General features: G+C 40.0%; 1 long non-coding RNA gene and 2 pseudogenes across 1 annotated transcript; 1 reads left to right on the forward strand and 2 right to left on the reverse strand.

The window, feature by feature from the left end:
* Nucleotides 1-138: 138 nt before the first annotated feature.
* On the forward strand, nt 139-4,111 carry LOC148998941 (protein FAR1-RELATED SEQUENCE 5-like; annotated as a pseudogene).
* A 2,014-nt stretch (nt 4,112-6,125) lies between these two features.
* Nucleotides 6,126-27,112, reverse strand: LOC148998942 (pentatricopeptide repeat-containing protein At1g08070, chloroplastic pseudogene; annotated as a pseudogene).
* Nucleotides 27,113-39,866: 12,754 nt separating this feature from the next.
* On the reverse strand, nt 39,867-40,746 carry LOC148998943 (uncharacterized). Its single transcript, XR_016171082.1, has 3 exons — nt 40,555-40,746; nt 40,173-40,462; nt 39,867-40,066 (listed from the first exon to the last, which is right to left on the reverse strand). It is a non-coding gene; the product is annotated as an uncharacterized LOC148998943 (long non-coding RNA).
* Between the last annotated feature and the right edge of the window lie 31,343 nt (nt 40,747-72,089).

The following is a 72,089-nucleotide window of genomic DNA, read 5'->3' on the forward strand; positions in this document are numbered from 1 at the left end:
TCTTCTCCTCTTTCGTTTGTGAATCTGAGTTCAAAATCTGAGGTTGAGGTTGTGAATCCTCCAAGCCCTTCGTTCAAAATCTACTTCAGGTTTTCCTCCAACGATTATTCTGTTAAGACGATTGAAATGTATATTAGAATGTTTCAGAATGGGCTATTTCCAGATAATTATACTCTTCCGTACATGTTGAAAGCTTGTGCAAACTTGCAAGATAGTCGTTTAGGAGAGCAAGTCCATGGAAATAGTGTGAAATTGGGTTTTCTTCTAGATGTTTTTAATGGGAATACTTTGATTCTGTTTGATAAAGCACCGATTAAGGATAGAGGGGCATGGGGGTCTATTATCTCTGGGTATGTGCAGAACAATTGTTTCAAGGAGGGACTACAGATGTTCCGTTTGATGCAATATACAGACTTGGAGCCTGACAAAGCCATTTTTAATAGTGTCCTTTGTGCATGTGCTCATTTGGGAGCTCTGGATATTGGGATATGGATTCACAGATATGTGAATCAAAATGGCATTCCATTGGGTGTTCGTTTGAATACAGCTCTCTTAGATATGTATGCAAAATGTGGAAATTTAAGTTTAGCTAGGAAACTGTTTGATGGAATGCAGCAGAGAGAAGGGAAAGGTTGTTGAAGGGGTTCTGAATTTGGGGTGGAGCATGTGGAAATTTAAGTTTAGCTAGGAAACTGTTTGATGGAGTGCAGCAGAGAGAAGGGAAAGGTTGTTGAAGGGGTTCTGAATTTGGGGTGGAGCAACTACCTATAGAAAGATCAATGAATGGTTAATTGGCGTCTATAAAGGGTGTTAGTGTTACCTAGGAAGGTTTGGATCACCTTGTATTGGCTTTGCCCGTGACTGGGCTGCAAAGCTAAGACAGAGTAAGATCTTGGCTTGCAAAACATGGATACCATTGCAGTCACTGCAACTTGGCTTCACTGCAACCTGGCTTCTGCTGTGGAAAAAGCTCATTCTTCAGTTAAGAGTCAGACTTCTCAAACAAAGCAAAATCATGAACTTTTTGGCTTTTTGGATATTAGTAGACCTTCAATGATCCAAAATTGACTCAGCTTCTTTACCAACTCCTGTTGACTAGCAAATCTAAAGTAGTTATGTCTTAGCCATAGGTTACAGAATCTGGGAGACTTAGCTAGAGAGTATGTTGTTCCAGAAGCAATTAGGGGCTAGAAAATGGAAGCCCATGTTTTCTGGCCTCCTAGTAGTAAAGAGTTCAGGATCACTTCGGCAAATTTTATATTACCGATTGATTTGGATGGGTATACAGATACGATTATTCTGTTTTCATAATTTCATATATATATATATATATATATATTTGTTTTAATCAATTGAATCCTCCTTCCTGAGAACAATCGATCTCGTAGTCTGAGAGCTTGAATTCGTAGTCTTTGGTCCTCAATAGAATAAAACTTTGTTGCCTTCCTGTTTTGATGAAATGGCGATGGTTTAATTCTGAAATCTATTACATGTTTTTCTTTTGCTTAATCAATTATTGATGAGAATTACAAACATGGGCCGCTTCCTATTAATCTTTGTGCCACTGGTTGAGGAATTGATAATATCTCATCTGGAGTTTGATCATTGATTATGAGCATTGTTCTATGGAGTCTGCATATATTTTGGACAGCTGATGGTGTTTTAGAGATCCTTATCTAACAGAAGGTGATAAGGTCTACATTACTTTGTGCCCACTTTTTGTAAAAGTATTATTACTGCCTAGCTCTATTTTATAGCAAGATTAAGTGAAATAATAATTGTCAGAAAATAAGAACTTAAAAACACCGAAATTTGCACAAAATCATTGCCATACAACTCCTTAACTATAAAAATGTTTCTTTTGGGTACATAAAAATGTTTCTAACTTGTTTTTATTTTTTTGTGTGCATTATTTGTAGAATCCTACCATTTTATGGAGAACCCAGCAATTGGCCTTGAAAATGAGTTTGGTGGAGATGTGGAGTATAAGCCTCAAGTTGTTATGTTGTTTACTACAGAATTAAAGGCTTATGATTTTTACAATAAATATGGACGAAGTCTTGGATTTAGTGTTAGGAGGGATTATGCAAATAAGAGCAGGAAAGACAAATCAACTATAACTTCACGAAGATTTGTATGTAGTAAATCTGGTGTTCGATTGAAAGATAAGAGGGATATTTATACAAGTAAACCGTGAGCAGAGACAAGAATAGCTTGTTTGGCAGGGATGTCCATATACTTGTTAGAGAATGGAAAATATGAGTGTCGCAATTTTGTTGAAGAACATAATCATGAATTTCATCTTCCAAATACATCTCACATGATGCGTTCACAGAGGAAAGTTTCAGACATACATATGCATGATATTGATTTGGGTGATAATTCGGGGATTAAAGCTAAGTCAATGTATGAGTATATGGGTAGACAAGCAGGTGGAAAGGAGAACCTTGGTTACATTCCTGTGGATCATCGGAACTACCTCCGAACTAAAAGACAACATTCACTATCTTATGGTGAGGCAGGGAGCTTGTTGATGTATTTTGGAAAGCAACGTAAGACTAATCATTCTTTTACATATTTAATACATTGGGATAGCGATGAACAAATAACTAATATCTTTTGGGCCGATCCAAGAATGATCATTGATTATACATTATTTGGTGATGTTGTTAGCTTTGACACCACATTTTGCACAAACAAAGAATGTAGGCCATTTGGGGTATTTGTTGGGTTTAATCATCATAGAGGAACTGTTATATTTGGGGCGGCACTCTTATATGATGAGACGGTTGAATCATTTATGTGGTTATTTGAAGCATTTGCAAAAGCACATGGAGGAAAAAAGCCTATTACTATCTTTACATATCAAGATGCTGCCATGGCAAAAGCATTAAATGAGGTGTGGCCTGAGACATGGCATGGGCTATGCATATGGCATATAATGCAAAATGGCATCAGGCATTTGGGTAATTTAATGAAGGATGGTTCACATTTTCTTCAGGATTTTAAAATGTGCATACATGAATATGAGGAGGAAAAACAGTTTGAGGATGAATGGCAAAAATTATTGAGCAAATATGGAGTGACTCATAATTCATGGTTGCAACGAATTTATGGATTAAAATACAAGTGGGCTACGTGCTACATGAAAAATACCTTTACTTTAGGTATGAGAAGTACACAACTTAGTGAGAGCTTGAACGCTGAATTGAAGAAGTATTTAAAATCCACATTGGACATTGTACAATTTTTCACACATTTTGAAAGAGTTGTGGCTGCCAAGCGAGAGAACGAGTTAAAAGCTGAGTTTGAATGAAGAAACAAACTTCCAAGGACAATGTTTTTAATGTCACCTATCATAAAACAAGCTGGGGAAGTCTACACTCCTGTGATTTTTGAGATATTTCAAGAACAATATAATTGGGTAAGTGTTTGCTTCATCAAAAATTGAAATGAAAATAATACTTTGTATGATTTTGTTGTTGGAGTTATGAATTCAAAATGTGAGTACAAAGTATTTTGCAACAAAGATGAGTATATGATTAGTTGTAGTTGCTACAAATATGAGACACTTGGCATTCTTTGTTGTCATTCTTTGAAAGTTTTGTATGTATTAGATGTTAAATTTATACCCACAACATATATTCTAAAAAGATGGACACGAGCCACAAGAAATATGGTAATGATGGACAATGAGGGAAAACAGGTTGAAGAAGATGTTAACTTAGAAAGTTCAGAACGATATAGGCATCTATGTCATGAACTTGTTGATGTAGCAAAACAAGCTTCAAATTCAGCTGAAGGTTATGCTTTGGTAAGAAATGCGGTCCGAGAATTACGTATACAGCTTGGTACTATCATTGATTCTAATGGTCCACAAGTGGTTAGTAGTGATAAGATCCCTACGTCTACAATAAGGTTGAAGAATAAGCCAAAGTGTGTAAGTGGTAGGCGAAAGAAGGGCTGGGAGGAGACTCAAAGACATAAGAAGAAAAGAAAAGACCCAATAAACATACAAGAGTCACAAGTTTTAGCTCCAGCACCGGGCAATAAACCAAATGTGTTTCATCAGATAGATGATGTCAGCTTCACTTCACTTTTATCTGGGTAAGACGGTCTATTTATTTTTAACTTGTCAGATTATTATTATAATTATTATTTTGGATAACCACTTATCAGATTGCTTTTAATGTTTTATTCATTGTACTTAGTATTTTCTTTTTTCCATCTATGAATATATGTAGGGAACCTATGGATGAGCTTTTCTTAGGTTTGTCCTCTCAAGCATCATGTCAGTTCTCTAATTTTCAACATCAAGATTAAACAGTATAATTCACTTTTGCTGGTAAGCTACTGTTGTGGTTGATATAACATTTGTAATCTTTTATCTTCTTTCTTTCTTTCTTTCTTTCTTTCTTTCTTTCTCTTTCTTTTTCTTTTTCTTTTTCTTTTTTTTTTTATTTTTTATTTTTTATTTTTTTTAATTTGTATTCCTGCCTGGATGTTACTTCCTAATCACTCTTGTTTGACAGGAACGATTGTTGTTTAATCCATGGAGACGATGTTCTTTTGGCACATGGTAAAACAGCTAACGAATCATCTTTGACACCAAGACTCTTTCTTGTATCATTTGCATCATCTTCCTGTCTCCATTTGTGGTTCGTTTTGTCAGACCAGAAGACAATATCTATGTTAGTTGGAAGTTTACAAAATTTAGATTTAAAACCTTCAGTTCAGAGGAGGAGTCAAGCAGCCATTGAAAATTTTCAATTAGGTGAAGAGGGAACTTCGTTTCCTGGGATTATGTACTAAAAGAATTGAGTTGGACACAGATTAATAGCCATCAATAATTTTTAAGTCTAGTTTGCATAATATAAGTCTAAAATGTGCCATGATTGAGAAGTTCAAGAAACTACAATGCATTACCCATATAGTAGCAAGAGCCTCAACGACTATGAACAATGTATTACCTTCATGTTTCGTATTCTTTTTTTTTTTTTTTTTTTTTTTTTTTTGGTCAAATACCCACATTTTTTGAAAAAGCCTTAAGAAAGCTGCACTCAAGTATGAAACATTCCTCCCAAGCTAGTTGGTCCTGGGACACCCAAAGTAGCAAAATCAACATTAATTTTGACCACAAATTCTCAAGGTTGTCCTCAACCAATATGCAGTAACTGAGAAGACCTCTTGGAAGCAATCTGTAGATCAATATTCCTAATCCATAAAAAAATGATTAATTAGAACGGTTGCTGAGGAATGAGACAAGTTTCTGAGAAAGCAAGTCATGAGATTTGGCAAATGGCTGACTGTCATTACACATCCCAACCAATGATCAAAATGTTTCAAGCCTTCAAAGATGAGAGAGGACATATAAAGTTTGATTTTTTTCTTTCTTTTAATCGATGTTCTCATCAAGTACAGCAAACCATTAGAACCAGACTTAAACCAGACATAATCCATCATTACTATTATAAACTGCTCTGTTTCGCAGGTTTAATTTGATTTTAGATGATTAAGAAAGCAGTTAATAATAAATTGCAGATATACTTTACTGGCACATTTACCAGAACTGGAACTGCTACTAGTTTCATATTTACGGCATGGAAGCATGGTGTCTGCAGCTTTAATGGGTATACAGATTTTAGTTGAGTCCTCCACCTCCGCCCCCACCCAAAAAAAAATCTATGTTGAAGTCTCCATTCGATGTCAGCTGCAATTGACAAAGGAGATGATGCCTAATAAAACTCAGCAACTGAACTCCCTGGGTTGCTAGATGATTAACAGTAACATTAAACTTGTTCTGAAAAATGAGAAAAATTCCAGATTCCAGACTGAAGCTAGTCACTAAAGATCCCATCACTGCTCAATAAATTTCAAAGAAAAAGTTTATAATTTTATAACTGAAATCAAGGCTGTCATATTCGTACCTTATGTTGTGCAATTTCAATTGTTTTCAAATAAGCTGCAGTATCTATTGAGTGATTGAAGTCAACTCTATGTATGTGACAAAGGTATAAGATAACATATATACATTTATATGTTTAAACTTCATATCGGCAATCTTCAACAAGCAAACGGGGTAACATTAAACTTGCCCTTGAAGAAACAGATATGCCGAAGCCATGGGTTATACGAGCATGAGTGCGTTCCTTCAAACAATGAGTATTAGAATTTGATATACAGAGAACTTGAGTAGAGTATTCAACCCCCATGTAGAAACTTACACTGCATTTCCTCCTGACTCCTTGGACAAAAATGGTCTGTGTGTCTCAAACCTCAAGATGTTTGTTCATCTTCTCCAACAGCTTGTGTATCTCCTCCATAGACAGATGTGTCATCTCACCTGCAACAAACTCGTGAACAAATCTATTAATCTCAATTGAACTGCTGCCTGGGGTCTTCTCCACCCCATTTTCCTCCATAATCTTCCTTATTCTTTTGGCATCTTTGTGTTTTCCAGAAGCTGCATACATATTTGAGAGTAGAACATAAGCCCCGCTATGACGTTCTAACCACATAAGTTTCTCTGCTGCAAACTCAGCCAATTGGGTTTCTCTGTGTTGACAAGATGCATTCAGTAATGCCCTCCAAGCAATTGCTTTCTCAGAAACACTGCTGGTACTGAGTATTTGTAGAACAATTTCCTTTGCCTCTTTCAACCGCCCGGCTCGGCCAAGAAAATCAACCACACAGCCCAAGTGCTCACCTTTGGGCTCAACACCATACACTTTACTCATACTATTGAAAATCAGGAGGCCTTCAGTTGCCATCCCGAATGGCTACAAGCAGTTAAAACAGCAAGGAAGGTAATGTCATCTGGCTTAAAACCAGCCTCCTCCATCCCTGAGAACAATTCGAGTACAGTCACTCCATCTCCCTGCATTGCCAATCTTGAAATCATGGCGTTCCAACAAATGATATCTCTCTGCTGCATTCCATCAAACAGTGTCCTAGCTAAACTTAAATTTCCACATTTCGCATACATATCTAAGAGAGCTGTATTCAAACGAACACCCAATGGAATGCCAATTTGATTCACGTATCTGTGAATCCATATCCCAATATCCAGAGCTCCCAAATGAGCACATGCACAAAGGACACTATTAAAAATGGCTTCGTCAGGCTCCAAGTCTGTATATTGAATCAAACGGAACATCTGTAGTCCCTCCTTGAAACAATTGTTCTGCACATACCCAGAGATAATAGACCCCCATGCCCCTCTATCCTTAACCGGTGCTTTATCAAACAGAATCAAAGTATTCCCATTAAAAACATCTAGAAGAAAATCCAATTTCACACTATTTCCATGGACTTGCTCTCCTAAACGACTATCTTGCAAGTTTGCACAAGCTTTCAACATGTACGGAAGAGTATAATTATCTGGAAATAGCCCATTCTGCAACATTCTAATATACATTTCAATCGTCTTAACAGAATAATCGTTGGAGGAAAACCTGAAGTAGATTTTGAACGAAGGGCTTGGAGGATTCACAACGTCAACCTCAGATTTTGAACCCAGATTCACAAACGAAAGAGGAGAAGAAGACAGCAGTATACTTGCAAACCGATCTCTCCAAACCACGAACAGAGCCGTCTAGCTTTCTCCCATACGCTTCCCTTCCTCTTCTACCTGCAACTCTGCAACTCTGCAACTGCTCATGGTGGGGCGAGAGAGACGGAGGAGAGGGAACATCATATCATCGCGGGAAAACTTTTCAATTAAAACGGATTCTAATCTGAAAATTCCTCCTATTTAGATGGGTTACAAAACGGGTTCTAATGAAATGGGTAAAAAGGTGGGTCAATTTCACTTAAATTCCTCCTTCTAATCTTAACCATTTAATAGAATAAGCCACGTGTCGACTTGTGGTGCCGCACTGCTGTGCACAGCAGAGAGATGCGCGCAACAGATGATTTTTTCCCTCTATTTAATAGGACTTCGTGTTTCTTAGTTTCTTTTGTTTCTAAAACTTCTAGAGAACGTGGAGAACCCCTCTCAAAGTCCCTCTTGGTGTTGTGGAATAACTACTCGCAAATTCTCAAGTTCTTCATCGATTGTTCTTCATTGAAGGTTAGTAATCTTAATCTTCTATTAAATTTACTCTTGCTATGATTAATCTCCTTACTTTGATTATAAAGATGGTGTTGCATCCTTGCAAACACAATCTCTGAAGTTGAGAATGAATCTCCATTCATTCCAGCACTTCCTTGATCTACATAGTTGATTCTAAAAAGAGATCATGTGATATCTTCATGAATGTATGATCAATCTTATTGTTTTGATTTCTCTAGTATGTTAGATCTATTTTCATGTTAGTTCTTATCTCTGATCTATTGCTGATATTCATCTAGAGTGAATCCTTATTCTCTCTAGCTTCTCCATTGAATCTATGGACTATAGGCTATGAAAACATTGATTTTGATCAATTTAAAAAGTCATGTTTTCAAATTAGAAAGTCATGATTACTATTCTAGAGTTTCCCTTGAATTTTCGGAGTGTTTTGAATCCGGAAAGATGAATTTCAGATCAAAATTCTGATTTCTGCTGCGTACTATTCACTAGGTTGATTGGTGGGTCGATTGGACCAAGCTGCCCAAGCTGACAGTATTGGATTTCTTCGTCCGATTTGATCTATTTGATCTCTATTCTTTTAGGGCTTATTCCTAATGTTGTAATTATGCTTATTTAGGGTTTGTTTGCTAATCTTGGACCTATTCTCTTTGATCTCTGGAATTTCTTCCAAGTTATTTAAGGTAAGGACAGTTGTTTCCATAATAACCTAGATTGTATGATCTTAGTTTCTAATATGGGAATTTCATAATATTACTGCTGTTCTTACATTTTCTTATTATGATATTACTATTGTAACTACTTTAAGTATAGTAGCTCTTGTTCATGTATTTCCTTTATTAAATTGATCATGTGTGAATATGTATTCTTCTATATATTGGAACATCAGTTGTGTATGTTATGACTGAATTGGAAATGTGATTGCTTAGGTATGATTTGGGATTGGGGAATGTTCTTTTGACATTTCTATCCTTGGATGTCAGTGGAAGTGATATGGGACATTTCCTATGGTGCCCTTTGACTCTTTCCCGAATTATTGGTTGTCATACCTAGGGCTTGTCTAACAGTGTTTGGCTAGGACGTCCCTGTTATATCAGACCCGATTCGGAAGGGTATTAAGACTGAGTAACCCGTGGAACCAATGTAGTTTTGTGGGCGCTTAAGAGCAGTAACCTGTCACATCCACCCAGCCGATACCCTATCTGGCATACCCGGGATGTGATCCACAGCCCCGAAGATCCATAGTTCAGAGACCACATCAGCCACATCAACAATAATACAATCATGAACAATCAATATTAAGCTACAATCAATAAAATAGAATTCAAGAATAAGATATCAAGGATAATCAGAGTGCGGAAATAAATATCAAATCAGATAAATTAAGAAGGCGGTGGCCAGAATCCACTCCTTCACCAAGCGGAAATGAGGTCAAAATTTAGTTAAGTACAAGTCTCAAATTATGAAGATAAGTTAAAGTTATTACAATTCTTCTAAGTTTAATTGTCACAAAAAGAAGGGGTAACTACTCATAAGTCTCCTCCACAATGGATATGTCCTCTTCAAAGGTGAGGACCATGGAGATCCAACAAGACTGCTCCCATACAACTCCAGGGCTAACCCTGGTACGCTAGGTGATCTTCTTCTGTATGGTCATCGAAGTCTTCAATGTAGCTAGTCTCCGGATAGTAGTATGAGGTATCCGGGTCCGCCTCAGGGAGGGTGCCATCAGAGTAATCACCTGTAGAATAGCCTAACAAAATATTGCAACAGAAAAGGAATGAGTTCAAAAGAACTCAGCAAGGAAGTTATTCCACCACACATAAACCACAAGATAATCATAACATGATGCAGATGATATGAGGCATATAATGCAATATGATTTTATTCTAAGTATGCTTGTCATCTATGGTAGACATGCTTTAAGTCATAGCACCATACTTCTTTAGGTAGTCTCAGTCACTCATCACCGGGGGAAATTGGGTCCTGCATCCCTCTCGGACAAATCCATGGTTGGGGGTTTCGGTCACCACTCTCTCACACTACCGTTTGGTCTAAGTATTGGCGCATGTCAAGGTATAGCCTAACCCAATGCAAGTCATCTACTTAATCATATCATGTCAGTTCCAGATACGTCCATTCCTCCCCTCTCGGGATCCTTTTCGGTATCCTTCACACTAGAGTCACAGATATTACTCACCGGACTCATCAACCCTATTGGTCATTCACAAATGGTAAACGAGAAGCTCTCACGTCCCTCTCACGGATCATTTCACCGGTCTTGAGTGCCCGTGAGCCCAAGTCTAGCCATTTGCAACCCTACCAATAAATGACCTCTTTCGGGTAACCGTAATGCAATTTATGTCCTCTCACGGAGTGGATACCGGTCTTGAGCGCCCACAAATCCACACTACTACCATGGGTTGTTTGGTCTCAATGCCCTTCCGAATCGGGTTTGATATGATAGGGACATCCTAGCCATACATCTAGACAAGTCCTATGTATGTCATTCAATAACCCGGGAAGCGTCGATGGACACCTTCGGAGAACATCCCATACTATTCCCTCCGATGTCCAAGGACAGAAGCACCAGTAGGGTACCCCTCAATCCCAAGTTATACTTAAGCAATCACATGCCCAAGTTCATCATATCAGTTCACAAGATACAACATCATAATAAACATTCAATTCATGACATTGACATAAGTCATCATATATTGAAATTGATAAACATGATAAGACATTGAAAGGTTAGAATGTAAACACAAAGCTACTGTTGAAAGACATATGTAGCAAGTCTAACATGATAAGAATATGAAATAGAAACTATCTTTACTAAGTTAGGGATACCAAGTCAAAATTCCATATCTTAGGTAATTATATCGATAACTATCCTTACCTTGAATCGGAGAAGAGAATGGTCCAAGATCACAAGCAAGTGGCCCAAATAGCCTTAAAGTCCTAAACAAGCATATATGAAAGGTTAGAGAAGAAACCAGAACAATTGGAGATCAAACGAATCAGAACTAGGCAAAAGTTGCTGACAGCAACTCTATTGGTCGATACATTTGGTCGATAGTATCAACCAATAGTATCGACCAAATCAATTCCAGGACAGCAAGCTGGCTTTTCGGATTCTTGCCCAGATTTGGTCTTTCGGGTCTCGGATTGACATGAAACTTGGAGGATAGTCTAAGCACAACATGGGGACACTAATTATCAAGAAACTTTCATAATCCAATGGTCCATTTGAAAATCCCCAAATCGACATATTAAGGTTAAGAGTTGTAGGTCATGGCATTGGCTACATCTCAATGCAAATTAGGGGAAAACATGGGGGATTAGGTAGGGAATCGTTTAGAAGTAACATGGAACACATATGCAAGGTACAGATTAGGTTAATCATGAGCTTCATCTCAGTTTTGGTAAATAAAGCAAGTTGGTAAGCAATATATCATGGAAATGTGTAGTTAATGATCATGAGGTGAATCAATCATAGTCATATCGGTGAAAACATCATTGTATGGGGTTTAGAAGGTTCATGGCAAGGTTGCAGCACCTTGGCCATGGTCCAAACAATAAAATAGAGAAAAGATGAGTGAGAAAGTGATTATGAGAGAGAGAGAGTCATACCTTTAAAGTGGAACAAGAAAGTATGAATGAGTGGTTGGCAATGATTGATGAAGAAGATGCTTCACCACTACCAAGGAGGAGTTCTTGGGAGGCTCTCCCACGTTCCCAGATGTTAAAAATGCGAGAATAGGGCTCCAGTCTCGAGAAATAAATAAATAGAAAAGAATATTCCAAGAATCTTTAAATCTGGGTTCAGCAAACTTGTTGGTCGATACCTTTGGTCGATAGTATCGACCAATAGTATCGACCAAAACATATTTCTGCAGAATTTTACAGAATAGTTCAACAACTTTAGGTGCGGACTTGGAGGGCTATACAAGGTCAAATTGCATGGGGTTTTCTCCTACAGTTCACTCAAGAGGTCTAGTTTTAGGGAGTACCTTTGGATTTTGCACCGGAGTTCATTTGATATCTCAACTGTCTCACTCTTCATCAGTGCGCATGTAAAACCCAGCCCTAACCTTGACCCGGGAACCTTGTTATTTGTAGGTCCGATGACCCGAAGTAAAGTAAGAAGTCAGCTTTGGGCCATCCCAGTAGAGGACTTGGTGTTTGGCTTTGAATCCATGAAAGTTGATGATGAAGTTCTATTTATGGAAACTAAATCTTGATGAAGATCGGATTAGTTGTTGGACTTGGAGTGCTCTCTATCTTGGTTTGAAGGCATTTCTACCTATTAGGTAAGTCACTTGACTTGTGTGCAAAACCCCTTTAGGATTGGATTTGATCTGAGCCTTCAATTCCCTGTTTTGGATTTGCTGTTAGCATTGGTCGACTGATTGGTCGACCGGGACCGACCAATCCACTCGACCAATGAGTGCTGTCTTTGGCAATTAGGTTTTTCTTGCTCTATTTAAGTCCAATCTCGAGTCCACTTCGTATTTGCTGCCTCCAAACTCTTTGGAACGAACCAAAGACCTCTTCAAGTCATCTCCCTTGCATCCTTGGTGTTTTCTTGACGGATCTTCGTCGAAACTCTTCCTTTTGCATCAAAAGGTATGTCTACTCTCTCTTCTTCTCCTCCATCTTTGTTTTTCTTTCCTTTTTGAGTTGAGACAGTAGAAGAGATGCTGCATTCTCTGTTGCAAACATCTCTGGACTTGTTCTCATGATCATCCTAAGGATTTGAGGCTAGAACAATGATCTTAACCATGATCATTGCAAGCTTTTGAAGGAATCATGATCAAACCATGATCTAATCTTGTTAAACTTCTGATTTGAATTCTGATCTCCTTGGATCTTCTATTTTGATCATGTTAGTAGTTAATTACTGTGTTTTCTTTTCATAATCCATGATCTATCAATCTCTAGTTGTTCTCTTCTACCATACTATGTGTTCTTCATGAATCATGGTAGTTACATATATGGTAGGTTTTATTTCCTTATTTAGATTTATGCTTCTAAGCCTATTTCCTTGAAGATCTAAGTATGTGTTCATGATACCTTTACCTGAAGCAATGATCCATCCTCCTATTGTTCTTGTCTTTGATTTCTATTTCGAATTCATCAACATCCATGGTTGATCTAATTATGGTAACTTTTTGTTTCCTAATTTGGATCTTGATGGCTTGATTGGATTAGTGTTTTGAGGTCCCCTATATGTTAGAATACTACTGATGTAGTTTACCCCTTGATTAGTACCCTTTTGAACCACCAAATTCGGATTTCATATCTTAAAACTCTGTTTTTTTTAGGCTATCGTCTCGCATTGGTCGATTGATTGGTCGATGGACCAGATCGACCAATCCACTCGACCAATGAGTTCAAGCAACTCCAGAATTGGTCCGTGTTGGATGTTTTGGTATCTTTTTTCGTTAGGGATCTTTCCTAATATTTTGTATATACTTGTTTAGGACCTTCTTCTCAAGTTTGCCAAGATCTTACTTGACTTCTTAGGATTCCTTTGCGAGTTATAAAAGGTAAGGATGGTTATTTCCTTAATTACATAGATAGCATGAATCTAGTAAATTAGATTCTTACAATGATATACTACTGTTGTATAACTTTGATTACAGTAGCATTGCTTATTCATATTAAATTAATTCATGTATGATTTACTTACCAATTATATACAAGTGATTGTAATTATTGATTTCTTTCCATATATGAAGTTACCATATATGTGATGATATGAATTGATGCATGTGTATGCTTAAGTATGGTTTAGAAAGGAGAGGTGTCCTTTTGACACTTCTGTCCTTGGACTACTACGGGAATATTATGGGATGTTTCCGGAGATGCCCTCTGGACACCTTCCTAAACTGTTGGATGACATATCTAGGATTGTCTAGTAGTGTTTGGCTAGGATGTCCTATTATGTCGGACCCTAATCGGAGGGGTATTGAGACCGAACGACCCGTGGTAGCAATGGGGATTCATGGGCGCTCAAGACCGGTAACCAACCCGTGAGAGGACAGGGAATCACATTGTGGGGGCCATTTATTGGTAGGGTTGCATATGGTTAGACTTGGGCTCACGGGCGCTTAAGACCGGTAACCAACCCGTGAGAGGACGTGAGAGCTTCCCGTTTACCATATGTGGATGATCAATAGGGTTGATGAGTCCGTAGTCAGGGACTATGAGGACTCTAGTGTGAAGGATACCGGAAAGGATCGTCAGGGACGAGGAATGGACGTATTTGGATCTGACTTGATGTAACTAAGTAGAAGACTTGCATTTGGCTAGGTTGTACCCTGACATGCGCCAGTACTTATACCAAATGGTTGTGAGAGAGTGTGTTGACTTAACCCCCGCCATGGTTTGTCCCGAGGGATGAAGGACCCATTACCAATCGGCTGCTCAAGACCGGTGAAATGATCCGTGAGAGAATCCAAGATATCTTAAATGGTTGAGGATGTGAGCGGACCTTCCTAAAGAAGTACGGTGCTATGACTTAAAGCGTGTCTGCCAATAGAGACCAGCATACATAGAGTTAGATTCATTCATTCATTGCTTGTCTCATATCATATTGCATTTATGTTTGTTCTGAAATCCTGCCATTTATGATATTATGGATTTAACTGCCTTACTGAGTTTCTTTGAAACTCATTCCTTTATTGTACAATGTTTGTTAGACTATCCTGCAGGTACTGAGTACTATGACGGTCCCTATGAAGAAGCGCAAGGCGAAGAGGCATATCTCCAGGAAGGTGATTGCGGTTACCACAATTACACTGAAGATCCCGCGAGTGGTTATGCTCCGTACGATGCTTAGTCCGACCATTGAGTGGAAGCATCCTTGTGCTATTTATGAGATTTACACTTATAAGGATGTTGTCTATAAAGTGGAGAACAATTTAGTTACCCAATGTACTTGCTACTGGGATTAGATTTTGTCTAGTTTATTATCTTTTAGAGCTACTTTTCCGCTGGTTGTAAAGTGGGATTTTTGCCTCACTTTACTTATCTGTTTGATACTCTGATTATATCTATCATTCTGATTTATTTATGATTCATTCTTTCCTTATTGGATTTATGGTTTATCATCTACACTTTTATTATGATTGTTCATGATTATGTTATTGTGAATGTGGGAGGCTGATCACTCGATACCTGATCTTCGGGCTGTGGATCACACTCTCGGGTATGCCAGATAGGGTACCGGCTGGGAGGACGTGATGATTGGTATCAGAGCCCAAGGTTCGAGGAGATCCTAACCACAAAAGACAATAACTGAACATTCCTGAGTCATTGATCTGAAATGACTCTTCTACTCTTAGAAGTGAATAATAGAACATTGAATTAGAAACTTAACCTTTGAGGCATAATGAGAACATTTTGAATAACATACCATAATTATACTTGAACAAATGTCACTAATGCAAGGAAAAGAAAGGTGCATAATATACAATAATTAAGTGAAACAAAATGAACTTCATTAATTTCAAAAGTTTTTACAACGATTACATCTGAAATGCATAAATGGAAATCCTAGGGTACAGTCTATCTAGGTGATCTTCTCTCGATCTCTCGTATGCTCCGAACTCCTCCGCTAGCTGAGTCACCCGATGCTCTATCCTATCCTGTCGTGACTCCATCCTCTCGTATATATCTGCTCCTGTCCGACCTCCATCCTCTCTAGCATGGAAGTCATCGATCTCATCTGTGCTCCAAGATCTGAAGTCTCCGGAACCGCATGTGAAGGGCCACCCGCCTCGAAGTGTGATGAAGGAAACTCGTGATGCACGAGCTCAGCCTCGTGCATATCTGCATCATCTCCGGCCTGATCATCACTATCGGGACCGATATCCTCTCCTCCATCCTCCGACCCCCGATCCTCATCCTCCGATTCATCATCATCCTCACCCTCCGGACCAGGAGATCTCTCCGATCGCTGTAGTCTCATCCGACGAATGGTCCGAGTCCCAATAGAGTATCCCCGTGAACCAGTGTCCACCGGTGTATCCTCGAAACTCACCCCGAAATGCCCGAAGATCAAAGTCGGTAGCCTCCCATAGCAAAGGTTCCGCATGCTAGGCCGCAGAACTAAGTCCAAGCATGACCCGCTGAATGATGTAGGAGAGATCGATCTCGAAGCCCATGTAGATGCGGTAGATGACTAAGGCCTCCATCACCGTGACCCGATGGTGATGTCCGGCTTTCGGCATAATGTTTCGGCCGACTATGCGACCGTTAATCCGTGCAGAATCCGTCATCCGTCCGCTGGTCCACGGAGTGAAGCATCGACGGCTATCCCATAGTGTAGAGCATATCTCGCGTAGCTCGTACGGCATCGGATGGCTGTCCAGATCTGCTCCGCATGTATCCACACACACCTGTTGTGGATAGTAAGGAACCCGCAAGATCTCAGCCGGTGTTCGGGTAGAGAAGCGAATCCGAGTCCGGAAAACCCCGCTCCCGAGGACAAGTCTAAGCGGATGTCCTTGGCCTCGAGCCTCCTCTCGTGTAGGTAAGGTTGCTGAAGAACAACCTCACTAGTTCCGGTATACCGGCAGATCCTCGGTGAAGAGATGAGTCCACCTGCAATGTGTCGAATCTCTGCCGAATCCTAAAGGCTACGAGCTGGCGTAAGTGAAGTAGACGTCCCATCTCGATATTGCGATGAATCGAAGTAGGCCTCGTACGGGAACTCGGCCCGAGGTAACATGTCCGGTCTCCCTAACCTCCCGTCTAGGCTTTGAAGGAACCTGACCTCTGCCCCTAAGAGCACCTACAATGCGACCACGACCTCTACCTCGTCCTCGCCCTCCCCTCTGCATAGTGGATATCTGTGAAAGAAACAAGAGACAATTCCAGTTAGTGCTACCTTAAGATTTGAGCCAAAAGGGTATTTTCGTAATTTTTCGGAAAATTTCAAATTTGGGGGAAATTTGATTTGAACATACTAGCATGTGCGCAATATTTGGAATTTCATGTTTATGAAGTTCGTTTGATGAAAATCGATCGAAAACCTGGATTAAAGCGAAAAATTCAGCAAGAAGGAAATTTGGGGATTTTGCAATTTAGGTCAAAATTGGATTTTTGAAAAGTTGAAATTGGTTTAATCAAATTGTATGGACCTATCTACAATGTCATCTTGAGCATGTAGCATTTGATCTCGTGCGAAAATCTCAAGCGGTTTGAGAGAAAACGGAATTTTTCTAAAGATATCGATTTCGGTATAAAAACATTGCGAGATGAACACCAATATGTTAAAACTTGTTGTCTATGCATGGCATTGTGTTTAAAACCTAGGGAATATGTTTCTAAGCATTCCTAAGCATGATTTGTAGCATTGGATACAAGCAAAGCATGGTTTTAATTGAAATGCAAGCATGAGAAGATGAAAATGGAAGAAAGAATAAGAGATTTACCTTGTTTGTGATGATTGTGTGTTGTGGTGTTGTTGTTGAAGCACCAAATCACCTCAAGAACACTTGTGAGAACTCTTGGAGACTTTCCCTAGAGCTCTCTCACCTTTGGAAGAAGTTAGAATGAGGTTGGAATGTGAAAATGAGGCTTATAATGCGAATTTTCGCATTCTGTCTGCATTGGTCGACTCATTGGTCGATTGGGTCAGTCGACCAATCACTCGACCAATGGTCACAGAGACCTCATTTGCTGTTGAATTTTTGGAAAATGTGATTTTTGCCTTATGGATTATTGTTTGATGACTATATGGATATATTTGAGCATGATTTAAGATTTCCAATCTTTTGGTCAAGTGGATTTTTGATGATTTTAAGTAAAGAGTGGAAGCAAGTTGTTGATGATGTTCTTGGATATCTTGCTTCTGATTTGGAAACCAAGGTGATACACTAGGGGGAAAAGTTAAAGAAGAGAAGGGAGTTTCACCTTGGGGAGCTCCGGTCTTGTTTGTCAAGAAGAAAGTTGGTAGTATGCGCTTGTGCATCGACTACCGTGAGTTGAATAAGTTGACTATCAAGAATAGATATCCGCTGCCCAGAATTGATGATCTCTTCGATCAGTTGAAGGGTGCAGTTGTGTTCTCAAAGATTGACTTAAGGTCCGGATATCACCAATTGAAAGTGAAGTCTAGTGATATCTTCAAGACAGCTTTCCGAACGCGGTATGGTCACTACGAGTTTAGAGTCATGCCCTTCGGATTGACCAATGCTCCTGCGGTGTTCATGGACCTCATGAACCGAGTATTTCATGATGTGCTTGATAAGTTTGTGATTGTTTTCATTGATGACATCTTGATCTATTCGAAGAGCGAAGAAGAGCATGCGAGTCATCTAAGTTTCACTTTGCAAAGGTTACGAGAAAAGAAGTTGTTTGCTAAGTTTAGCAAGTGTGATTTCTGGCTTAAGAGAGTGGTATTCTTTGGTCATGTGGTTTAAGCCGAAAGGTATTCGTGTCGATCCTAAAAAGGTCCAAGCTGTGGCTGATTGGGAAAGACCGAAGTCGGTAACGGAAATAAGAAGTTTTCTTGGATTGGCGGGTTACTACAGAAGGTTTATTGAGAATTTTTCTCGGTTGGCTGCTCCTATGACTAAGTTGACCAGGAAAGAAGAAAAGTTTGTTTGGTCGACGCTTTGTGAGAAGAATTTCCAAGAGTTGAAAGATAGATTGACAAGTGCCCCGGTTTTGACTATACCCGATAGTTCCGGTGGTATGACGGTTTATACCGATGCGTCAAAGATTGGTTTGGGTTGTGTACTGATGCAACATGGCAAGGTCGTAGCCTATGCTTCTCGGCAATTGAAAGATTATGAGCGGAATTACCCCACTCACGATCTAGAACTTGCCGCCGTTGTCTTTGCTTTGAAGATTTGGAGACATTACCTTTACGGTGAGAAGATTGCCATTTTCACGGATCATAAGAGTTTGAAATACTTCTTTACTCAAAAGGAGTTGAACATGAGACAAAGGAGATGGTTGGAACTAGTCTCCGATTATGATTGTGATATTCAGTATCACCCTGGGAAAGCAAACGTTGTTGCTTGATGCTCTTAGTAGGAAGAACCCGGAAGAAGACTTTGGATTTGAATGCTTTGAGTTTACCATTGTGGTCTTCTATTGAGAGTTTTGATTTGGAAATCGTCCCGAGAATTCTGATTTTATTCTTTTTCGCCATGACGGCAAGATCTGGTCTTAGAGATAAGATTGTTGCTCTGCAGAGTTCTGATCAAGAGCTTTTGATCAAAGTTGAGAAGATTTCTTCGAATCCTGAGTCGGACCCCGACTTTGGTATATCCATGGATGGTGCTTTGTTGTTTAGAGGAAGACTGTGTGTGCCTGCAAATGAAGAAGTTAAGAAAGAAATATTGAAGGAAGCACACCAGTCAGTCTTTTCTATACACCCGGGAAGCACCAAGATGTACAAGGACTTGAAGGAACATTTTTGGTGGATTGGTCCGAAGGCTGATGTTGATGATTTTGTTGCCAAGTGTGAGACTTGCCAACGTGTGAAAGCCGTTCGACAACCTCCATCTGGATTACTTCAGCCTCTTCCTATTCCTAGTTGGAAGTGGGAGGATATCTCCATGGACTTTGTGACTAGCTTGCCTCGGACAAGTAAAGGCAATGACACTGTGTGGGTGATTGTTGATAGGTTGACCAAATCAGCCCACTTCATTCCTATGAAGATCACTCATACTACTGGATAAGCTAGCAAGGCTTTATGTGGATAATGTGGTTCGTCTGCATGGTGTGCCATTGAGTATTGTTTCGGATCGTGATCCTAGGTTCACCTCAAGGTTTTGGAATAGTTTGCGAAGGCCTTGGGAACCCAATTGAACTTGAGTACAGCTCATCATCCACGATCGATGGACAATGCGAGCGGACAATTCAGACATTGGAAGACATGCTCAGATCTTGTGTGGTGGATATGGGTGGTAATTGGGATGAACACCTAGCTTTGGTTGAGTTTGCCTATAACAACGGTTATCAAGCAACAATAGGCATGGCTCCATTCAAGGCTTTGTATGGCGGTACTTGTAGGACACCTTTGTCTTGGGTCGAGACAGGTGAAAGAAAAGTCTTAGGTCCTGAAATGATTGAAGCTACGAGTGCTATGGTAGATATGATAAGAGAAAGGATTAAGTCTGCCCGATCAAGACAGAAATCTTATCTTGATAAGAGAAGGACCGATTTGGAATTTCAAGTTGGAGAGAAAGTATTTACGAAGGTTTCACCAATGAAGGGTGTGATGAGATTCAATGTTAAGGGAAAGCTTAGCCCTTGTTACATTGGACCTTTCGAGATTTTGGAAAAGGTTGGACCTGTTGCGTATCGATTAGCATTACCTCCGCCTCTTGCTGGTGTTCACAATGTGTTTCATATTTCGATGCTCCGAAAATACATAGAGAATCCGGAACACATTTTGCAGCAAGCACCTGAAGGACTTAGTGCTGATTTGACCTACGATGAAGAACCGGCCGAAATCTTGGATAGGAAGGACAAGCAGCTGCGGAATCGCACCATCCCTTTGGTGAAGATTCGGTGGAAGAACCATACCCCTGAAGAAGCTTCTTGGGAGAAGGAAGAAGACATGAAGGAGAAGTTTCCTTACCTCTTTGGAAGCACAGGTACGCTTTCAATTTCGAGGACGAAATTTCTTTAAGGGGGGGAGAATGTAAAACCCAGCCCTAACCTTGACCCGGGAACCTTGTTATTTGTAGGTCCGATGACCCGAAGTAAAGTAAGAAGTCAGCTTTGGGCCATCCCAGTAGAGGACTTGGTGTTTGGCTTTGAATCCATGAAAGTTGATGATGAAGTTCTATTTATGGAAACTGAATCTTGATGAAGATCAGATTAGTTGTTGGACTTGGAGTGCTCTCTATCTTGGTTTGAAGGCATTTCTACCTATTAGGTAAGTCACTTGACTTGTGTGCAAAACCCCTTTAGGATTGGATTTGATCCGGGCCTTCAATTCCCTGTTTTGGATTTCTTGTCGTCGGCATTGGTCGATTGGACCAGTCGACCAATCCACTCGACCAATGAGTCTTTGTCTTTGGCAATTAGGTTTTTCTTGCTCTATTTAAGTCCAATCTCGAGTCCACTTCGTATTTGCTGCCTCCAAACTCTTTGGAGCAGACAAAGACCTCTGCAAGTCATCTCCCTTGCATCCTTGGTGTTTTCTTGACGGATCTTCGTCGAAACTCTTCCTTTTGCATCAAAAGGTATGTCTACTCTCTCTTCTTCTCCTCCATCTTTGTTTTTCTTTCCTTTTTGAGTTGAGACAGTAGAAGAGATGCTGCATTCTCTGTTGCAAACATCTCTGGACTTGTTCTCATGATCATCCTAAGGATTTGAGGCTAGAACAATGATCTTAACCATGATCATTGCAAGCTTTTGAAGGAATCATGATCAAACCATGATCTAATCTTGTTAAACTTCCGATTTGAATTCGATCTCCTTGGATCTTCTATTTTGATCATGTTAGTAGTTAATTCTTGTGTTTTCTTTTCATAATCCATGATCTATCAATCTCTAGTTGTTCTCTTCTACCATACTATGTGTTCTTCATGAATCATGGTAGTTACATATATGGTAGGTTTTATTTCCTTATTTAGATTTATGCTTCTAAGCCTATTTCCTTGAAGATCTAAGTATGTGTTCATGATACCTTTACCTGAAGCAATGATCCATCCTCCTATTGTTCTTGTCTTTGATTTCTATTTCGAATTCATCAACATCCATGGTTGATCTAATTATGGTAACTTTTTGTTTCCTAATTTGGATCTTGATGGCTTGATTGGATTAGTGTTTTGAGGTCCCCTATATGTTAGAATAATACTGATGTAGTTTACCCCTTGATTAGTACCCTTTTGAACCACCAAATTCGGATTTCATATCTTAAAACTCTGTTTTTTTAGGCTACTGTCTGCATTGGTCGACTGGACCAGTCGACCAATCCACTCGACCAATGAGTTCAGCAACTCTAGAATGGGTCTGTGTTGGATGTTTTGTTATCTTTTCTGTTAGGGATCTTTCCTAATATTTTGTATATACTTGTTTAGGACCTTCTTCTCAAGTTTGCCAAGATCTTACTTGACTTCTTAGGATTCCTTTGCGAGTTATAAAAGGTAAGGATGGTTATTTCCTTAATTACATAGATAGCATGAATCTAGTTTCTATATTTGAATATCATGGATATGTTTCCTAAATTAGATTCTTACAATGATATACTACTGTTGTATAACTTTGATTACAGTAGCATTGCTTATTCATATTAAATTAATTCATGTATGATTTACTTACCAATTATATACAAGTGATTGTAATTATTGATTTCTTTCCATATATGAAGTTACCATATATGTGATGATATGAATTGATGCATGTGTATGCTTAAGTATGGTTTGGAAAGGAGAGGTGTCCTTTTGACACTTCTGTCCTTGGACTACTACGGGAATATTATGGGATGTTTCCGGAGATGCCCTCTGGACACCTTCCTAAACTGTTGGATGACATATCTAGGATTGTCTAGTAGTGTTTGGCTAGGATGTCTGTTATGTCGGACCCTAATCGGAGGGGTATTGAGACCGAACGACCCGTGGTAGCAATGGGGATTCATGGGCGCTCAAGACCGGTAACCAACCCGTGAGAGGACAGGAATCACATTGTGGGGGCCATTTATTGGTAGGGTTGCATATGGTTAGACTTGGGCTCACGGGTGCTTAAGACCGGTAACCAACCCGTGAGAGGACGTGAGAGCTTCCCGTTTACCATATGTGGATGATCAATAGGGTTGATGAGTCCGTAGTCAGGGACTATGAGGACTCTAGTGTGAAGGATACCGGAAAGGATCGTCGGGGACGAGGAATGGACGTATCTGGATCTGACTTGATGTAACTAAGTAGAAGACTTGCATTTGGCTAGGTTGTACCCTGACATGCGCCAGTACTTATACCAAATGGTTGTGAGAGAGTGTGTTGACTTAACCCCCTGCCATGGTTTGTCCTGAGGGATGAAGGACCCATTACCAATCGGCTGCTCAAGACCGGTGAAATGATCCGTGAGAGAATCCAAGATATCTTAAATGGTTGAGGATGTGAGCGGACCTTCCTAAAGAAGTACGGTGCTATGACTTAAAGCGTGTCCGCCAATAGAGACCAGCATACATAGAGTTAGATTCATTCATTCATTGCTTGTCTCATATCATATTGCATTTATGTTTGTTCTGAAATCCTGCCATTTATGATATTATGGATTTAACTGCCTTACTGAGTTTCTTTGAAACTCATTCCTTTATTGTACAATGTTTGTTAGACTATCCTGCAGTCTTGAGTACTATGACGGTCCCTATGAAGAAGCGCAAGGCGAAGAGGCATATCTCCAGGAAGGTGATTGCGGTTACCACAATTACACTGAAGATCCCGCGAGTGGTTATGCTCCGTACGATGCTTAGTCCGACCATTGAGTGGAAGCGTCCTTGTGCTATTTATGAGATTTACACTTATAAGGATGTTGTCTATAAAGTGAAGAACAATTTAGTTACCCAATGTACTTGCTACTGGGATTAGATTTTGTCTAGTTTATTATCTTTTAGAGCTACTTTTCCGCTGGTTGTAAAGTGGGATTTTTGCCTCACTTTACTTATCTGTTTGATACTCTGATTATATCTATCATTCTGATTTATTTATGATTCATTCTTTCCTTATTGGATTTATGGCTTATCATCTACACTTTTATTATGATTGTTCATGATTATGTTATTGTGAATGTGGGAGGCTGATCACTCGATACCTGATCTTCGGGCTGTGGATCACACTCTCGGGTATGCCAGATAGGGTACCGGCTAGGAGGACGTGACAGCGCAGATTCTAACTTAACACTGGTAATGTGCTCAAGGAAGGAGTAGCATCATCAATGTCCATAAACTGGAATCCCGACATTACGTTATCAACTAGTAGGGCCCATAAGTCCCTTCTACCACCACTTCGGGTCTTCGGACCTACAAACATAGTAATGACCGGGTCGGGTCAAGGTTAGGTAAAAGCTGGATTTTACATAACCAACCCGTGATAGGACATGGATCACATTGTGGGGGACATTCATTGGTAGGGTTGCAGTAGTAGACTTGGGCTCATGGTCATTCAAGACCGGTATCCAAGCCGTGAGAGGACATGAGAGCTTCCCATTTATTATTTGTGATGACCAATAGGGTTGATGAGTCCGTAGTACGAGTTGGTTGTAGCCATAGGATACGCTGACTCTAGTGAGAAAGGTACCGGAAAGTATCTGACTCTGACTTGATATAACCAAGTAGATGACTTGCATTGGGCTAGCTTTAACCTTGACATATGCCAATACTCAGACCAATGGTGATGTGAGAGAGCAGTGACCTAAACCCCAAGCAAGGAATATTTGAGAGGGATGCAGGACCCAATTACCACCAGAGAACCTAAGATACCGAGATGGTTGAGGGAGACTGATTTGAGACATACCCAGAGGAGTATGGTGCTATGACTTAAAGCATGTCTATACATAGTGTCACACCCCACCCGCCGGTCTCAGTTACCCGCCCGACAACCCGTGGGAGTGATCCGTCATAGGATCCATGGTTTTAGTCTATCAACAATAATAAATACAAATAAAGACAATCAAGAGCAAGAATAGTTCAATTAATGAATTTAAAGGATTACATGAATCCAAATACTCCAATAAAATAATCAATGAAAGAATAATAAATCAAAATGAATACGAGTTCAGCGGAAGCAATCAAAAAGAGTTAAATTATTTTTTTTTCCAGTTTCTTTTTCTAAAGCTATAAACTTAGACTCAAGTTTATCCAGATGAGGGGTCCTCCAATTCTTCTCTATTCGTTGAGCGAACTGCTTAGCAACTTGTCTTCTTTGCCCATCAATAGGTGTGATATGCACATTCCATGCACTCGCAAGAGCTCTGCACAGGCTATCTCCATTTCCCATTGTCGGTGCCACATCTTCTTCATACGAGAAGGTTCCTTCTTAAGAAACCAATCCATCTTCCGACACATTTCCTCCATCTGCGCAGACTAATAAAACATATACAAATAAAGGAGTGAGTTCTAAAGAACTCAGTAAGAACAATAACAATTCCCATCCATATATCAAACCAAATTAGAAATGCATATAAGACAAGTATAAGTGCAAAGTATGAATGCTGCTAGATCTAATTATGCAAATCTCTAACAGTTGACATGCTTTAAGATATACACCAGCCCTCCTCTGCGTAGGTCTAGTCACTTTGATCCGGCAAGGACTGGTTACCTCTTTAGGGATCCTGGGTAAAATGGAAGGTCCACACCTGGCTCTCAAAGTCAACACTCTCTCACCACGACCATTGGCAATGAGTACTGGCTCATGTCGGGGTTTCTAATCCAATGCAAGGTCATACAGGTAACACACTACATGAAGTCCAGATACATCCCCTATGGCACCAACCAACTCGGTTTAGTATCCTTCGCAACCTAGGAATGAGAATCCTTATGGACTGGCTACCGCTATTGGACTTCATTCCATAACCCTATGGTCATTCACATATTGTTGGGGCGGAATGCTCTCATGACTCCTCAGGACACCGGTTCGTTCCTTGGACGTCCATGAGCCCAACCCTAACATATGCAACCCTACCATTTATATGACTAACAGTGGACCAACGTCACATCACTGTCATCACGACCCTACCAAAAGGGTAGTAGCATGTGGGGTACCTAACCATGCAACTCTAGACTCTACCTAAGAATGTCATCCAATAGTTATGACAGTGCTGGAGACATCAGCAGGCATGTGCCCCATACCACAACCTTCTGATATCCCAAGCTAAGATATCCCAATGGAATACCTCATCCATCAGAACCACATACTAACCATCATCAATATATTACACTCATAACCATCATAGTATATCACATTCATAACCATCATAGTATAAGTAAAGATAGTGTAAACAGCAGTCATATAACAAGATCAGCATATGAAACATGATTACAACAGTATATAGAACAAAAGAACAGTGAAAGAAGACATTGGACTAGCATGTTCAAGCCAATTTATAAAGATAGGATTGTATGTCCTTACCTGCATATAAGTAATTCATCCATAAAAAGAAATCCGTAAACAATTATAAAACTTTCTCTTCAAACAGAGAACACCTATACACAGGGTTACAATAAGGTATAAGTCAAATGAATCAAATTGGATCAAAACCAAAAACCATTTGGTCACTGTGTACCAGCAGGTCGCTTAGGTTGAGCGACCGCCCCAAAAACAGTAAGTTTCAGATCTGAAACTCAGGCTTTTGATCATCTGTTTTCAATCCGGATTTCGAGTGATCATAGTCCGAATCTCGAATCTAACACTCCTATAGCCAATGGGTGAAAGGAAACCTAACAAACATCATAAATGGATTACTCAGAAACCTTCCCTTGATCAGATCAGCCCTTTTCATGAAAGCAAGGTTTCGTTTTCTGATCTGATCTAACCAAGATCATCAAAAGGATAGACAATGCAATGGAAGGATCAAGAACAACCAAAGATGAACACTAAACTACCTTAATCATAGCAAGTGGTGAAACATAAGTGAACAGGGAACCACTTACCTCAACTGGATTAACTATGAATAACAGTAGAACCTTCTGGGACTCTAACAGCACTTTAGATCTGCTTTCAGTACTTTTCCGCAGCCGTCTAACCTCCAAAAACGGTAACCACGAATAAAATATTAGTAAATAGGTGAGGGTTACTATTTATAGAAGTCAGGGGCAAAATGGGGCAAAACCCCGCAACCAGAATCAGGCGGTCGCTTGGTTCAATTGACCACCACTAGCAACCGCCCCCATGTATTTTGCTATACAAGGTGCTTTTGCTAGGGGGTTGATGTCCAAGTACAACCTAGTCCTAAAGAAGACATGGGGGAGATCTTACCTTCATTCCGGACATCTCCAGACATCACTTGCCTTCCAGAAGTCCAACCATCAAGCAAGACAGGCTCTTCAGTCAGAAAATCCAGATCCATGGGTTCAGGGTCTGGATCATGGACTTCTATCCGAACACTCCACAAATTTACCCGACTAGACCTTCAGGTTCTCAGACCTGCAATACGGATCCCGGGTTAGAAATACGGGGGTTGTTACACATAGAGTTAGAATCATACATGCATTGTCTGTTTCATATCATCTTGCATCTTTATTGTTTTGCTATCATGCTTTATTATATTGCTATGGAATAAACTACCTTGCTGAGTTCTTTTGAACTCACTCCTTTTTGCAAATATCTTTGTTAGACTATCCTATAGGTACTGATAAATATGAAGGCCAGTACTATGAAGCACAAGCGGATGACGCATATTACTCCCAAGGTGTTGGCTACGGTGATTACGAAAGTGAAGAATTCTTGGGTGAAGATGTATCGCATCAAGATTAGTCATACCCATGTGCTTGTTACGTGTTATCTGGACTCTAAGACTGTTACTTTTAGAAGTGTTCTCTATAGGCTTGAAGAGACACTGGTTCAGTTTTGATTACTTCCTTTCTATTCTTTGTTTGGGAAATTGGTTGTAATCTTTCCTTTTTAGTTTGAGCTACATTTCTTCTGCATCTGTGGAGTGATTTTCCGCCACACTCTACATTTAATTTATTATATTGGTATCATTTTTCCACACTCTGATTATACATGTATCTTGATTTTTCTGTTACTATTAACTTTGAATTAGTCTTGTTCTTGATTATGTTATTGTAAATGTGGGAGGTTGGTTTCCTCGATACTGATCTTCGAGGATGTGGATCACACACTAGGGAATGCCAGATAAAGTACCGGCTAGGTGGATGTGACAAGGTCTCTTGTAGGTCATACACTTTAATCATAACTTGAACTCCTCTTGATCAGTGGAGATAAGATTACTTGAGGATAAGGTTTGTTACAATGGGTTCGAATTTGGATTTGAAAATTTTGAATTTGAAGATGATTCTGTTGCACTCCCCGCATGCTAAACGGTTGGTTGCACATTGTGAGCTTGTCTTGTAAAGTCCTAATCCGCAAAGCACATAGACCTGTAGTGAAAATATCTTCTAGTTGATCATGAGTAGATACGAACTGAATTTGAAGTTTGTTGGCTGCCACCTATTCCCTCACAAAATGTTGATCAATTTCTATGTGTTTCTACGTGCTTGGAATAGTGGATTAGCAACAAGATATGTGGCTCCAATGTTGTCATAGTAGAGTGTTGGAGGTGAAGTATGCAAGCCTAGGTTTTGCAATAGCTAACTAATCTAGATTAATTTTGTGGAAGCATTGGCAATTGCTTTGTACTCAAATTTAGTGGAGGAGCATGCAATAGTTTGCTGCTTCTTCAAACTCTAAGATATCAAGTTTTGGCTCAAGTGAATACAATAATAGCAAACTTATTGAGCGGCAATCCTCTATGCAGCCAGCCCATTCGGCATCACTATGTACTGTGAGATGGAGAGATTTGGTTGGCAAAAATAAGATGCCATCATTGGGTGTATACTTTTACTAGTGTATGATATTTTGACAAAAAACCAATGATCAACAATAGGGTTGTGCATGTATTGCACACATTGTTCACAAAATAGGCGATGTCTAGCCATGGAAGAGTTAGGTATTTTAGTGCCCCAACAATACTTCTATATTTGGTTCAATCATCAAATACATCTTCTTCTGAAGGACTTTTGGAGCTTGTAGATGATACTATAGGCAAAGGTTTTGCATCAATCATGTTGGATCGTTGTAGCAGATTTGTTGTGTACTTCATTTGAGAGAGATGGAGTCCTACCTATAAATGTTCTACTTTCACCCCTAAAAAGTAGTTCAGTGGACTAAAATCCTAAATTTCAAATTCCTTAGCTAGTATGTCAATAGGATTTCGGACCAAAGTGATAGTCAATCAAGTTACTATGATGTCGTCAACACACACCAACACATAGATAACTTGTTTGTGAGGATAATCACATATGAGTAGTGTCAGATAGTGGAGATTAAATCCACTAGAAGCTAAAAATGTTCCAAGATGATGGAACTAGGCCCCTAGGGCCTGTTTCAAACCATATAAAGCTTTCTTGAGCACACATGACAAGGTAATGCTAAATCAATGAAGCCTTGAAGTCGAGTAATAAAAAACCTATTCTTGCAGTTGACCATTTAGGAAGGCATTTTGAACATCTAACTAATGAAGAACCCACCTTCTAGAGACTGCAATTGAATGGTTGAGTGTTTGACTACAACACTGAATGTTTCAAAATAGTTGTGTGCCTCTCGTTAATGAAACCCCTTGGCTACGAGTCTGGCTTTGATCTAGATATGGATTTATCAATATTTCTTTCGATTTGGAAAGCCCAATTCTTGCCGGTTAAGTTCAAGGTTGGTTCATATGAAACCAACTCCCAAGTTCCATTTTTCAAAAGGGCATTAAATTCTTCATTCATTGTCATGCTCCCTTTTAGATATTTGCTTGATGTAGTGTAAGAATTAGTCCATCTTAGCAATTCCAAGACTTTTGGAGACCATAAAATTCAATCTTAACACTAGTTTGACAATTCTAGCCTCAGCCCGGGTTGTCATTGGATGGTTCGCAAGTGGTGGTGGTGGTGGATTGGGTATTGGTGAAATAGGTGAGTGTGCTATAGGTTCAATTGGGGTTGAGTTTTGGTCAGGCCTGTTTATGAATTTTAAAAGTAACCGCAAGCGCACGGTATCGTGTAGCTAACGGGTCGATTTCAATGAGATATATCACTTATAATTCAACTTCTTAATAATAATACGAGAGTGGAATGATTATATTTTTGTTAACTAATTAACTAAACTAAACGATCCTAATCAATACGTCTAATTCAATCGAATTGAAACGAAAAATAAATTAAACACAATCAATGCATAAATAAAAGACAGGGAAAAAAAATGCGAACAATAAAAATAAAAAGGAAAAAAAGTAAAACCAATTAGTATGTTAAAGTAGTTAGTAAAATTTAGTTCATAGCTAAAATGCAGATGCAACACCACCCGTTACTAGAAGTAGAGGCACGACTGTAGGCTTGCTCCGGTTATGTGGTCCAAGATGATGAATGAATAGGCAGAAAGTAAATAACAAAGCAATAAATAAAGCAATAAAAGGAAAAGGAAACCTTAACCAAAGAGAGGCACGACTGTAGGCATCTCTGATCAAGGATCCAGGGGAAGGGAGAACAATAAATAATGCTGAAAGTAAATCCTAAATTAAGAATATGGAGGAGTAGATAAAAGCGGGACTGGAGGGAGGAGAGAAGATTAATAAAGAAGGTTACTCACTTGCGAATTGAACAAACGATTCGAATCTCAACTAACCCTAACAACCAGATCTAGATCTAGAATGATCTAAATCTGCAATTGCTAGACCCAGAGAAAAACGAATCTAAAAAAATTGAAACTTGAAGCTTGAAGCTTGAACTTGAATTGCATTACATAAAAAAAAATTAAACCTAAACATTGAATCTAGAAATTTAAATCTCACTAATGCAAGCAAAGAAAACTAGAGAAACCTAAATAAACTGAAGAGAGAAGAAAGAATGCTTCTACTAAGCTCTAGAACCTCCTCTCTTTGATGGAGTATGCTCTCCTTTTATAGAGTTTACATGAGATATGAAGCACGGCTGAATTTAAATAAAACTCAGGGTTTCTATCTGACTCAACCAATTAGGGTTTTGACGTACTAATCGCGCCGACTTAGAGAGATCAGATTCATAATTCCACCGTTGGATTTGAGGTTTAAGTAGTCGTGAAGCTCTCCTCCAAAAATCAGCACGATCGGACATCGGATGACCGTTAGATGAATGGTTTGATCGAAACTGGACAGAGGCATTCAAAAACAAGATTTTTCCTCTTTTTCTTTCTGAATATAATTATTTTTCCTCTTTTCCTTTCTGAATATAATTATTTTTCCTCTTTTTATTTCTTTAATTAAATCCAAGATAGGAAATAAGATATTGAGGTATGCAAGGACTCTTTTCCATTTGGACTCTCTCAATAATATCTCTAGTAGTTTTGATTTAAAATTTCAGCCGTAGATCAAATTTGCCTTCTTTATCTCTTCAATATTTCGGAGTTGACCCATAATCACACATCTCTAGCCCATCATGCTCTAGATCAGACTCATTTTTGTATTTGAGAATTTGAATGGATTTCTTGATGTGTAAAATAGCATGATTCAAACCCAAAACTCCAAATATTTGCTTAAATCTTGAAAAGTCCTAAAATCTGCAAAAACAACATAAAACCCAAGGTAACTCCACTCTAAGTGTATAAAATGCATGCTTTATGATGCCCTAAGATTTCACACATAAATGTGTTCATCAAGGCCCAATGGGCTTGATTTCTAGTTCGGGAGTGGTGGTGGGCCTAGGAGTGGGTGGCTAGGTATGGTGGGTATTGGGTTTGGTGTTGTGAGATCCCGCCTAATCCTAACCTTACTACTGTGCCAAATCCATACCTACCATATGCATTATTTGATTTATTCTCTGTCGTATGAGTTGCCTAGTTTCATTTGGTAGAAGTTTACCCTGAAGCTGATCTATTTTCCCTACGATTTCTTCTTGTGCCTTCTATTCCCTTTGATAGGAGGGTGATCTTAAGTCATTCCCATGACTAATCCTCCTATCCCTGTTGTTCTAGAGTGGACCTCCATACACCCTATAACCTTGTGTTTTCCCCACATGATGATTTCAAAGAGAAATCAAATGTGATCTTCATGATTTGTTATTCCTTCTAATTATTTCAAGACTTCAAACTTTTCATCTCTTGTTTTCAATCGAAGGTTAGTAATCTCTCATGTGTTGTATTGATCTACTTTTACTATGTTTTATTCTTTGTGATTGAGACTATGAAGAAGATGCTGCATCCTTGCAACCATCTCTCTACAATCTGTTTTCATTTTTAAGGTTTTATGATCTTCATATTGATCTTCACCATGATCCTTGTGAAATCTTCATGAAACCATGATCATACTTCCGATTTGATTTCAAAGCATATTAGATTTACTCCTTTGTTTTTGTTACAAAAGACTTACTGTTACTTGCTTTCCGAAGATTTTGAGAGAAGAAAAGTCAAGATAAAAGCGGAGTACCACCATCTCCTTAGAAGCCTAGTACTCTCCCAATTTCGAGGATGAAATTATTTTAAGGTGGGGAGAATGTGACATCCAGCCCTAGCCTAACCCTAACCTTGACTCGGAAACCCTTATTGACTGAAGTTCGAAGACCCAGGCCTCGAATCGGCGGCATCTGTGGGCCATCCGATCGAAGTTTTAGATATATATATATATATATATATATATATATATATATATATATATATTATATATATATATATATATATATATATATATAATAAACAAATAAATAAATAAAGAGAGAGGTGAGTGGAGAAGTTATTTATAAAGAAAAAGGGAGTAAGTGGGAGGTTTAATTTTTAAGAAATTGATGTGAGTGGAAAAGAATTAATGGGAGAGAAGAAATAATTGATTGGTTTTATTTTTAGTTGAAGAGAAGAAGTGAGGAATCGATATTCATGATTTTCTTTGAGTTGAGAGAGAGGGAGAGAGAGTTAGTGGCTGTTATGTTATTAAACATTTCATTGTGGTGTTAGGCTGTTATTTATTAAGCATTTCATTTTAGTGTGTATATTTACAAAAAAGGACTACACATGTTAAGAGCAAAGAGATATCAAAAAACCTATCTTTATTTCCCTTATAACCTTCTTCTCTGTCTCGGCTTTCTCTACTTCTCACCTTCTACCTCGTCTTCTTCTTCAATCCCCATCTTGAATCATAGCACAAACCCAACAAGTCACTCGCTGATTTAGCAAAGATTTATGGCCCTCTGATGACTATGAAGCTCGGCCACCATAGTTGATTCTTCAGCAGCTATAGCCCAGGGATTTCTCCAAACCCACGACCAAGCATTTTTTGGTCGAGCTGTTGTGGATGCAGTTCCAACACTGAACCACCATCAATCGTTTATGATATGGCTTTCTATTTCTCCACGCTGGAGAAACCTTTACAACTATGTAATCATCAGATTTTCTTCACAAACCAGAAACTGCTGGAGAAACCTTTACAGCTCTGTAATCATCAAATCTTCTTCTCAACCCAGAAACTTGATGCTGGTGAATCTCTGTGGCGCCTTAAGATTCAGAAACTCCTTGATCATGTTCGTGAAAATGCCCAAATGAGTCGAGCTATTGTTGTTGGTCAAGCTGCCTTTGCCACAACCCTGAACTTGCTGTCCAACATTGTTTTCTCTGTTGACATGGCTTGTCCAGGCTCCCAGATCGCACAGGAGATGAAAGCCATGGTTTGGGGATTTATGGAAGAGGCAGGAAAGTCCAACGTTTCTATTTATTCCTCTGTTTTGATATCATTAGAACTCCAAGGAGGAGTTGCGGCTCCAGTTCATTGGTGGGTCTAGGGCCTAAAGAAATCCTATAGTTCACCTTTTGTATATTCTCTTTTGAGGCTGCTTATTGATGACTCAACTCCCCAAGAACAGCAACCAACCTCTGCAGTTTCACTTGATTTGTGTGGGTGAGCAAGCCGTAGGTGGGCAGAACTTGGTGTTGATGCAAGGGAAACTCCGGCAGAAACTCCCACCATGCCCGGCTCCTCTACCAGTCATTGGTAATCTATTCTCCCTTCTCTAACCTACTCCTAATTACTCCTACTTTTGCTGCTGAGGTTAGTAAGAAGGTGCTGCAACGTTGCAACCACCCCTTCTACAACCTCTTTTGTTTTGAATAAACCCTTTCATATCATATTCATGCTATGATTATTATGCATAATGTTCTTGCCTTCTTATTATGATTTTCTTCATAAAAACATGAGTCCTTTGCCTAATCTAATTTCTTTAACTAGGGCTGATTATATGTTAGTATGTACTCTAATTTATTGGCCATCATTTCCCTTAATTCAATTCCTAAGTTCTCTTGCAATTGTAATTAATTTCATTGAAGAACATGGGTCTTGCAAGTTGAACCTAGGGTTCAAATTGGGGGTTTTCAATTTGACCATTGGATCATATTAATTCTTGCTATGAAGTCTCCTGCTACTGTTCCTGGCATCCCCTCCAAGTTTAGAATCGATCCGAGCCCCGGAAAAGCATCAACCAAAACCATCAACCAAAACCATCAACCAAGCATACTGCTGAACTGTATTCTTGTCCGATTTGACCTGTTCCACCTCCAATTGTCCGATTTCTTTTCTAATCTTTCATTTATGTTGGTAGGGTTACAAATGGCTAGACTTGGGCTCACGGGCGCTCAAGACCGGTTACCAACCCGTGAGAGGACGTGAGAGCTTCCCGTTACTCTAGTGTGAAGGATACCGGAAAGGATCGCTGGGGGCGAGGAATGGACCTATCTGGAACTGAGTTGATACGACTGAGTAGATGACTTGCATTGGGCTAGGCTTTACTGTGATATGCGCCAGTACTTATACCAAATGGTGATGTGAGAGAGCGGTGACCGATTCCCCTACCATGGTTTTTGAGATGACTTTACCGAACTTCCCTGGCAGACCCAAGATATCGTGTATGATTGAGGGGGAGTGACTGACAACCCAAAGAAGTATGGTGCTATGACTTAAAGCATGTCTACCCTAGAGACTAGCATACATAGAGTTAGAATCATAATTGCATCATGTGTTTCATATCATATTGCATCATGCTATGCTTTGTATCATGTATCTATGTTATTGTGGAATAACCTGCCTTGCTAAGTTCTTTTGAACTCACTCCTTTTTGCAACATTTTTGTTAGACTCTACTACAGGTACCACCACTGTTGACTATGATGGTCAACACTCTAAAGACCAAGTTGATGACCCGTACCCCACTGGTCACGGTGTACAAATTGATAAAGAATAGTAGTCTGAGATTGGGACTTATCTGGAGCAGTCCGGCCTTTGCACTTGTGTGCTAGTGTTGGGATATCGTCCCATTTTCTTTTAACCTTTTATTTGATTCATCGAGACTGTAGTTTAGTTTGTTCCCTTGTCATTTTGGGAACCGGTTGTAAACCTAAATTTTAAATCGATCTACCTTCTGCTAATATTATAGGACGGGTTTCCTCCCTCCTTTTCATACTTGACTGTTTACCCTATTTGAATCATTTCCGCACTCTGATGTTCTTTGTGATCCTTCTGTGATCATTTCTTAACCTTTATTATTAGATTACTTGAATACTATAAATTGTTCTTGCTTTTGATTATATTATTGTGATAAGTGGATATGATCGTTCCTAAACTGGATCTATTGGGTTGTGGATCACTCCCGAGTAACCCGAATAGGGTACCCCCTGGGTGGATTCGGGGCGGGATGTGACAGGTGTGGGTAATGATGTCGTAGAAGGAAGGTTATCACTAGTAATTATAGTAGGTGAAGAAGGTCGATTGAATTGTCCTAGGGTTGGTTTTGGCATGGAGAAGGAAAAAAGATCCTCATCAAAGGTAAAATGCCTCTTGGAGATATATGTGTGCCCTATGGAAGGATCAAAACACTTGTACCCTTTATGGAACTACTATAGACCAAGAAAACACAGTGTGTGGATCTATACTTCATTTTGTGCTTGTTACAGGGGCAAAGCCATGGGTAGCAAGCACACACATAAGTTTTGAGAAAAATCTAAAATCTAGATCCTTCTAAAAAAAAATGAATGGGTGACCTATTTTCCAGAGCAGTGTAGGGAGCCGATTAATGAGATATGCTACTGTCTTCTAGGCCTCCTACCAAAAATTTTGTAGGACTAAGTGTGAAATCTCTTACAAACCCTAACCCAGAAATCTATGTTGTAGGTCTGAAGACCCGAAGTTAAGGTAGAAGATAGTTATGGGCATCCCTTTGGAACCCATTGGATTTGACCTAGAACCAATGGAGGTTATTGATGAAGATCCTATTATGGAAACCCTGACTGACTTTGAAAGAAGATGTAATTGAATGATGATGGACTTAGGAGATGGACCATTAGTGCAGTTGATGAGCACATTTATGTGTGAAATCTTAGGGCATAAAACATGCATTTTACACACTTAGAGTGAAGCTACCTTTGGTATTATGTTTTTTTTGCAGATTTTAAGACTTTTCAAGATTTAAACAAACATTTGGAGTTTTGGGTATGAAACATGCAATTTTACACGTAAAGAGGTCCGGTCAAATTCTCAAGTGTGAAAATGGGCTTGATCTGGAGCATGATGGGCTAGAGATGTGATTATGGGCCAACTCCAAAATACTTTAAAAAACAAGAAGAACAGTCCTTGCATGCTTCAATATTTTATTTTCCTATTTGGGACTTTATCAAAAGAGGAAAAATAACATATTTAGAGAAGGAAGAGGGGAAAATCCCGTTTTTAAGTGTCTCTGTCCAGTTTCAATCAAGACCTTCATCGAATGGTCCTACGGTGTTCGATCGAGCTGATTTTGGAGGAGAGTTTCACCACTTCTTGATCCTCAAATCTAATGGTGGAATTGTGCATTTGACCTCTCTAAGTCAGTTCGATTAGTACGCCAAAACCCTCCATTGTTGAGTCAAATAGGAACTCTAAATTTGATTCAAACTCTGTCAAGAATCATATCACATGTAAACTCTATAGAAGGAGAGCATACACCAGCAAGAGATAACGTTTTTGAGAAGCTTAGGAGGAGCACACTTTCTTTTCTCTTTAGTTTATTTAGGCTTTCTCTAGTTTTGTTTGATTGCTTTTGTGAGATTTTAATTTCTAAATTGAATGTTTAGGTTTAATTTTTCTATGTAATGCAACTTCAATTTCAAGTTCAAGTTTCAAGTTTGAGGATTTATTTTTCTCTAGGTTTAGCAATTGCAAATCTAGATCATTCTAGATCTGGTTGTTAGGGTTGGTTGAAATTCGAATCTTTCATTCAAGTTTTTTTTATTATTCAAGATTTAAAGATACAAGTAAGTAACCTGAGGTCTTTATTGTAAGATATGTACAAGGTTGGACTTAGAATAATACAAAACCTAAAGTTCCTCACATGCATGATATGACCCTCAAGTAGACAATATTACAATTCTGCCACTGGTCTACGGAGTACACTGAAAAAACAGAACTAAAACTATGAATAAGCATCTGGGCAGCAAGCCTAGGGGTTCTCTTGGGCCTCCACTTTGTCTCAGACTTGGACTTGGAAGGTTAATTCATAAACTGCATATTACTCTTGGAGCTTCACAGCCACAAACATCCCAGCGACCTCTCTTTCTAGACTTGTTTATTTTTCATTCCCTAGACCCATAACTGAAATTGCAAGAAACTCTCACTCGTATTGGAAAAAGCTTGGTTTTGACTCCAGATCTTGGTTATCTGACCTCATTCAATCGAGGCTACCTCAGCAAGTTGCTCTACAAACTATCAAAATTGATGTGGGTGCACATACCTTGGACCAACCCATATCTGTTCGGGAACCCCGGCAAGGAACCAGGTTTATATATGGTTCTTATTACAGTTTCCGTTAACTCAAAAGGTAATCTCGACCAAATGCCTAAAACCTCAACCTGCTTGAGAAGAAACAACTCTTGTTTCTTCTTGAACACTCTGACATGACATTCATATGTCCGAAATACAATGCACGTTGGTTTCACCAAACAATGAGTAGACTTGATGCAACTTGACATAGTTCATATCAACAGATAGCCAGACTCACAATACCATATATTGGGACATAGAAGACAGTGGTGTCTATGACATATGTATTATTCAATGTGCTTGGGTGCTTTTGATGTGTGTTGTGCATTGTTCACGAATCACTATACCATGTAGTTTTTACTTTATGTCCATAATTATTACTATAATATGTCATCCATGATCCGTCACTGCATAATACAGTTGTTTTATTTGCCCATTATATCTCGTAAGGTAGCACTCAAAAGAATGTGGGTGGGCAGATGTTACATAAGCATTCGACATTTGTTGCCAACCAAGTCTGCAAATCAAAAGCATGAAATTGATGTTTTCTTAAACTAACAGTATTGAAGATTTAGACATGATTATTAAGCCTAAACTAAGCTTCACTTTAAAGTTTCAAGGCCAAATATGGCTATTTTCCCATCCAAACATCAAACTGGGAATGCACCGTACCACCAAGATCTCGAGAATCTAGACCTGGTCAAAACAACTCTTCAAGACAAGTTTGAATTGTGTTGCACAAGTCAGTGGGAGTCTGAACCAGTGAACCGCAAAACGGCGCCCCCCGCCGCGGCGCGGGGCACCCAGCCGAACCAAAAAAACACAACCCACCGCCCCCCCCAAATATCGCCCCCTTGTTTCGATGGGTTTTTTTTTTTGTCCAAATGAGTTGAAATTTGGTAGGTAACCTAATTTGATGCCAATAAACACAATGGAATGGTTGGTTTTGCCTAAAAACTCACCCAAATTGGTGTTCTTGATCGGCATATAATCGACTGTATATACCGGTAAAACTATAATTTTACAACCTTATTTTAAACAATTAAACTAACATAAATAAGCACAAAACTATTATATTACTGAAAATTAGTAAGAAAAATACAAGTATATAATAATAAAAATACAACTACTCAATACCAAGTACTATGCCTTGGTGGATCCATGTCTTCCAGCTCTGTCTCCGTTGATAATTGGGTACAAGGCCCATAGGCTACAACATTAAACTTCCACTCCATTATTTTCTTGAAGTCATTCCAAGACATGTAATGCTGATGGTTGTTGACATACAAGGAAACCACGCCTCTGTAGTTTTCATCATCCATGAGGGTAAAACTACTCCCCTCAGGGGGGTAACGTGAACGGAGCTCTTCAATTGACCTCGTAGCATCGAAAGGATATCTGTATGTTGCCTCCAACATAGCAGTTATCTGTGAGCCAAATTGAGGCATAAGGGGAACACCCTGATGCTGATAACCCCAAACATCATTACCCCAACCACCATATGTACTGCCTTCCTGCGATGCCAAGCTCATGGAAGATCCATCATTATATCCATAGTGCGAACTCCTAGACGACATATCATCGTGTCCATAAGCAGAAGGGACACCATAGCCATAAGCAGGTGTGAAGCCTACAGACTCCTCCAAGGTCATAGACCCCATCACTCTTGACAACCTGTCCATCGGATCAAAATGGCCGTATGAACCATATGATCGAGTATCATCACTATAACCAAAGCCATACGAACCATACCCATGGTGGCCATGCATATGTTGTTGCTCCCCCCCCCTGAAACTCCCCCCTCCCTGGCCGATTGTAACTCGTAGGACGATCACGATAAAGCTCACCACCATGATCGTCATCCTGGGTGGCATGTGTGTACTGAGTCTCTCCAGTGTATCTCTGGGGGGGATCCTGTGCCTCTGATAATGGAACATGATATCATTCTTGTACTCCTCCACCACCACTACCACCACCACCACCGTCGTCATCATCATCCCTCCAAGTATGACTAGGACTGGGAGCAAGGGTGTCATCTGGATCATCATCTTGCGTGCCAGGCAGCACCATCCAATCCTCATCCGCTGTGGCGGCAGCCGCCTGATGTACCTGCCCCTCTTGAGAAGCCATGTACTCATCTACATTAACTCCCGCAGCTTGAGCAATGATTGGGTCTGGCCTACCTCCAGGCTGGTCTAACACTGGCTCGCCCCTATCCAACAACCAATCCGTGAGTGGATGTTGGTCATCTGCAGTGAGCTCGAAGATGTCATCGAGCTGGATGGCCCATTGTTAGTATTTAAACGGGTATTCTCTAACTTTAGCCTCATGTTGTAGTAACAAAACACAAGGTCATTCAGGCGTTGACTTCCCAGCCTATTCCTCCTCTGCGAGTGAATCATCCCAAATGTACTCCAATTCCTCTCACACCCAGAGGCAGAGCAAGTTTGGGAGAGGATCCGCACTGCCACTCTTCGGAGGTTCTCTGCATCGCCCCCATATAGAATCCACCACTCAGCTGCATTATCACAAATAATGCAAGTTAATACTTTAATTCTTAACAAAAATCCTACTTATATCACTTATATGTAAAATGTAAATGTAAATGTAATCATGCATCTAACCTGGATCATAATTTTGTCGGTTTTGAATAGCAGCAACTGAACCAAAGGTCCCTAGTGCATCTCTAAAGTATTTTATCTGCAATAATTTGTATTGATGGTTAGCTAAATTCTTTCACAAATAAAAAGCAAGTACTAAGTTCTAAGTTTCTAAGTTCTTACTTCCATATGACAATTTGATTGGACCGTTACGTTTGGCTCTAATTTCCCAATAACCTCCATAACGGCACCGAGCAGGTCTGACCGCAATCCCAAATTTTCAGTGTACTGATATTTTGGATTGAGATAATAGGCTGCACAATTCACAAACTCATAGTCAAAGAAATAATATTTACTACAAGTTACAAATTATAATAATAAGTAGTAACCCACACTAACTACTTACCCGCCCTATGCATCGGATGCATCAGATGAGTGGTCCATCTAATATCAACAATGTTCAAGTATGCAACAAAACCTCTGGGGTTAGCTCTTTGGATTGTTGTTTTCATTCTCTCCAGGGCTGCATATATGTGCGGCATAGTGGGCCCCCTGAGGGTGGAATCAACCATACGTAAGACCTTTATTATAGGATCTAAGGTCTCCAACACAATTTTCACATTCCTCCAAAAGTCATCAGACGAGATTGTCGTCTGTGCGGTGCGCCCACTACTAGTACTGAATTATCACAAACACATTAAGTTAGTAATAAATACTACATACTAGATATTCATATTTCATAGTATAAATGTATAAGAAGTTAACAACTTGTTAAATCAAATAGTAGAGACTATAGATAAAAAAATAAATAAAAATACTTACTTTGATCCAACCCATGAGAACCACTCCTCTGATGAAAACATGGATCTCAAGCCCGTCTTCCGTTCCTAAATACTGTTGAGGGCGATGAAATTCGTGGCAAATCTCGTAGGACCGGGTCGCACTAGCTCACCACCGCATGCCTGCCTCATCATATTCAGAGCAACAGTATGATTGTAGATGAAATTTGTTACCTGCTTGGCCCTCTCCATTGTGCTCTGGATAATATTGATCTTGCCGATGTCCTTTAACATGAGGTCGATACAATGAGGTCGATACAATGAGCTGCGCAGGGTGTCCAATATAGGTTATATCCAGCTGTATTCATCAGTACCTCACCGGCTTTCTTGAAGTTGGCGCCATTGTCGGTGACAATCTGCACCACATTCTCCTTCCCAACTTCATCAATCACATCCTGCAAAAGTCCAAGAATATACCTGTGGTCTTTTGTCTGCCCAGTAGCATCCACAGATTTTAGAAAGACAGTCTTTCGATCACAATACACCATAAAGTTGATGATGGATTTTCTTGTCGGACCGGTCCATCCATCACACATAATGGTGCATCCATATGTTTCCCAAAATATTCTCAAACTACTGATGTACTCTTGCAGCTCCTCCTTCTCCTCAGCCAGGAAAGTGGTCAACACCTCCTTAGGGGTAGGACCAGGATGTCCAGGACCTGCCTTTGCAATAGTGTCAACCATATTACTATAATAAGGACCCTATGCTGTATGTGGTGGAACCGCATTGTAGTACATCCACTTCGACACTACCTTCTTCACTTTCTTTGCCATCACTTTCCATGCACCTGTGATCTTGGGCTGCTTGGCCCCCTTATTTCTGAAAATATCAGGATATTGCTCTAGGATAGGATCCGACCTCTGTGGATAGTCACGTGGACGTGATCCCCGTACATCAGCCGTAAAAGGGACCCTCTGACTCTGTGATCGGCTGAACATACCACATATACCACCCTTGTCCCTAGATCTAGATGCTCCAGCCCCTGATCCAGATGCTCCAGATGCTCCAGCCCCTACAGGCCTAGAGGTACCAGCTCCTGTAAATCTAGCTCTGGCCCTCTCCTCCTCCTGGTATCGCATCGCCCTACTCTCAGCCATCGCCCGTCTAACATCCCTCTCCTCCCGCTCTCTCAAATCAACGGGATCAACCTCCTGATCAGAATCTGAATCAACTCTGTAAGATGATGGTGCCCGCACGCCTCATCCAATGCTTCATTTACCCTTCTCCTCTCTTGTTTCTTCTTCCCCTTGTCTTTCTCCATCTCCCTAACTGCCTTTCTGATATCCGCATTCACCTCAGTGCAGGTGGCCACATCCTTTGAACTACCAGTAATGTGAGCCTTAAACCTACTTATGCCACCTGAATTCAACTCCTTACCACAGAAGTTGCATCTTGTTTTACTTTCATTGCTATCAATTGCAACACAGTACTGCCATGCAGGATCAGCCATCCCCTTCCCTGCAAACGCCGCTCCTTGTGTCTGTCCCTGTCCCTGGCCCTGTGAACCTGCTCCTCTCCCACTGCTAGACATGATAACTGTTGGTCTGTTGCAACAAAAATGATTTCACAAACAATTAAACAATACCAATATAATATTTTAAACAATATATAAATTTTTTTCCGACAAAAGTAAAGGCTACCATATCAAAACCGACAATGAAACCATACAAGAAGCACTTGAAAATAATTATATAGGTATTCTATAATTTTCTATAATTTTCAAAATCATTTTCCTTATTTATTCCTAATTGTTTCTCTTTTTTCATAAATAATCATATTTTAATAAATTTCAAAAAATCAAATAATTATTTATTGGGTCGAAAATTATTCCGACTCCGTGAGTTTGTAGATCGACCCATGGGGATCCACATATATCTTTTCAATCACAATGCAACACATATATCATGCAAAAAGCAAGCATTTAAAATGTATAAAAATACAATTTTTGACGCCCGAAAATAAATAAATAAATTACTTAGTGAAAAAAAAAAAAATCGACTCCGTGAGTTTGTAGATCAGCCTATTGTATTCAACATATATTAATTTCATACCCATCCAACAATATTATGGCATGCATTTTCAAAAAAAAACAGTTTAGTGAAGAACAGTTTACCTCTCAGATGAAAAACACCCAGATTTGTGTGAAATTTCGCTTGATCGTCGCGAATAATGCTATACCCGTCAAGAATGAAGTGAGTACTGCGATTTTATGTCGAAGATCGGACGAAAATATGGCCAAAACACCTAGAACTAGGAGAGAGAAGCTCTGGATGGTGTGGGTGAGGAGAGAGAAAATCACACGAAATTCATTGGATAATTAATGAAAAATTCCCAGCGAACCCGCATTTATCGCCGAATTTCGCCGAGTTGGCATTTATCGCCGATATGGCGAGATCTCGCCATATCGCCGAGAAATCGCCGAGATTTCGCGAAATCTCGGCGATCTTTTGTGTATCTCATTTCGCCCCCTGGTTTCGTTTCACCAGGGGGCGAAACTGGCGAATTTCGCCGATATGCCGAAATTTCTTTCCATGGTCTGAACCCTACGGTCAAATTCCTATCTTACAAACTTCTTAAGGCTGAAAAGCTTCCTTTTTTGGGAATTTCCGTAGTAAAATATACTACGAACAGAAGCTAAAGACGCAAAAACAATCCATATTGATTCACAAAAAATAATCGACCAGAAAAATCTGAAACAAAGCAAGTGAGAAATTGCACCAAATCAACGCAAAAAGGAACCTAGAACACGCCCTAAAATCCATGTCTGATGAAAATGAACTTACCGTAGTCAGCGGGCAATTTTGCTTCTGTCGTGTGCCATTAATGCGCATGACAGTCAAGCCAGCCGTCCGATTAGATCGGACGGCTGGCATCATCATTTCATTAAAATAATGAAAATTTCATCAAAAGCCATCATAAAGCCCACCTTTCTTCAGTTCGGTTCGGTCTACCGCAAACCCAGCGGTCCGTCTGGGCGGTTCGAGTGGGTTAGTATAAGCTTGGTTAATACGTTTTCATAATATATTACACATAAACCATATACGTATATACGAAATCAAAATCATATATACTAGTGGTTCAAAATGTTTTGAAAATACCAAACCCCTATTCTTCACCCCGCCCATTTCATTTTACGATTTTGGGAGCTCTGAAACAAGCTGGAGAAGAAGAACAGCAAGACAAGCTTCCGTTGATCGCATCTTCCGTGTTCTTCATTTTCTTTTCAAAATCCTTGTCCCGTTGATCGCATCTTGGAAGTTCATCGTTTTCTTTTCAAAATCAAAAGCCTAACTTGCGAGGGGAGAAGACGAAGACGAACTTGGGGGTTGCAGCTTGACAAGGCGAAGTTGCAGGTTGCAGGTGTAGTTACCCTTGAACACGCACTTGCAGAGCAGATTTAAGAGTTGAAACCTACAAAGACATTTTCAATCGATATCTTCTGCCCCAACTCTTGTCTAGGTCAACCTCGAATCCTCTTGTTCTAGTCGATATCCTTCAAATTCAGGTATCCATCATCTCTCCCAATCTCTTTTGTCTATGCTATTGCATTTGATAGGATTTTGGCTAACATTTTCCCTACATTTCCTTGTTTGAGATTGGATGGTTTGGTTATAATTCTGATAATGGTTCTAAGTCATTCTATTTCTTCCATTGTAGAGTCCAGTATTTTGGGTTTTATAATGATTATTTGGTTCAGTATATGGGAAATAGAAATACTACCCCTCATCTCATGGCGTCAATACACACACTAATTATGGGTGGCCTATTAGAATGCTTAACTTCATAGATGGTACATGAAGTGCTTCTATTAGCCTATCTTTTTCTGTATATGAGTTTGCCACTTCTACAGCTCTCACATTAGTTATATGATTATGGTGGGAAAATAAGAGCTGAATGGTCCTCTGCTTCTCTTTTCTCTCAAATTTGTTTCAAGCTAATTTAAGATCAGATGCGAATCCCACATGTATAATTGGTTATCACTTAATAACTTCTAATAGTTTGTTTCAAATAACCCTATTCTTAGTGGGATATCCTTTTTTTTTTGTAAATAATCAAGGAGATCATGAAATGCACATGGTCCTTTGCTTCTCTTTTCTCTCAAATTTGTTTCAAGCTAATTTAAGATCAGATGCGAATCCCACATGTATAATTGGTTATCACTTAATAACTTCTAATAGTTTGTTTCAAATAACCCTATTCTTAGTGGGATATTCTTTTTCTTCCATTTTTGATGCATCTTATTTGCATTTCATGATCTCCTTGATTATTATAAAAAAAAAAAAAAAAAAAAAAAAAAAAAAACTCTGCTTGCCTTATCTGAATTTCGTTTGTTTCTCAAATTATATGGCATAACCCATTTTGATTTCATATCTTAGACTTTTGGTCAGTAATCACCACCACTATTTGTTTATTAACATGTTATACATATTCAACACCAGCTCATTCTTTTTCGTTGATCCTATAACCTGTTAAAGCATGCTAACCTACTGCCAAACAAAACATAATCAACCTCAAATCGTCATGTATTTTATCAGTGGTCCATAGTAGTTGGTTGTAATTAGAAAGCATGATCTCTATTCTCAAAGTCATGGTTATATGCATAGTTTTTATAAACTTTGTGGAAGTAGTGGTGAAGAAACAATATGGTTGGTTATGGGGTTGTCCTAATGGTGGTAAAGAGTGTAATTACAGACATGCTCTTCCTCCTAGATATGTATTAAAATATGAAATGAAATATTTGTTAGAGGAAGAGGTTGAGAAGATATCGGTTGAGGAGGAGATAGAGAAATAAGTAGATGGAATTTTCTCTCTGCCACTAGTTGTATTGTGCTTTACTAAATTTTGGATTTTAGTAAAGTAGTTCCATACTAGTGTGATATTTTGGTAGCAGCGTTCAAAAGTATGCTTGACCACTCCCTCTTGGAAAGCTTACATATTTTTGGTGTCTTATTAAAGCTCCAAGGGGTCGAGTTGAGAAACAATAGAAATCTCTTGTTCAATACCTTTTGTTTTCTTCGATGCTATGAATCTTTTAAAGTTGCAACTCCATACCAACCAAGGTTGAGTTGGATCCTGGCGGAGGTTGAGTTTGATATTACGAAGGTTTAATACCTTGAGTTTTGGCTCAAGTTTTGCCACCAATATTTATATGGCTTCAGTTCACTCTAACCATTTATGTATAAGCTAGTCATGTGAATGAAAAGTGGAAATGCGCTCTCAGATTCTAAGCCTGACATTGTACATTGAAATTGGAATTTGATTTCTACTTTGAGGTAAAATTTGTTGGAACAGGGGGATAATACTTCCGTTGTTGTGACTGTTGTTCTATCATGAGTGCAGTATTATCTGACTGAAGCTTCACTTTTTTTACAATTGAAATATTTATCTGTTCTAACTTGTTGGTTTCCTATGACATGTTTTATGCATTTAATATGGAGCTGTTTTAGCCTTGGCTTATTAAAACATTTTGTGTAACATCTCATTTTTATGGTATGCTGTAATTTTTCTTCAGCTCTTCTTTGTGATATACATCCAAAAGATTGTGAGAATACCGATATTGAAAGAGAACTGCAATGAACAAAGTAGAAGTGAAGGTCCCATTAATAAAAACAAACATCAAATTAAGAGAACCCATCCAGTAGAGAAGAATTTTATGGAATAAGAAGTCAAGATCAATTAAGTCATTAACAAAGACACAAGAGTTTCACATTTATGATCAGTTCATATATTAAGAGATGCATAAGTGAGTTGCAACACAAACCAACCTTCTTCATTTCATGAAAGGTATTGACAACATCACCACAAACCAACCTTGTTCATTTATGATTTTCTTCTTTCAAGTTTAACATTTTCTTTTGGTTTTCTCGTTGAAATTGATTTGAGACCCAATTCCTATGGCTGCATTGCTTTATATTTTAGTAGAAAGTACATTACGCATGAGCCATTTGATTTAGTGACTTTAAAAACTCAAGTAATTAGATGGGTCTTAAAGGTGTTTGTTCCCCAATTTTGCCTATTTGATTTGTTCCTTTTCTTTTTCCTATAATTTGTTTGCCGTAGTGGGTTCTATTTTTTGACCTTAGGAAGATGGCAATCCTTTCATGCTTAGAATGCTCGTCTTCTCTCTTTAATTTCGTCTCATCATTAGCGTTTGAATTTGTTTTGTTATAGTTTACTTTCATTGTCATAATATGTTGTTTATCTAATATGTTTTTTGATCTGTTCAGCAATTACAGTTGTACTAGTGAAATGGCTCCTAAGGCTACAGCAAGGGGAAGGCCTAAGGGGAAGGGAAGGGCGAAGGCTAAGGGAAAAAGAAAAGCAGTTGTAGAAGATGATTTGTTAAATGATGATCATCCCCAATGCGATCTCATTAGGTTAAAGAAGCAACCTATAGCAGAAGGAAGGGATGTAGACATTCTTTCGTTCGAGGGTGTAGGTTTAGTAGCCAAATTTAGAGAGCTTGGGTGGGAAAAATACTTGAGGCAAATACCAAGTGTTATGAGGAGGTAGTGAAAGAATTTTATAAAAATTTGAGGTTCAAAGGAGTTGGGGAAAACATTGCAGCCATCAGCAAAGTTAAAGGGGGTGAAAATACCCTTAAATATTCCTATGCTACGTCAGATTCTACAAATCTCAACTGCAGGAGAATGTGTTTTCTGGGAGCCTAAGAAGAAGTTCACGGAGCTGATTAATGTGGATGCCATATTTAATGATATAATGGTGAATTATACGGGTGACAGTAGGCACGTCAAGCTCAAGCAACTGAAACCACTTCCCCACGCCATTGCATACATCATACAACACAACGTTGTTCCTCGCAGTGGTCACCACGAAAGCATAAATTTATTTGAAGCTTACGTGACCTATTGTGTGCATACAACAAGGACTGTGAACCTACCGTACATCATTCTTAAAATGATGTAGTACGCGAGAATTGCACCTAATCGTGCTCTCCCCTACGGTAAACTCCTGACACACATTTTTAACAATTATGGAGTTGATCTGACAGGGGAGGATTGTGAAGCTGGGAACAAGAAGAAGAAGAAGAATGATGCAAAAATATCTGCCACTAATTTTCATTTTGGAGAACAAGTGGCAGATGTAGGAGCACAGGGTGCAAATGTAGGAGCATAGGCTGCTGAGGGCTTTGAACAGCAGGATGGAGCTAGATGGTCAAAAGTTGAGGTAGAAATTTCCCTCCTGAGGGGTGATGTACGATATATGCGTCGGCGCTTAGATCAAATTGCAGAAAAGTTGGAGCTTTCGGAGCTTTCGGAGCACTCAAATTCTTCATTAGAATCTTAGTAGCTTGAGTTGGTGATTTGTTAAATGTCATGTGAATGTTATTTGGAGGGGCTTGGAACAATTGGGTGAAGAATGTGTAATTAAGGGGTTTTGAACAATTTCAATATTTTCTAAATGTATTGTTATTTTACTATGGATGTGTTAAATAGATTTACAATATCATGTATTTGGTTTTATTTGGTGAACAATTTGTATGTGACTTATCTTGCCATTGGGAGTTGTTATAGTTGTTTGTAAAAGATTGTTATTGCATTGTGATATGGAGAAAATATGATCGAACCGGGTTCATACTCGGTTTGACCCTCGACCCCGGTCGAGACAGAGGGAATCGACTCGCTTCCGAGCGAACCGGATCCAGAAGATAGCTTGCTAAGGAAGAAAAGTAATTCAGCTACAAGCACGCCCTAATCCAACTTATGGATTAGGTTAATTACCCTAATGATGGCAGGCACAAATTGACGGTTGTTGCTTATCATTATCAAAGGGATAATCATCACATAACCTGGAGGTTATCTCAGGATTCCTCTACTAGTCCAAACTAGTAGAAGTCTATCGCTCAACGGATCTAATTGTTAAGATCCAACAACTACCCGAAGAAGGCTCGAGTACATCCAACGAAGGAGATTCGAAGGTACATTCTATATAAACCTTACTTGCCTACGAGGTAAAGGGGGGACTCAGATTCACATACACACTGGTAGACGTAAACTATCAAAGGCTTACGATCTAGATTACCTTTCCCAGTTCTTCATTCCTTAGCTCTGTGCTTCTAGCAGAGCCGTTTGTGATTAAGTTCATCAACTGACTTAGCCTTCGGAGGTGGACTCCCGACCCCCGCGGTCGGGCCACATCTGACGCTTTCATTTTGCAGGTCATCACGAGGAGATCTAAGGGCTGAGCAGATTTTGGACGCATCATTTGGTGCCGTCTGTGGGAAACTGACTTGTAAAGCCAAGGTGACTAGATCGGCAGCAGCCGCTGCACAACGCGATACCGGTGTTCAAATTCCTGGAGGGAATAATCCAGATATTCCCCAGGGCAGCCAACATCTTATTGAAGTAGATGGTGGTCAGGGAGGACATAATCCTCCAGAGACTTTCCAAGATCAATTGAATCAAGTAAAGATTCAACTCTTGGAGGTGAGTCAAGCACTTCGCGTACTTACCAAACGAGTGGTATTACCACAAGAACCTGATCATCGCGATTCAGGGAGGCGTGCATTGTCACATGATCAAAGGTTACCTGAAGATCGGAATATCGGTCAGAACTTTCGTGAAGGGGACCGAGGGCCTAGGAGAATTGACGATCAACCTAAGCAGGACGATCGGTTCGACAGACCACAAGAAAGTACAACCGATTCAAATACAAGGTTGGACACGGGGGTGAAGACTCACTCACCGACTGTTAGACGAACCGTTCGTGATGATCGAGCAGTTCGCGATGAGCGGAATGTTCGGGATGGACGGGCCGTTTGTGATGATCGAATAGCTCGTGAAGATCATGTTTTTCAAGGTCGTGATCATATTGCTGAAGATCACCCGACTCAGATTGGTCAGGAATTGGCCAACATCAATAAAAAATTAGGGCAGTTGGCTAAAGGAAGGATAACTGAGGATATTTATTCAGTTATTCGGAAGACCCCTTTTGCCGAGCCAATTGCAAGATATCAGTTTCCCCATAACTTCCGTTTGCCTACCTTTTCTAAATTCGATGGCTCCGGAGATCCAACGGCCCACATTGGCTATTACCAACAGACCATGGCAGTTTCAGGTAATTCTGATGAAATTCTATGCAGGGTTTTTGGTTCATCTTTAACCGGAGCAGCACGAAAGTGGTTTTCGAACCTCTCGTCTGGAAGGATCGTAAACTTTGATGAGTTGGCATGTAAATTCATAGGGCGATTCCAGAGTGGAATCCAGGTTAAGAAAACGGAAGAAACCTTGTTTACTATCAAACAAGGAAAGAGAGAATCGATCAGAGAGTTTTTGAAAAGATTCAACAAAGTAACGATGGAGATAGAGAATTTGGATGAGCAAGTAGCCAAAACTGCTCTATTCACAGGACTCACTAACCGAAAACTTCTGGAGTTATTACTACAGGATATGCCTGCAACTTATGCTGAGTTGGTACAGAGATGCCAGAAGCAGGCCGAAGTCATGGAGATCTTAGATGCGCGCCAGGGAGACAATAAAGCCTCCACTAAGGAACAGAAGGCTCCTGAACAAAAGCAGAAGCCGAAGAAGAATGTTCGCGATCGGGTTGGAAAATCTCAGGCTTGGCGGCAAAGGTCTCCCGATAAAAGTGAGTATACTCCATTCAATGCTCCTCGAGCTGATATTCTAAATATCATCAAAAGGCAAAATATTTTGAAGTGGCCACCTAAAATTCCTTTGAAGCCTGGAGAGCAGCAGGATCAAGAAAAATATTGCCGATTCCACAAGGATTATGGTCATTATACAAATGACTGTTGTCATCTAAAAGCAGATATTGAGAGATTAATATCTCAGGGACATTTGTCCAATTTTGTTAGCAGAAGAAGGGAGGAGCCACGTGAGCCACGCGCGCCTGCCCCTAAAAGGGATCGTTCGGTTAGTTCAGAACGATCAAAGGAGGCTCCGAGGTCTAAGAAAGGCAAGGAGGTAATTGATGCTACTCGATCACCGATCCTCACAATTTTCGGAGGACTAGAGCCCGAATCACTCCGGAGTTTAAAGACAAAATCCAAATTTATCGGAACCGGAGAGACGAGAAAGCGGAAGAAGCCAAACGGTGAAGATTCTATCACCTTTGGCGAGGAGGATGAAAGAGGCGTTTGTCTACCTCACGATGATGCTATAGTCATCAAAGTAGAGATTGCGCGCCGAGAAGTGCATAGAGTTTTGGTTGATACAGGGTCTGCAGCTTACCTAATTTCTTATGAAGTGTATCAAAAGCTGAAGGTGGATGAGGACTTAATGGAGCCATCATCCACACATTTATATGGTTTTGTCGGATCATCTGCAATGGCGGAAGGATCTATCCAGTTGGACTTATCTATTGGAAGTTTTCCCAAGGAGACGATCGTCCGAATCAATTTTTTGGTGGTTCGGGAACTGCCAACTTATAATGTTATCCTCGAGCGACCATCTTTATCCAAGATAGGTGCTATTGTTTCGACGAAACACCTGAAGATAAAATTCCCGACTGACATGGGAATTGGTCAAGTTTCCTCTGACCAGAGGATCTCTCGGCAATGTTACGTTGCCTATTTAAAAGACAAGGAAGGCCCAAGGAAGGTGACTGCCTTACCTATAGAAGTTCTAGATGATAGGGAAGAAGCAAGAAATGCAAAGGCCGAGCCAGTGGAAAAGTTGGAACAAATCCAACTGTGTACCGAGAATGAGAAAAAGATTACTTATATCGGGTCTGAGCAGCTGGAGGAATTCAAGGATGAGTTGAAGTTGTTTCTACAACAGAATAATGACGTATTCGCATGGTCTGCCGAAGACATGCCAGGAATTGATCAGGCTGCCGCAGAGCACAAACTCTGGATAGATCCGAAGGTGAAACCAGTGATCCAGAAAAGGAGAAATTTCTCCATTTAAAAATACGAAGCCGTTCGGGGCGAAGTTGAAAAACTGAAGAATTCTGGTTTCATATAACCAATTGAATGCCCAACTTGGTTAGCTAACGTGGTAATGGTACAAAAGGCAAATGGGAAGTGGAGGATGTGTACAGACTACACAGACCTCAACAAGGCTTGCCCTAAAGATTGCTATCCGTAACCTCGGATTGATCTTTTGATAGATGCGACTGCAGGATATGAAACTCTAAGTTTCATGGATGCCTACTTGGGGTATAATCAGATCCTTATGAATAAAGAAGATGAGAAGTCTACGGCTTTCATTACTGATCGTGAAAGCTACTATTACAAAGTCATGCCATTTGGCCTGAAAAATGCAGGAGCTACATATCAGATGGTTGTCAACAAGATTTTTAAGGATTTAATTGGGAAGAATGTTGAAGCTTATGTTGACGACATGCTAGTAAAGAGCTTTACAAGAGCAAATCATATTGCAGATTTAACTGAGGTATTTTCAGTACTGCGAAAGTATCAAATGAAGCTGAATCCAGAAAAGTGCGCCTTTGGAGTTTCTTCAGGCAAATTTTTGGGCTTCATGGTGTCACAGAGGGGTATTGAGGCAAATCCTGCCAAAATACAAGCTCTGATTGACACGGAGGCTCCCAAAACTGTTTGTGATGTGCAGTGTTTAACAGGGAGAATAGCCGCCTTGAATCGTTTCATCTCCAAATCTGGGGAGAAGTGTTTACCATTCTTCAAAGCACTCAAAGATTTGAGGGGCAGAAAGGAACCAAAGTGGACTGAAGAATGCCAGAAAGCTTTCGAGAAGTTAAAGGAAGCACTGGGACAACCACCACTTTTGTCCCAACCAGAGAAGGGGGAAATTTTACAGCTATATCTAGCGACGTCCCTTTCAGCGGTCAGTGCAGTACTTGTTCATGAGAAAGATAAAAAACAGTGGCCAATTTACTATGTGAGTCACGTGTTACTTGATGCGGAGACGCGATATTCACAGATTGAGAAGCAGGCTTTGGCTCTCATGATAGCCGCCAGGAAGCTACGGCCATACTTTCAGGCTCATCCAATAGAGGTATTTACGACTTTCCCTCTTAGTAAAGTTCTTAATAAACCTGATTTTTCTGGAAGGATGGTGGTCTGGTCGGTTGAACTCAGTGAGTTCCAAGTAAGCTTTAAGCCCAGAACGGCAATCAAAGCTCAGGCACTAGCCGATTTTGTAGTAGAAACTACTGCACCAGTGGAGACCACCATTGAAGATCCCGTTATACCAACCACTTGGGAGGTATATGTGGATGGCTCAAGGAATAAAGAAAAGATTAGAAGTTGACAAGGCTTTATGGGTCTAAGAACTTCATAATGTATTGTGGGCTTATAGAACTACGGTTCGAACACCCACAGGAGAAACTCCATTCAGGTTAGCATATGGGTCCAAAGCATTGGCACCTGTGGAGATAATGGTGGGGACGTTACGGGATCGAGAGTTCGAGAAAAAGCGAACGAACAAGGACTGCTTGACAATCTTGATTTGTTGGACAAAGTTCGGGAAAAGGCAATAGCACGAACTTAACATTATCAAAGAAGGATAGCGTCGCATTATAATACCCGAGTGAAGAATCGTTGGTATTTAGCAGGAGATTTGGTGTTGAGAAACACCTTAGCTTCAGACCCACGCCACCAAAGAAAATTGGACCCTTCCTGGGAAGGACCTTATATGGTTGTAAAACCAGTCGGTTCAGGAGCTTACAGGCTGAAGAACATCAACACCCAGAAAGAGTTGGACCGTTCGTGGAATGCCAGGCATCTCAAAAAATTTTATCCTTGATGATGATTTGAATTTTGTTCGTGATGTAATCATTTTCAACTCAATCAATGCAATTATTGGCTTTCAACAAATTATCTTTTGATTGGGGGGCATCATACACCACATTCAAGAACAAGATCCGACTATAAGGCATCGGTTTAAAACCCGAGTGAGTTCCTTCAAGACTTATTGTATTTCTCAGGAAATCCTTAAGTAAAGGCATCGGTTTAAAACCCGAGTGAGTTCCTTCAAGACTTATTGTATTTCTCAGGAAATTCTTAAGTAAAGGCATCGATTTAAAACCCGAGTGAGTTCCTTCAAGACTTATTGTATTTCTCAAGAAATCCTTAAGTAAAGGCATCGGTTTAAAACCCGAGTGAGTTTCTTCAAGACTTATTGAATTTCTCCGGAAATCTTTAAGTAAAGGCATTATTCTAAACAACTAAGACCTAGTGCAACAACGATTCAAGTGACTAGCAAAGTTCAAGATGAAGTTAATTTCTTATTTCTTCAAAAGACCGAAAGAGGCCAATCTTTACATCAAACATAAGATTACAAGAGTTGAATACAATCTTCGGTCAGAAAAGAAAGTCATCATCGGTGATAATTAAGGAGTCATACAAGATCAATACAGCTTTCCTAGGATAAACACATGAGTCAAGCAGTGGTATGGATTCAAGGAAAAGAAGAGGAGAAATGAGGATTACAAAAAACATTTCAGTATGTATAAAATTGTCACGCCCTCCCAGCCGGTACCCTATCTGGCATACCCGAGAGTGTGATCCACAGCCCGAAGATCAGGTATCGAGTGATCAACCTCCCACATAAACAATAACATAATCATGAACAATCATAACAAGAGTGCGGAAGATAAATCATGGATCCAATAATGAAAGATTGAATCATAAACGAATCAGAATAATAGATATAATCAGAGTATCAAACAGATAAGTAAAGTGAAGCAAAAATCCCACTATACATCCAGCGGAAAAGTAGCTCTAAAGAATAAACTAGACAAAATCTAATCCCAGTAGCAAGTACATTGGGTAACTAAATTATTCTCCACTTTATAGACGACATCCTTGTACGTATAGATCTCATAAATAGCACAAGGACGCTTCCACTCAATGGTCGAACTAAGCATCGTACGGAGCATAACCACTCGCGGGATCTTCAGAGTAATTGTGGTAACCGCAATCACCTTCCTGGAGATATGTCTCTTCGCCTTGCGCTTCCTCATAGGGACCGTCATAGTACTCAGTACTGCAGGATAGTCTAACAACATTGTACAATAAAGGAATGAGTTTCAAAGAAACTCGGTAAAGGCGATTAAAATCCATAATAACATAAATGGCGGGATTCCGAACAAACATAAATGCAATATGATATGAGACAAACAATGAATGAATGAATCTAACTCTATGTATGCTTGGTCTCTATTGGCGGACATGCTTTAAGTCATAGCACCGTACTTCTTTAGGAAAGTCCACTCACATCCTCAACCATTTAAGATATCTTGGATTCTCTCACGGATCATTTCACCGGTCTTGAGCAGCCGATTGGTAATGGGTCCTTCATCCCTCGGGACAAACCATGGCAGGGGGTTAAGTCAACACACTCTCTCACAACCATTTGGTATAAGTACTTGGCGCATGTCGGGTAAAACCTAGCCAAATGCAAGTCTTCTACTTAGTTACATCAAGTCAGATCCAGATACTTCCATTCCTCGTCCCTGACGATCCTTTCCGGTATCCTTCACACTAGAGTCAGCGTATCCTATGGCACCGACCAACTCGGACTACGGACTCATCAACCCTATTGATCATCCACATATGGTAAACGGGAAGCTCTCACGTCCTCTCACGGGTTGGTTACCGGTCTTAAGCGCCCGTGAGCCCAAGTCTAACCATATGCAACCCTACCAATAAATGGCCCCCACAATGTGATTCCTGTCCTCTCACGGGTTGGTTACCGGTCTTGAGCGCCCATGAATCCCCATTGCTACCACGGGTCGTTCGGTCTCAATACCCCTCCGATTAGGGTCTGACATAACAGGACATCCTAGCCAAACACTACTAGACAAATCCTAGATATGTCATCCAACAGTTTAGGAAGGTGTCCAGAGGGCATCTCCGGAAACATCCCATAATATTCCCGTAGTAGTCCAAGGACAGAAGTGTCGAAAGGACACCTCTCCTTTCCAAACCATACGTAAGTATACACATGCATCAATTCATATCATCACATATATGGTAACTTCATATATGGAAAGAAATCAGTTATTACAATCACTTGTATAACATTGGTAAGTAAATCATACATGAATCAATTCAACATGAATAAGTAATGCTACTGTAATCAAAGTTATGCAACAGTAGTATATCATTGTAAGAATCTAATTTAGGAAACATATTAATGATATTCAAATATAGAAACTAGATTCATGCTATCTATGTAATTAAGGAAATAACCATCCTTACCTTTTATAACTCGCAAAGAATCCTAAGAAATCAAGTAAGATCTTGGCAAACTTGAGAAGAAGGTCCTAAACAAGTATATACAACATATTAGGAAAGATCCCTAACAGAAAATATATCAAAACATCCGAAAGCAGACCAATTCGGAGTTGCTTTGTACTCATTGGTCGAGTGGATTGGTCGAGTGGTCCAGTCGACCAATCGAGTCGACCAATGCAGACGATAACCTATAAAATCAGAGTTTTAAGATATGAAATCCGAATTTGGTGGTTCAAAAGGGTACTAATCAAGGGGTAGACTACATCAGTAGTATTCTAGCATATAGGGGACCTCAAAACACTAATCAAATCAAGGTATCAAGATCCAAATTAGGAAACAAAAAGTTACCATAATTAACTCAAACATGGATCTTGATGAATTTGAAATAGAAAACAAGGACAAGAACTATAGGAGGATGGATCATTGCTTTTGGTAATGAAAACATGAAAACATGCATAGGTCTTCATGGAATAAGGCTTAGAAGCATAAATCTAAATAAGGAAATAAAACCTACCATATATGTAACTATCATGCATCATGAAGAACACATAGTAAGGTAGAAGAGAACAACTAGAATTCTATGGATTATGGATCATGGAAAGGAAACACAACCATTAACCACTAACATGATCAATGAAAGAAGATCCAAAGAGATCAGAATTCAGATTAGAAGATTAACAGAGATTAAATCATGGTTTGATCATGAATCCTTCAAAAGCTTGCAATGATCATGGTTAAGATCATTGTTCTAGCCTTAAATCCTTAGGATGATCATGAGAACATGTTCAGAGATGTTTGCAACAGAGGATGCAGCATCTCTTCTACTGTCTCAACTCAAAAAGGAAAGAAAAACAAAGATGGAGGAGAAGAAGAGAGAGTAGACATACCTTTTGATGCAAAAAGAAGAGTTCCGACAAAGATCCGTCAAGAAAACACCAAGGATGCAAGAGAGATGACTTGCAGAGGTCTTTGGTTCGTTCCAGAGGGTTTGGAGGCAGCAAATACGAAGTGGACTCGAGGTTGGGCTTAAATAGAGCAAGAATCAACCTAATTGCCAAAGACAGCACTCATTGGTCGAGTGGATTGGTCGACTGGGCCGATCGACCAATCGGTCGACCAATGCTGACAAGAAGGCCAAAACAGGGAATTGAAGGTCCAGATCAAATCCAAACCTAAAGGGGTTTTGCACACAAGTCAAGTGACTTACCTAATAGGTAGAAATGCCTTCAAACCAAGATAGAGAGCACTCCAAGTCCATCAACTAATTAGATCTTCATCAGGATTCAGTTTCCATAAATAGAACCTCATCATCAACTTTCATGGATTCAAAGCCAGACACCAAGTCCTCTACTGGGATGGCCCAAAGCTGACTTCGTACTTTACTTCGGGTCATCGGACCTACAAACAACAAGGTTTCCGGGTCAAGGTTAGGGCTGGGTTTCACAAAAATCCTCCGCAATTTCATACCATTTGGCTAGCTTGTCCAGGAGAAGTATGGTCCTCGACCAAACTTGCATTCAAGGCGAGCTCGTCATAATTGAATCCTTCCAGGGGAGAGTAAACAGTAGAATCTTCCAGATAATGTATAATATCCGGATCAGAAGGCGGATGATCAATCTTATTTTTGGTCCAGACAAGAGAAGGAAGACCCAGGTTGGTAAACACTTCAGGATGGCAAACAGCACTGTAAGGAGTCGTATCAAAATGAGGATCTTTCCTTAGTATCGATTTCCATACTTCGTTCTCACCATCCCGGTATGCCTGCAAGTTATAAGCATTCAGCATATCAACAAAGGGCTTACTGTGTAAATACTTGAAGACATAGGCTCTGCGAACGTCAGTTGGAAGGGATTCGGGCATAGGAATGACAACTTGCCTTTGAGGTAACGCATCAGATCCTTTGGCTCCTGACTTTCCAACTCCTCGCTCCAGTTGCCGGATCTTCTCCCTGGCATCATCCAAGTCTGACTGGAGACAATCAATCACCGAATTCTTTTCTCCTGCAACCTCCCAAGCTAATTTCCTAAGGCGAGCAATCTCAGCATCTTTAGCTTCAGAGATTTCTCGAAGCCTGGAAACTTCATTTCTCAACCTATTGAGCCTAGAGGCTGCTTCCACTTGGTTGTGGAAGTTACCAGTAAGACTCCTGCAAACAACTTCCGAGTTAAAAAGGAGCAGAAGAGTAACATTCAGAATCAAAAGATGATGAAGAAAGACTTACATCACCATTGACTTCATAAAGACCTTGTATGGAAGTTTGGAAAGAACTGCGCTCTCAGAAGTCATTCGAGCAGCAGTACACCATTCCAATGCTTTGTCAAACTCGTTTGACACTAATTCAGGCGAAGGATGAGAAGGATGAGCTACATCAAGAGAAGGATGAGCTTCATCACTAGCCAACAGACGATGCTTCTTAGTGGCAAAATCCTCCGACTCCAAACGAGGGGCGGAGGATGCCAAACAAGCTCTAGAGTTGGAAATAGAAGCAGCACCTGCTGGGACCGCACCTTCATCAGATGCCAACATAGTTGCCTCAGATGTCCAAAGGGTCTCCTTTGGGGATGCACAAACGGTCTGCAAAACAGGGGCATCAGCAATGCCATCGACAGCGGAGTGATCAAGATCTTCCTGGGAAGAACGAGCGATCACTTCAGGTAGAAGAGACGTAGGGGTGACATCAGTAGAAGCTGTGGGAATCTGACTTGAAGATTCACCAACAGCAGTCGCCTTACGTTTAGAGGATTCACCAAATGAAACCACCCCACTAGCCCCAACCACCGACGGAACGATTTTCTTACAAGATTTCGCTCTGATAAAGTTCGGGTCGATTCTGGGAGCCACTGTGTACATAGAAAGAGTCGTATCAGTACAATCAACAACAACACAAAAAAAAAAGGGGAAGAAAAACCCTAGTTCTCTGTCAGATATGAATTACTCGGAATACCCATTAAATAAACCCCAAGTATTACTACTGTGCAGTTTACTAAGGGGGAAAGGGGAAGAGATGGGTGATAGCAAAAAGCTCACTTGTTCAGAAGTTGATAGAGTTATTGTTGGAGTACGAGGAATACGGAAGCAAGCAGGGAGGACGAATGTCGCTTTTGCAAATCTAACTTGCAGATAGTAGGATAGATGGAGAGTACCCATGAAGGCTTTAAATAGCCTCAGGTATTGGTGCAACGGTTGAGAGCTAAAGGCAACCGATGGCCCAGATCGAAAAGACGCTTCAAAATCTACGACAAGCAAGATCAACGGTCAAAAGGAGGCCACGTAGAAACGAGCACCTGATGTGCGAATACCTCCAACCGTCGCACCGCCATTGTGATAATGGATGTATTACCAATTTATTGGAAACAGTGAATGGTATACCAAAGCAAGAAAACGTTTGGACTTCGCAGGTACCAGAAGGAAAACGTGTGGACTTTGTAATAAATGAAGGAGTGGGGAAGATTAAGGCATCTTCCCGTAACATCTCTTCATAATATCTTTATAAGATTATCATTCGTCGAGGAATGTGAAGTTAAGTGATAAGTCTTATCATTTATATTTTGATATTCAAGACAAGCTTTCGATTGGAGACGAGGAAATAGTAAGGCAAACATGGAAGAAGTATCTATTTATTAACAAGGAGGTCAATCTTTACAAAAAAAAAAAAAAAGAGATAACTCCCTAAGCCTCTTCCTCATTGTTGCCCGAGGAGCCCTGTACAGGAGAACTTTTCTCAGGATCCTGAGAAGAGCCTTCCTCAGGATTGTCGTTGTCAGAGTCCTCTTCAGCAGTAGCTTGTGACTCGGCTTGTGACTTTTCCTCTTGAAGTGGCGGTTCATCAGCAAGATATTCTTCATATTTTGGATCAGCTGGAAAAGGATCATCCTCTTCCCGGGCCCAGTCAGGGAGATCCATGTCTAACTTCCCAAAGACCTCTTTGTGACACACCTCACGAAAGGGAGCTGTATCGAAGGAAGGGTTGGATTCAAGAATCTCTTCCCAGACGTCATTTTGCCCCAAACGGTAAGCCTGGAAGTTGAAAGCACCCAGCAGTTTGGAGAAAGGTACGTTGTTCAGGTACTTCCGAACACAATCCTTTCGAAGCTCTGGCTTGATATGCTCGGGCTTGCTGGGAATCGCCAACTTCAAGTATTCTTCGTTCTCTGCACATTTAAATTCAAGTCTGTCACCGAATAGCGTGGCAGCTGTTTTCTGCTTCTTAGCCTCGCGCTCAGCAGCAACAGCGAGAGCCGTTGAAGAGTCAAGGGCCTCCTTTAGGGAGTTCATCTCCTCTTCATGTTTTCTCTGTAGCTCCTTGGCAGCGGCCGTCAGCCGGTCTATCTCAGAATTGGCCTTAGCCAAATTCTCTTCACAGGTCTGCAGCAAGGAGCCGTTGCGGCCAACTCGGCTCAATGCTTCCATGTGCTGATAAAAGTTCAACACAGCATTCCTGGGAAGGCAGAGTTTATCAGAAGAAGTCATAAGAGATTATGAAAAATTAAACAAGCAGGAAGACTGGTACCTTGTGGACTAACTAACAAGGGCAACATTGTCCAGGGCTTCAAATTCCCGACGATCAGAAGGTATAAGACCGAGGGAGCTCCACTCTGCAGCTTTCTCAGGGTCTTGTGTCACCCTATCGGTCAACTTCAGGGTCCACTGAGGGGTGAAGACCTCCTCACAATCCTTAGAATTTTTGGATTTTTTATGGGAGGAAGCATCAACTGTATCATGCTTCCGTTTGGTTCGAGCGGAGGAGGAGACATTTGACCTCTCCACCATCGGCTTCTTCCCTTTACCCGAAACATCAGCCACGGGCCTGATATTCCTGATACCCTTATATGAAGGGTCGGGAGAGGGAACAGAAGCCTCTTGATCAATGGTTAAGGCTCTAGGCGACCGTTGCTCAGCTGTTACAACGGCCCTAGCAGCCTTCACTCACAGGTTCTCAGGGTTCTTTCTTGGAGGCACTGCAAAGAAGAACAAGAGTCACAATTAAAGACGTATCACTTCAGTAAAATTAAAGAATGATGGTTAGAAGCTCACAATGAGCCAAGCCCCAGTACTGAAGGATGGAGTTATACTCCACCTCAAGTCCATGTATCTCTTGATACCATGAAATGGATTTGATCTTCCTGATGGCCACCTCGTCTTCTTTGGATAAGGGAAGGCCCTGATTACTTTCAGAATAGGAAGTACACTGTTTCCAGACAATCGGGAAGTTGAGATCTGATTGAGGCACTCGACAGAAAAAGTATCGTTCGTGCCATCTTTTGTGGTTGGAAGGGCAAGTTCCTTTGGCAAGAATGCTGCCCCTCCAATCGAGTTCAGCCTTATTGCATTTGGACAGAGAAACCCAGCCGGGAGGATGGGGGATTTTTATCTGCTCCGGTTCTGACAATCTGTTGTTTCCTCCAGTTCACCCTTGGATTAATAACATGTGTATTATTCTGATCTAACGCACAATAATTTGTAATCCCTTAAATCAATTTTCTCTCTCATTTAACCATCTCCTCTAAAAACCTAAGTTTTCTCCGGCTTCTTCATTAGCTTCATTAAATCCACAAAAGAGAAAATGGAGACACCACCCCTAAACAGCGATTTCGATGGATCAGTAGGGCTTTTATCTGCAGCTACTCCACCAGAAAAATCAAACCCAAGTTGTCTTGCTCTTGTTCCCGTCGGAGATGGTTTCGATTTTCCAAGTGGGTTATCGGAGAAATGTCGATTCAGCTAACAATTCAACGGTTGGAGAATCTAAAAAAAAAAAAAAAAAATTAACGCGGATTCTGACAGAATAGACGAGGACGAAGAAGTGGAGGAAGACAAAGCTAAGGTATCTATTTCTTCTCCATCCAAAAACGCTCCATACTGAGCTTCTTCTCTGGCTAATTGCTTTTGGGGTTCACCTTCTCGGTTTGAAGATGCTGCAAATACAGAGAAGAAAAAGAAGAAAGACCCACATCAAAAATAGAGGTCATTTGCAGAGATTCGGCTGCATAATCAAGAAAGTGTTCAGAAACAGAGGAAAAGTTGGGATTTTCTGATGAATTTCAAAGCTCAAGCAGTGAACAAGCTCCACCCAGTTATAGATGTAAAATAAAACAATAGATTCACATGACATGTGCAAATTGGATCTGATGATCTTTAACGCCTTCCAGATAAGGTCGCTTAGACTATACCCAAAGATCCTTCCTTGAACTGCTGAATGCACCATTGCTTTTAACTAATCGGTATTAGACCAAACATTTCTCCGACTCACCACGTACCGCTGCTGCAGTGAGGTTCGCGTAATCAGCACGAGCATCCTCCATGAAATCAACAAACGAGTGTCGAAGCTAACGAAGAAGAAGCCGACGAAAACTTAGATTTTCAGAGAAGTAGATGGTTAATTGAGAGAAAAAAGGATTATAAATTATTGTCCATTAGATCAGGATAATACACGTGTGATTAATCCAATGGTGAACTGGAGGAAATAGGAGGTTGTCAGAACCGGAGCAGATTAAAATTCGAGGATGGGAGATAGAAAGAATATGAAAGTGCACAAAAAGATAAAGAGATGGCGTAACGCCAAGTTCAAAACACAAACCCAAGAAGCCGACGATGAGACGCCAGCTATTGGGAAGGAGCATTCCAGGGCAAATGTCCCAGTGATTCAGAACGGCTGAGAACAAAGGATTAAAAAAGGGAAAGCGAACCCCGCTTTCCAGTGCATCTATGTACAGGGAAAACTCACCCGGAAGGGTTGAATCAACCCTCTCATCAGGATGGGGAGCCCTAACCTGATAAGAGGGAGGAAAATCAAAATCCTGGATTGCCGAAAGAAAGGTTTCCTACTTGTAAGAAGAGGGAACAGAGCCAGGTCCGCCATTAGACCTGGAAGTTTGAGACTGCCTAGAAGACTCGGCAGTTACCCTAGGACTCTTGGAAGATCCAAACTCAGGAAGGACAGAAGGAGTTTCGGTTTTTCTCTCTCAACCTTTTTGGGAAACTTCAGCAAATTCACGCCAGAGAACAGTTAGGGTTTTGTTATCACTATCTGACTGTTCAGAAGGAAGGGAAACAAAAGCTTCGTTACCACCACTATTACTGACACTGGGTACCAGAGAAACCCTATTATCCACCATTACTAGTTTCAGTAAGGTATAAAAAAAAAAAAAAAACTGGAGACAGGAAGTTTAAAACTTTGCAAAAGGATGAGTAAACTTATTGATTCAGTGAGGCAAAAGCTCGAGAGCAAGAAGGCGCGAAGCAGACGACGAAGGTTCAAATTTCAGACAAGAAGAATGAAACCTACGAAGACAACAAACCGCTTTTAAAACACCCGCACGAGTGTTCGGGAATCTGAACGATCGAGATTGATTCAGCATCGACGGTCAAGATTAGAAGACGTTTTGAAAGTTTGAACTCACGAATCCAAAACAAGCGTTCGGAAACCATCACTTGGGTTACCTGAGCCACGACAGATCGACTGCAAAGAGACACGTGCCAATGCCCTCACAACTCTCGAGGAAAAGTGGCCACCGCATTAAATGTGATATGACATTTAATGGAGCACACAGAGACTATTGCCTGACGAAGAACCCAGTTAAAAACCAAGCCCTCGGGCTCGACCGAACGCTTGGTCTAGGGGGCTCATGATATGGAGAAAATATGATCGAACCGGGTTCATACTCGGTTTGACCCTCAACCCCGGTCGAGATAGAGGGAATCGACTCTCTTCCGAGCAAACCGGATCCAGAAGATAGCTTGCTGAGGAAGAAAAGTAATTCAGCTACAAGCACGCCCTAATCCAACTTATGGATTAGGTTAATTACCCTAATGATGGTAGGCACAAATTGACGGCTGTTGCTTATCAATATCAAAGGGATAATCATCACATAACCTGGAGGTTATCTCAGGAGTCCTCTACTAGTCCAAACTAGTAGAAGTCTATCGCTCAACGGATCTAATTGTTAAGATCCAACGACTACCCGAAGAAGGCTCGAGTACATCCAACGAAGGAGATTCGAAGGTACATTCTATATAAACCTTACTTGCCTACGAGGTAAAGGGGGGACTCAGATTCACATACACACTGGTAGACGTAAACTATCAAAGGCTTACGATCTAGATTACCTTTCCCAGTTCTTCATTCCTTAGCTCTGTGCTTCTAGCAGAGCCGTTTGTGATTAAGTTCATCAACTGACTTAGCCTTCGGAGGTGGACTCCCGACCCCCGTGGTCGGGCCACATCTGACGCTTTCGTTTTGCAGGTCATCACGAGGAGATCTAAGGGCTGAGCAGATTTTGGACGCATCACATTGGGACTTGAGATATGATATGAAGCTTGACCATTATTAGTGAGTCTCCCAGTCCTTGGCATTTCGAAGCTAATTTATGTTTCCACACTTGTGTTTGGGGAAGCATCAACCTTCCTTTTGCCATGGAAGCGTGTGTTCAAGGTTCTCAGGTATTACATTTTTCATCATCACGTGATGTTATTTGTAAGTCTCTTATTATATTTTGAACTCTTTATTAATTTTTAGACCTGCATTTGGTATTCAATGGTCATATTTCTCTGACATTGAAGTTGAAGGAATATGTTAAATCACTTAACAAGGCCAATTAATGGTCTTATAGTGTACCATATAATTTAATTTTTTTTTTTTGGAGGGGGGGGTTGATAAGTCTTTTATACTAACCTAGTTGCATGCTGCTTTCGATCTCATATTTTTTTTGCTACTAAAAAGCCTTAGTTTTTTCATTGATTTTAAATTTTCAGGTTGAGGTTGCTGTCCGGGACAATGCCCAAATACTCTATGCGGTGAAGCTGAATTCAGTTGGCAAAGGTGATTCACGGAACCTTAATGTGATGAATAAAGTGCTTGTTGGTTTAATTTTATTGGTTGTTGCTGTAGTGAAATAAAATTAATTCATTCATTCTATTTACTTTCAGAAATAAAAGATCAAGCATTCCAAGAAACCACAGCAATATTATATTTGGCTGTACCTTTGTGTTATTACTCTGTTAATCAATTAGTTTGTTTTTTCGGCTTCAATAGTATGTACAACAGTCATTTTTGGTTTATAATTCTAGTAAGGATCTGTTAGCTTTTGGTTGTATAAATGTAAAATTCGTATATATATATATATATATATATATATATATATTATATATATATATATATATATATATATATATATATTATTTTGGGGGGGGGGGGGGGGGGGGGGGGGGGGGAGGTGGGGCCGGGGGTGTGGGTATAGATATTGATGAACATCAACTTGTTAGCCTGATGGAACAATGGCTCAATATCAACTTTCTGAGGAGGTAGGCATTCTTGTATGCTGGTTAACATAATGAGTTGGAGATTTTTTTTCTATAGATTTCATTTTTTTATCAACCTTTATAGATGCAGTAGGTTTTGTTTCTTCTACTCTTGCTGCAGACATGTTCCAGGAGCATGCAATAAAACTGGTTGAGGAGAGCATTTTCAAGGCACTCGATATTATGAAGACCAGGACAAGAGCAGTGTATGACACCTATTATTTTAATTCATGTTGTCAATCGTACCCTGAGGTTGTGTAGTTGTGTATGCATCTTTGTTCCCTGTTTAGGAGGAGCAAAACTATGAAGGCGTAATAATTATTCTAGCCACACCATTGAAAAGAATATATGTTTTGTCATCATACCACATTTGGGACACATTGAAGCTTATTTGGCGTTGTAAACTGTTAAATATTTGTGGTGTGGTCTAAATCAGCAATGGGTGAAATTTCAGATCTCTATTCAGAAAATGTCCTCCATTATATTCATTTATCACTGTACTTTTCAGCTGAATGTGACTCTTGTGTACTCAGCACTCACACTTCCCATATTCCTAAATTTTTTGAGCATTTTTTTAACAGTTTGCCAAGTAAAATTCAGCTGGGAAGTGACAAAAATGTTGGGAACCTTATGATTGACCAGTCCCAGTCATTTGGAGACCCTGACCTCCCACATAGTGACAAGTGTGAAATAGGGCCAAGGTTGTAAGTACATAGACAGATTTGAGTCACACAAAATTAGAGAACATCTAAATGTAGTTGCCTCCATATGTTTACGTATATATATTTTTAGTCATTGATTGTCTCGTAGCCTCAACTGAATGATGGCCAGAAATCCAGGATCCATAAATGAATAGCGGTGAGACCAACTAGCGTTTAACAGAATTCTGCCAGGATTCAGTCAAGATGTTGTTTAGGGGTGAATTGAATTCTGAATCTGAAATGGAGCTCTTAGTTTAGTTGTGTGTTTCTGATTTCCAAAATTTAATTGTCACTCCCACGTCCCAATTATATTTTGTTTCTGAGTTGTTTGTCTAAGAAATTGCTGATTTGAATCCCTCAATTCTACAATTAGGGTGAAGGTCTATAGTGGACTCAAATCTGCGTGAATTTGGCTTCTGGGCTTCTCACTGGGAGTGTAACAGACTGGTTCAGGGTTGTTAGAGCTCTAGGATGGGCTCTAATAGTGACAAATTTAGGATAAGGGGTCATGGATTAGGTAAGTTAAGGTTGTAGAATGGAAAGTAATTATTTTTGAAACTAGGGTGTTCAAGATTAGGGTTTTGAATTATAGTTCAGAATTAAGACTTCAGGTTTAGGGTTTTGGAATTCAGAGCAACAAGTTTTTAAGGTTGTAGAGGGGTGAACAGTGCTGAGGCTGGATTGAATATTAGTGTCTGTAGAGGGATTATGAATCTGCAAGGAGAAATATTCTAATAGGGGTTTTATTAGGGACTCTAGGGTTCTTGGCCAAAAGGCTGTTGTTTAAGTTTATTTATAGAAGAGATGGAATTTTGTGTTTCGACTTGATGATTACTATTTGTGTCCATTCATATCATTATTGTATTGGTTAGTTACAGGTTTATACTTGAATCATATTGTTGCATGAGTCATATCAGTGAGGGTCAAAATAGATACATATGAGATCAATGGTTAATACTTATCTGTAATTTTAAGACTCACTTATCTCTTCTTTTTGGTCTCCCCTAAGTTGCTAATGACTAGTGCTCATCTGAAATATTTAGTAATATAATTAAAGAACCACTAACAGATAGCTATTATATCTCTTCATTGCCTTGTTAATTCTTTTCTTGGGTAATACCTTACTCCACAACCCTATACTTGCTTGTAGATTGGAGTCTACTATGTCTTTTATTACCACAGTACAACCTGTAGGTTTCTCTATCTTCTGACACAGGTTTACTGATGCAAATTATCTGGGATAGTATTGAGATATATGTGGTTTTCATTCCCAGGGACCTTGGTCATTGCCCATGCCCTCATATTTTGTTTCTTTTTATTTGCATGAAGTCCTCCTTTCATGTCACCGCCTATAGTATCAGTGATTTCTGTTAACCTCATACCTTATTATAAGATGCTATCTTTAGCATATTGACTGTATGCAACGACTCATTTCAACTAAATTTATTGTGGGCATGAAAAAATTATGCATTTGGTTGCATCTCTGAACTAGTGCTGCTTTCTCCATCTGCTGACTTGATATGCATATATTCATCGATATGAATGCAACAATTTCAGTGACACAAGTAAGTTTTTCATGGTTGATCATCGTTATTTTTTTTTCCCTTAGGCAACAGTTAGATATCCTTTGTATTTTTCTTTATCTAGATTTTTGTCTATCCAACTCGAAAATCTTCAAAATTGGAGTAAGCCGCAAAGTGGGGCCTGGTCTAACCTAGTTATGTGATAATTTGGATACAAGGCAAGATCTTTGTCCAATATTTGTCGTGAAAGTTGTGGCTAATCAACTGCAACTGCTAATTAAGTGCAATTTTAGTACTGTACAACAACGATATAGACTTACCAGTTATCACAACTAAATTGGCAGTTTGTATATATTGTAGGAGACCCACCAATGAATAATGGCTTCTTCATTTTAAAGTTGTTCTTCATTGAGCTATAATGTTCTAAGCTACTACCCGTTTGATCCTGGTCTCTTTTCCTTTTCTATTTTCTCTCCATTCTACAAGTGGTATAAGATATCCTGTTCAAAGCAATGCATAATAATATTGTGAATATACAAGTATTCAGTGGACCAACCCTTATTCTCATTGGAGCATTTACAATGACAATCATATTGAATATATTATGAAAACTTAGTATACAAAACATTGATAACATCCATTTTTGGCTAACAAATGTTTGGTTTCCAGTAGGGGAGCAACAAAGGTGGTGACAATGTTGTTGATGATATTGTGGCTTGGGTAATAATTTGCTTGTGTCATTAACCAAACACCTTGAAGCTGAAAGTTTGAATGCCTGGGGTTGCACCTGTTTCTTTAATAGGTACACATGCTACTTCAAACTGACTGGATTTTTCTATTCCTTACGTGTACTAACAATTCAGTACTGGTTTCTTTGTTTCTCTATGTAGGTGGTGCATTTGATGGTGACAGAAAGATGGATGACTTGAAGCTCCTTTACAGACCTTATGTGGTAGAATCTTTGTCTTCTGAACAGAAACTCAGCCCTTGTGGTGCACTCTGTGCCCAGATACAAAGAGGCGTTGAATGAGCACCCCATGAAAGGCACCACTGCCGATGCTTCTATCTGGGCATTTTCTTGTCAGCCCCAAAGTTGATGTAGGAGCCATTTTAATATGTTCAGGAAACCTTCTCACTGACTGATTATATTCTTTTGTATCCCGAAAGTTACTGTAAATAAATTCTCTTACTTAATATACTCCCTCTTTCCATCCAACTTATTCCATCCAAATAGAAAAGAAAAATAGAATCATTATTTGTTTACTACTTTGGTTGGTTGCGTGGAATTCATCGAATACATCCACTTCTCATTATTCTAATTCCTACTGGCCTCCAAATGGTAGGTTCCACTATGAGATCCATTGGAACAGTGACAAGTCTTAACCTAAGATTAAACGTAATGAGATAGGTTGGTTGACTTTGTCTCCCCATACGGAATGGAGGAACTACATTTAAAGAGGTTGGGGTTTGTTATAGGTTGAACTGGTGTTTGGAAATTCATGTGCATGGAAGTGACGAAACTATGCATTAACATGAGCCTTTGACTACCTCGTCTGATTTTAGAACAAATCGGGGGAACTTTTCAATTTTATTTGCAATAAAAATCTGATCTCCAATGAATTGAATCTTTTGCTTAGATTGATTCACGCAGTTTTCTTTCAATGGAAATAAAGCATAAATTCAAATGTGAAACCGAATTGACGAATGCGGTGTGTTATTTTATCAAACAGATCAATGCGGAAATGGAATTATTTATAAACTTGGTAAAACGAAATGGTTCCGTTCTGAAGCCACTTGAAACGGAACCATTCCGTTTCATCAGGCTGATGACATTGATGAAACGGGTTGGTTCCGTTTAAAAAGGAACAAACCCGTTTGGTCTCTGTGATCATAGAGACGAAACGGGTTGGTTCCGTTTAAAAAGGAACGAACCCGTTTCATCTCTGTGATCACAGAAACGAAATGGGTTGGTTCCGTTTAAAAAGGAACGAACCCATTTCGTCTCTATGATCCGTTCGTCAGATGAAACGGGTTGGTTCCGTTTAAAAAGGAAAGAACCCGTTTGGTCACTGTAATCACAGAGATTATACGGGTTGGATCCGTTTAAAAAGGAACGAACCCATTTAGTCTCTGTGATCACAGAGATGAAACGGGTTGGTTCCGTTTAAAAAGGAACGAACCCGTTTGGTCTCTATGATCACAGAGATGAAACAGGTTGGTTCCGTTTAAAAAGGAATGAACCTGTTTGGTCTCTGTGATCCCTCAGATGAAACGGGTTGGCTCTGTTTAAAAAAGAACGAACCTGTTTGGTCTCTGTGATCACAAAGATGAAACGGGTCGGTTCCGTTTAAAAAAGAACGAACCCGTTTGGTCTCTGTGATCACATAGATGAAACGGGTTGGTTCCGTTTAAAAAAATACCTATGTTCATATCCTTCCCAATATTGGTAAATTGGAATAACCACTTTACATACCAAGTCTTTGTTTCATCACACTGTTATGGTCACTAAAATTTTAAAATGAAGACTTACAATAATGTGTATGGGAATTAGTATCACTAATATAAGGGAATCAATAAGTTTTCAATATAAAGCTCATGTTTCAATTATTTGTTTCATTAGACTCTAACTATCATATGGACAATAGATATGAAAATTTATATAATAGAATGTGTACAATATCATATTTTATAGGTGAAATTGTTTTGACAAGTACTTACAACCCTTCAAATACAATGTGATCAGTCTTTCACATAGATACAGTACATTTTGTTCAAATAAAGTACTGAACTACCCATCCACTTTACTCTTGTCCTCTTGTCTATGTTACAATACTGACTTTAAATGTAGGGCGTTTACATGTTTCTTGAATAAAATACATAACAAGAAAGTAAAAAAAGCTAAACATATAAGAACAAAATTACATGATATAACATTGTAATTCGGTCCAACACCGTTTGATTTTGCCCTTGATGAGTAGGGGGTCGCCTTGCAGCAGCCAAATTCAGCACATTGCCAATATTATGGGTAATATGATGCAGCAGCAAGCAGCCCAGTTCAACCAAATGATGACCAGTTTCATGACTCTGCATAATGAGACTCGTGCAGGTGTTAATGGAAATCCTCATACTGTTGTCCCGAATGCGGGAGGTTTAGCTGAAACTCCACACACTCGTCTGATGGAAAGTTTTATGAAGATCAAGTGCCCAGCTTTACTGGTGTTACTAAGGACCTCTTGTTTCTTAACAAGTGGCTTCGTGAGTTGGAGAAGGCTTTTCGTCATTTACAATGTACGAAAGCTCGAAGATTTTGTTTGCCGAGCCAGAAGTTGCAACAGGAAGTTGACGCTTGGTGGACCTCTACTCGGCCTGTTTTGGAAGGTTTGCATTCAGGTGTTGTAACTTGGGAGTTGTTTAAGGAAGCTTTCTGCATGAACTACTTCCCTGAAGCAGTGAAAGACGCGAAGGAAGCTGAGTTCATGGTTCTCGCGCAAGGATCTTTGTCTGTGTTGGAGTACCAACAGAAATTCGAGGAGCTTCATTTATTTGCTCCTGATTCTCTGAAGCTTGATCTTGCCAAAGCGAAGAAATTCTTTAAAGGACTGCGCCCAGCCATTAAAGCTTACCTCACTGTCCAGCCTATAGTGAGCTATGCTCAAGTGGTGCAAAACTCGAAGAAGTTGGAAGAAACTGAGAAGGAGAACGCTCGTGTGCAAAGGCCCTGGCAGCCTAGGAACCCTGGATTGGTGGATCGTAATGATCGGCGTTTTGTGAGACCTACACCATATCCCACTCCTGCTTTTCAGCCTAGGAGTGTAGGTCAGAACCCTGGTTTTCAGCAGCCCGGCCAGTTTAAGCAGTATGGCGGGAATCGGCAACCAGTGAATGCGAGTGCTAGGCCAGTGAATGCGAACCCAAGGCCATTGGTTCAAAAGCCCTCTGTTGCAGCTACTCCAGTTGGACCCAGCAACCTTCTTTGCTTTTTCTGTAAGCAGCCTGGTCATTTTGCTCGCGAATGTCCTAAGAGGCCTGTCCAACAGCTTGCCCGAGTGGTGAAGAGTGCTCCTGCTCCTCCCTCTGGTAGAGTGTTTAGTATCTCCAGTACTGAGCAAGATGCGAACCATGAAGTGATTACAGGTACATTGTTAGTTGCTTCTATTCTTGCATTTGTTTTATTTGATACGGGTGCATCTCATTCGTTCATATCATCTGCATTTATCAAGAAGACTGATCTAATCCCTGAGAAATTGTCTAGTTGTTTATTGATTAGTACACCTACTGGTCCTGTTGTGAAACTAGATAAAGGATTAGTTAAATGTCCTGTGTTGATTAGTGAGAAGAACTTGGAAGCAATTTGATACTTCTTGAGATGAAGG

This window comes from Hakea prostrata, unplaced genomic scaffold (genome assembly GCF_041222555.1).
Source record: "Hakea prostrata isolate BN-2017 unplaced genomic scaffold, UWA_Hpros_2 contig_87, whole genome shotgun sequence".
Taxonomy (NCBI): domain Eukaryota; kingdom Viridiplantae; phylum Streptophyta; class Magnoliopsida; order Proteales; family Proteaceae; genus Hakea; species Hakea prostrata.